The 72,089-nt window shown below is 37.0% G+C and overlaps 1 protein-coding gene and 4 non-coding genes across 5 annotated transcripts; all 5 read left to right on the top strand.

The window, feature by feature from the left end:
• Positions 1-34,971: 34,971 nt before the first annotated feature.
• TRNAQ-UUG (transfer RNA glutamine (anticodon UUG)) lies at positions 34,972-35,043 on the top strand. Its single transcript has one exon. It is a non-coding gene; the product is annotated as a tRNA-Gln (tRNA).
• A 1,227-nt stretch (positions 35,044-36,270) lies between these two features.
• Positions 36,271-36,342, top strand: TRNAC-GCA (transfer RNA cysteine (anticodon GCA)). Its single transcript has one exon. It is a non-coding gene; the product is annotated as a tRNA-Cys (tRNA).
• A 20,566-nt stretch (positions 36,343-56,908) lies between these two features.
• TRNAQ-UUG (transfer RNA glutamine (anticodon UUG)) lies at positions 56,909-56,980 on the top strand. The gene has a single exon. It is a non-coding gene; the product is annotated as a tRNA-Gln (tRNA).
• An 888-nt stretch (positions 56,981-57,868) lies between these two features.
• Positions 57,869-57,940, top strand: TRNAC-GCA (transfer RNA cysteine (anticodon GCA)). Its single transcript has one exon. It is a non-coding gene; the product is annotated as a tRNA-Cys (tRNA).
• Positions 57,941-58,535: 595 nt separating this feature from the next.
• Positions 58,536-60,969, top strand: LOC143567716 (eukaryotic translation initiation factor 3 subunit E-like). Its single transcript, XM_077054065.1, has 7 exons — positions 58,536-58,749; positions 58,814-59,196; positions 59,612-59,733; positions 59,797-60,016; positions 60,106-60,248; positions 60,343-60,480; positions 60,759-60,969. The coding sequence occupies exons 1-7, from the start codon at positions 58,536-58,538 to the stop codon at positions 60,856-60,858; spliced, it is 1,320 nt and encodes a 439-aa protein (XP_076910180.1). The 3' UTR covers positions 60,859-60,969.
• Positions 60,970-72,089: the final 11,120 nt, after the last annotated feature.

The following is a 72,089-nucleotide window of genomic DNA, read 5'->3' as shown; positions in this document are numbered from 1 at the left end:
TAACTATCCTACTCCTACTATCTCGGATATTATTAGTGTCTGGTCCCTTAATCTCAGATATTTTCAAGGGTCTGGTCCCTTCTATCCCAGATATTAATAGGGTCCGGTCCCTCTAATCTCGGATATTATTAGGATCTGGTCTCTACTATCTTAGATATTATTAGGGTCTGGTCCCTTCTATCTCAATCTCAGATATTATTAGGGTTTGGTCCCTTTGTCTCGCTTAACCATACAACCATACATGTCCCATCAGTCGTCCATACGTTTACTTCATACGTTTCCTATCTGTAACATCCGCTTTTTCTAAGAATAATAAATAACAGAAAGTTTATTATTAACCGTGTGTCGTTAGTTTAATTGTGGGCGTGTTTATGTTTAGATAAGGTTTTGGTTGGAAAAGGAAGTGGGTGGTGGGGCCCTTGGACCCCTATATATGTACCCCAACCTCTTCTTCATTCCATTTCTTTCCACCATCACACACACTGAAGAACACACACTTTCTTTCCCACAAACCCGGATCTAAATTCGAGACAAAGAAGGGTGGAATCTCATGTTTAACATCTTCCAGCAACAAGAAACACGTCCATATCTTCGGGTTTGTCTAGATCTGAACCGAACCCGAGAACCGAAGGTGAGTTTTGGTTAAAAAGGTTAAGTTTTATGGTCGGTTTCGACATGCAAACTGATATCTTAGTAGACCGGGTGGTAAGATGTAAGAAAAACATAAAGATGGTGAGTTATAACCTCACGGGTGTGTTGCATGACAAAAAGGTGATGTTCGGACCTCATAAACACGGGTATACAAAGTTGGTACGACCCAAAACCCATAAAAAGAGTAGAATCGGGTCCTAAAGAAGAAACAAGGAGAAAAAATGGCTTTAAAATGGTAAAAACGACGAAAGGCAGGAATTTCGCATCGCACAGCCATGCGAAGCGAAATCAATAATTTCACATCGCACAGCCATGCGAAGCGAAATCGATATTTTCGCATCGCATAGTCATGCGAAGCGAAAAAGTCATGCGAAGCGAAATTCCATGCGAAGTGAAATTCTTCCATGCGAAATTTCATGAAATTCATTTTCTGATGCATTTTTGTTAAAGGACTGTTAGTGAAAATAAAATTTTTCCAGCCAGGGGCTCTGCCCCTTTGACCCTGCTAGGGGCTGCCGCCCCTAGACCCCGCTACCAGGGGCATTGCCCCCAGACCCCCGTTAGTTGAGGGTTTCGTTAATCTAGAAGTACGACTTAGAAGTAGTTGATTAATACTTATAATTGTTACACAGTTAGCCGTGCTCAGCTAAGGAAAGGTATTGCGCTTAATTCAGAGAGAAACAGGACCCGGGTGAGTTTCTAGCCCCATTTCTGTGTTATGTTTTCGGGGCTGTGTGCATACTCAATGTGATTAGTTAATACACTTACCGTAAGTGGTAAGTGTATGCCATATGAATGTTTATAAATATACCTAATTGGTATATTAGTTAATACACTTACCTTAGTTAATACACTTACCTTAAGTGGTAAGTACTCAATGTGATTAGTTAATACACTTACCTTAAGTGGTAAGTGTATGCCATATGAATGTTTATAAATATACCTAATTGGTATAGAAAGAGGTGTATGAGAATAAATATAACTAATGAAGAAATGATATGTATGATGTGTATAATGTATAAATGGTATGTATGATATGTATAGTTTAATGGATAAAAGGGTTGCATACCCTAATAATATATGCGAAGAATGAAAGGTTTGCATACCCTAATAATATATACGAAGAATAAAGGGTTGCATACCCTAATAATATATGCGAAGAATGAAAGGGTTGCAGACCCTAATAATATCTGCGAAGGTTATAGGGCGAAAGGCTCTTTAAAATATAGCATGATATGTACGTATAAAAGAACTGAAGTAAGGAAAAGTATGAATGTATGGAAGTAAGAAAGTAAGAACGAATGTAATTTGTGTCTTCGGATATGTGTATATAAATGAGTAAGAATGAGAATGAAATGTATGTTACCTGCTTAACTAGAACTCACTCAGCGTAGCTGACTTTTAGTATGCACGCAGGTAAATAGATTGAAGGAGCTGGCTTGAGGATAGCACGTGGCAGGGACTAGAAGACTGGCATCTCGAGATGAAAGTATTATGAATTATATGATATGTATTAAGACAAGACTTGATGTTTTGTGATGTGATGCATAAAAATTTGAGTATTCCGCGAAAAGTTTTAGTTAACTCTGATTTTAGAACTATATTTATGAGTAAATCCAATGCTAAAGTAGGGTTACCGGGAACAGGGCCTTACACTATCATACGTGCATACTACACATCTTTCAATTGCATATATAATAATTATATTTATATACGCACATTCATACAACATTCAATAAATAATCATACACACATCATACACTTATCACTTAGGATAAGTGTATTAACTATCACATAGGAGTATGCGCTCAGCCCCGAAAAACGTCACAGAGCAAGGGGCTAGAACTCACATGGATGTTGTTCCTCTCGGAGTTATTTGTAACACTTCTCCTTAGTTGCCCACGTCTATCTGTTTAATAATTTATAGTATTAATTAGAAATTTCTAACCCTGTCATTCTTCTAGGTTAGTGAAGTTCCTAACGAATCGCATCGCATGGGAAAACAAATCGTATGGAAACCATTCTCATGGAAACTATTCTCATGGAAACCATTCTCATAGAAACGATTCTCATAGAAACCATTCTCATGAAAACTATTCTCATGGAAACCATTCTCATGGAAACTATTCTCATGGAAACCATTCTCATGGATACCATTTTAAAGCCATATTCCTCCGAGGTCCTTACTTAAGACCCGATTTTACCCTTTTTATGGGTTTTGGGCCTTACCAACTTTGTATACCCGTCCTTGTAACGAACCGAAAGCTACTCGTTTTACCCAAACCGAATCAACTAACCCACTTACTAACAAGTTCATTACTTTATCACTAATCGTGGCCCGCTCTATCATCCTACCAAGTTTCATGCAAATGCGTACACGAAGAAAAAGCCTTTTTAATAAAAACGTACCTTTGAGGTTTTTGTTCGAAATCACTCGAATAGCCCAAAACCATATCAAACGAACTCGGAATCAAGTGATTCAAGAGGCCACATGACCGGGTCACCGAGCTCTGCTAACGCTGCCTGCTTTTGCCGCCGAAATCCGCCACCACCAACACCGGAAAACCCAAACATTTTCCGGAAAACTTCATTTTACACTATTATGTTTTTTCTGATAAAACTGGATTCCCGACCTCTGATCTAAGATCTGATCGGTGGGAATCTTCATTTATATGTCCTGAACACTCAGTTAAAATTTGAGACCGATCTGACGGTTAGATCTCTGGGAATCGTCGGATCTTTGCGGGTGACTCTCACAAAAATGGGATTTGGTAAAGAATAGGTTGGAGGTCATAAGGATTATAAATGAGATGGTGGCTATATTTATAGGAAAGGGGGTTTCATATTTAACTTTTCATATAATGACACTTAATCCCCTCATACTTTAGATAATTACATTTAACCTCTATAGTTCATTTAAACTCGATTATTTTAAATACCTCATGAGACTTGGGATGTTACAAGTCTACCCGCCTTATAAGAGGTTTCGTCCTCGAAACCTGCTTAGTCCTTATAAAAGGAATACTTCCTGTATTCACATCCTTTCTTGAATCGTCTTAGATTTCTGGCTTACCGATTTATCCTTTGTTTCACAATCATTGAGTTATGCTCATGAGTTTTAGCAGTCTTTGGTAGCTTGTCCATTAAGTCCTTGGTGGTATACTTCCTTAGCCAGACTTAGCAAGTCAGCATAATTTCCTTAAGCATGCTTTTCTTGCTTTCCCCTCGTATAGAAACACTACACCTACTATCACAACACTTAGCACTAAATGACCCTTCTGTCCAATCACATCCTTTAGCAAATATACTGATTTGCAATAGGATCAAAGCATATTAATTCCATAAAAGGAAACCTTTTCAGTTTCTCCTTAAGGATTTCTCCCTAAAATCCATTTGTCTATCCCTTAAGTTAGAATACCTCATACAATCCTTGAGCATAATCGTTACATAATTTGACGGAGAACTTCTTAAATCACCATTTAATTCTCCTTCCACTTGTAGCTCATTAATAACACATAGGGTTCATGAGTAGTAGCTTTCCAAGGTAGCTTGATCATGAAGTCCATGTTGATGTATCTTCCGTTTCTTGATTAATCAAGCCTCATGTTGTCCTATGAACCAATAGTTGTCTGCTGCTGTATATCAGATTTGCCTGATTTATCATAACTATTTTCCTTAACCAACTTCCTTTCTAGGCATGTCTTGACCTTTATATGTGGACATTTATAATACTATTTTATCGTTACTGTTCTAGATGACTTTCCTCTCATGATCACATGATTATCAGTCAAAACACTAATTACTCGTGCTAAGACTCAATTCAAATAAACATAAGTTTAAACCATGTCTACGCCTTCCTTGCATGTTCTTCTATCTTCTGTCCTTGGTTGTTACTGTGGTTCCACCTTTGTAACACTTGCGGTTATTCCTATCCACATAGGCAAAGTATCTTGTACTCCAACAGTTGTCACATCCCATGAACTCATCTTCAGTGAACTCCTACTTATGGGTTTCACTTTCATCAGTATCTGCATTTATTGTAATCAGTCTCTTCCCTTTAGAAACCTCGATGTAAGCCGATTATCTAGACTTATGAGCTTATCTAGGATCTGGCCCTGAAGATCTCCATGACGAGGAATCCTCGGAAACCAAATTTGATTTTTCACATCTTAAGTATTATCTTCCATATCTCGGTATAATCTAAAAATTCAATCCTTTTTCATCTAGCTTTCATCCTTTATAACCTCTAACTGCGCCTCGCGGATCTCACTCATGAAATTCGAAGTGCTAACTAATTTATAAGACTTAAATGTCGCGATAACTTCTTCACCTTTACGGCTTACTGTGCCACTGACAATATTGACCTCACCAGAATAATACTTGATTTTACAATCAAAATCCTGTATCAACCCTAACCATCTTCTCTGCCTCCTATTTTGTTCTTACTGCTTGAAGAAGTACTTCAAACTCTTATAATCTGTATAGATGGTACACTTTGGAAACTTAGCATACAGTTTCTCTTTCTTTAACATCTCCAAAACTTTTCTCAAGTGTTCAGCATGGTCGGACTTATTCCTTGAATAAATCAAAATTATCGTCAATAGGGCAACGACTGATTTGTCTTACATCGGACGAAATACCCTATCCATCATGACCATAAATGCTGCTAGAGCATTCGCCAATCTAAACGACATCATGAAAAACTTGTATGTCCATATTGCGTCCGAAATGCTGTCTTAGGGATGTCTGCCTCTTTCACTTTAAACTAAGGATCACCAGATCTTGAGATCTATTTGGGAGAACCAACTAGCATCTTGCAACAAATCAAACAGATCGTCAATCCGTAGAAACAGATATCTATTCTTCACCGTAAGCTTATCTAACTCGCAGTTTTCTATACACATTCTCATACTTCTGTCTTTCTTCTTCACGAACAACACTGATGCACCCCACGGGGAAACACTCAGTATTATAAAACCCTTGTCAAGAAGTTCTTGAAGTTGGGACATTAACTCTTTCATCTCGGATGGCACCAGACGGTAAGGAGATTTCACGACGGGCTGTGCTCATGGTATTAGCTCAATCTGAAATTCTACGTCTCATTCCGGTGGTACCCCGGAAGGTCCTCAGGGAATACTTCTAGATAGTCACGCACTACAGGACATCTTTCAACCCTTTTGTCTCGGCCCTAGCTTTGACAACATACGCCAGGTAGGCACTACACCCTCTCCTTATCAAAACTTCGGCCTTTATCATCGAAATGATGTTAAGCCCTGAACTTTCTTTATCACCATAAACGTCACCTTTCCACCATCCAAAGATTTTAACCCTATCAACCTACTCGTACGCACTATCGGAGCCTCAAACTCAGAAAGCCAATTCTTTCTCATTACTACATCGAACCCTCCTAAGGTCATCACATACGAGGTTGCAGGAAACTCAAGTCCCTCTAACTCTATGTTACAATTCTTAACCATTCACGAGATTTTAACTAAAGCATCGCTAGTGGTTTCTTCATAACAGTCTCAGGTACACAACTACATTCTTCCTATTGTTCTTCTTTCACACTCGCTACACAACGTAGCCTCATCCTTTCATGCCTTTTCAATTAGGATTCCTTGACCGTCACCCGTAATTCTCGATCATCACTACTTTCTCAACATTCGCTTCATCACTCACGATCCCAACAAGTTCTCTTATAGAGTCAACCATTGCAGGTATACTACATGTTTAGCTCATTTCATTTGACTTATCTCAGTTTCCTTCATGTTGCTTCCACTTGGATTCTCAATCTGGGTAGCCTTTAATGCTTCATCGTGCGTTGTTGGCATTGAAATGCGAAACAATTGAGCCACTCCCTTAATGTATTTGACTACAAGCTCCAAGTGTGATCCTTCTTCATTACTTTCTGCAGTTGTAATCCTACTGCTTTCGGATATCGTTACGTCACACATTCCTTCAAAAGGTTTCTGGTTGGCACATGTCCTACCATAGCATCCAGTACGATGTCATCGTGCTCGTCTCTTTGCAACAGTCGTCCTTTTTTTATCTAAGGAAACATAACCATTATCACTCCAGGAATTATTAAGCACATGATTTGTAAGGAAACACAACCTTAATGTAATTAACTCTTTACATTACTCCCCAGGTCCTACATACTTCCCTTTATGATTTCACTTGTCCGGATATCAAACCCACGAGACTCTTTAAATTACGTTTATTAGCAAATTAGACTCGACTACAAAACACGACTTATTAATTATATTTGTTTGGGGTTTTTTTATTTAAAATACTAATTTAATACTATAATTAAAAACTAATTAAGAAAACAAGTAATTTAAACGAAAGCAAAGTTTGTTATTTAAATAAGATGATGGTGAGAAAACCACCTAGGCTAGAATCCCCTAAATTTCAGTTATGAACTAACCTGGGAAAATATTTAGTTATGGACTGGGATCGTAAAATAGACACTTAAAAGAAAAACTGAACAGGACCCCTGACCCTTCTCAAGAGACACCTATGGGTTTCTAACAAGTTTTAACTCACACCAGTATTAAAAATCAAGTTCCCTTACGATCACCTAACTATTTATAATTTAGTTCCTTCATACGAAATCCTACCTTACAGCGCGGAAATCAAAGGCAATTTAATATATTTAATTGATTTAATAGACAATAATAAATAATCAACCCTAGACGGACTCCTTACGAAGAACTAAATCTAGCAAGATTAAATAATAAAGATCTATCAATAACCTAGTACTTTACAGATTTTAGGTTAGCAGCACACTTAGGTTTATTTGACAATATTATTCCTATGATCTTATCATGACATCAATCATAAAATAATCAAGAACACAAAGTAACTGATCTAATATCAACCTATCATATGACAAACAATAATCAAGGAAACGATGGAATAAAACTCATCAAACAATCCTAAGCATCCATATGCATCAATTTAATATAGATAAATCTTTTACTAAACCATAAAAACCATAACAATAAATAATCCCAAGTCAAATCAAAACATCAAAGTAGGTTCATCATAACCTAGGCGGTCTAAGGGTTTAGCCAACAACCATACTCAAGAATAAAAGAAAGTAAATAGGTTTAAATAAATTCATGACGAAAACAATAATTCAAACCGAATAATAACGATGTTTGGATGAGTAGGTGTTGAACCCGGATGCCATTTGGTTGAACCAAGATGCTTTCTTTCTCTTTCTCTCTTGCGTCTGTCTTCTCAAAAAACTAACAAAAAAAATCGATGTTGGACTATTGACTTCTGCCTCCCGGATCCCAAGCTAGCCGACCAACCCTTTGTCAAAGCCTTCCAATCAATTCTCCTTTTTACGTCCACTCTTTCAATTTATATATTAGATGGGAGTCGATTAAATTCAAACATACGTGGGCCCTGTAGATTCCTTAGATGCCAATATAGTGGGCTGCTTTATAATATTATATTTAGATTATAAGAATTTGACTTACATGAAAGACTTGCATTCAAATCGCATTCCATTTATTATTAGTATATTAGTATATTATAGCTATAATATTTTCCTTTTTTAAAGAATCCACATGACATAGCAAAAATCCTATAAAACTAATTTTCAAACAAAATTGATAACAAATTATATGATCTTTACGTTTCATTTTTCGGTGTAGTAAATATACTATATTTTAACTCATTGTCTCTTTAAACCTTTAATCCTCACATATGAACCAATTAGAATAATATTCACTAAAAACCTGGCTCAAATGACTTTAAAGTATAGGGAATATTTATGTAATAATACGTATATTTTAGACCACATCAAATATCTCCACACTTAAACCTTTTTTCGTCCCTGAAAAAGCTATTTGCTACGGGATCAGAGTCGAGAAATACAGTCTTAAAACCATATAGGTTATCTTAAACTTTAGAACAACGCAAAAACTGCGATCACCGATATTGTTGTCCACTTAATCCCATGCCTTTGTCTTTACCGGGACAAGTAAGATCCAACTATTATTATTATTATTATTATTTTGTATATAATCTAGTGGAACCCACAGTCAAGACCCGCTTTATTTTAGATTTTACCGGATCAAACCACCCTAACTTGACCTAAACCTCATAATAGCAGATTAAAACATTGTTGCACATTTTTCATGAATAGCTAAGACAATCTAGGATATTGTTTATCCACCTAAATTTAAACATCAAAGTATACCAAGCAGCCATTAGATACAATCATGGTTCAATTATTCAACCAAGTAGCTAGTGTTCCCCATTATATGACATACCCCCGTTATTAAGCAACACCCCGAAAGTCCATCTCCATAGGTGAGTATGCACGAATTCATCTGTAGGCTTACATATGACGTGTCTCGTGTGGTTCGTTTCTTAATGGTAATGAGATGCGAGCACGGGGACCCCATATGACTAATAGCGTGTATGATCAAGTCAGTAGTGAATTTGTACGTTTAAAGCACTTTGTGATCATGTTTATTGAATTATAATTTGGCAGATAACTGTGGGTTTGCTCTTTTTTGGCTTTTTGAAATATCCATAAATCCACTTAGGAAATATGAATACCAGATGAATAACTGCATACAGACCCATGGTGTCCGAACCCCGAAGCATCCCGTCAATACAGGATTTAAGGCCATAAAACCATAAGCCTATGAAATGTTAAACACTAAAACTAAAAGTGCAAGATTTTAAGTTTATATCACCGGCTACACGGTATACTTTAACGTTTAAACCTACCCAAGCATCGTATGATAGCGTATTCAGATTTCTTTAAAAATTCATAATTTTATACTATCAAACTAAAAATGAGGCTTGAGTATGGCCCGACCTTTCATCTCGTATTTTATACAGACTCAACATGTTTCCCACTAAAAATCATATTATATCGTTTAAAACCAACTATCAAACTGCCCTTTCATTCTTAAGGCTGAGCCTACCGACATATCCCAAGTTAAGTACGTGTTCTTTAATTATATCATATTATTAGTAGTTTGAAAAACCGATTCCCGATAAGTATCCTCATCTCCCATTTATACGCAAAAAGAAAACAATTTCAAAGGACATCTTTTTTTTTTTAAGAAGACAAAACAAGTTAAAGACATTTGTTCCTATCCCCACACTTAAAATTTGCATTGTCCTTAATGCAGGGACGGAAACACGACTCAAAAATTTAAAAACAAAACAAAACCTAAAAATACAAAAATAAATAAAAACAAAACAAAGCTAAAAATTAAAAACTAAAAACATAAAAACAAAGTAAAAAGGAAAAGACTTAGCTGGTAATATGCACATGAAGTATGACGCTAAAGTCTTCTTCCATAAATGCCCTCCATCTCCGAACGTGCTCAACAACCAGTAGCTCCTTTTTCTCGAACGGAAGCGGCAACGATACAAACAATATCTAAAAATTCATCTTATCGACCTGATAGACATAATCTTTCAAAGTATGGAACCGGACCAGCTAACCAAACAATATATAAATATGAATAACAGCAACACATATATAAATAAAAAGTATACGGCTCCTGCTGCTCCATCCCCACACTTGAATGTTGCATTATTCTTCAAGGGGATCTTCTATCTCACACTCTCTTCCTTCAAAACTTTCAAAACTTAAAAACAAATAAAAACTACGTTAGTAACTCAAGGAAAAATATAAAAATAAAATAGAAATAAAAATAGGAAAGAATGTACAAACTCTACACTTGAGTATTCACTCAAGAATCACTTGTGACAAATCAGTGCGACGGATCGAGAGGAGTTTCCTCCACCTCGATTGATTCCTCCGGTCCTCTAAGATAGTGCTTTAAACGATGACCGTTCACCTTCCAAGATGTTCCATTATCCGGATTCTCCAGCTCCACTACTCCATATGGGAAAACTTCTTTCACCAAGTACGGTCCCGTCCACTTCGATCTCAACTTTCCTGCAAACAACTTCAAACGAGAGTTAAATAATAATACCTTATCGCCCTTCTTGAACTCTTTTCCGCCTTTCAAATGTCGATCGTGTGACGCTTTCTTCTTTTCTTTGATGTTCAACGATCGAGAATATACCGCATCCCGATGCTCCTCCAACTCATGAATCTGAAAGTATCTTTTCCTCGCAGCTTCAGTAAGATCGATATTCACCGTCTTCAACGCCCAATAAGCACGATGCTCCAACTCAACCGGAAGATGACAAGACTTACCGTAAACAAGCATAAACGGTGTAGTACCCAACGGAGTCTTGTACGCAGTTCGGAATGCCCACAATGCATTATCTAACTTCTCCGACCAATATTTTTGACTCGCCCCAACCGTCTTCTCCAATATCCTCTTCACCCCTCGATTAGCATTCTCGACTTGACCATTCGTCTGAGGGTGATAGGCGGTAGAGGTACGATGAGTAACCCCATAACGAGCTAACGCTTTCTCCATGACGGTATTACAAAAATGGGTGCCCCGATCACTAATAATAGCTCTCGGAGTACCAAAACGAGTAAACAACTTCTTGAGGAACCTCACAAAAACTCGTGCATCATTCGTGGCCAACGCTTGGGCTTCCACCCATCTCGACACATAATCAATCGCCACCAAAATATACTTATTACCATTTGACGTGGGAAACAGTCCCATAAAGTCGATGCCCCAAACATCAAAGATTTCAAGAATTTGAATGGGGTTTTGAGGCATCTCATTATTGGAAGAAATATTACCTGTTCTTTGGCACGTATCACAAAGTTTCACAAACTCCTCAGCATCTTTCACAACTGTCGGCCAATAGAACCCACTATCAAACACCTTTTGCGCGGTAGCATGCGCCCCATGATGACCTCCAGTCAACCCTTCATGAACATGCTTGAGAATATCCCAATTTTCTTCTTTCGTCACACATCTCCTCAAAATCCGATCACCGCCAACCTTGAACAAAAATGGATCATCCCACACATACCTATTCACATCCCGGAAGAACTTCCTCATTTGTTGCGTAGTCATACCCTACAAAATAAAACCATTAGCCAAATAATTAGCAAAATCAGTGAACCATGGCACACCTTGCTTCTCAGCCACAACAAAATCAATCGACTCGTGAGGGAATGTATCTTCAATCTCTTCCTCACGCAACTCTTCTCTCCTCGGATCTTCTAGGCGGGATAGATGATTGGCCGCTACATTTTCCGCACCCCTTGTATCTTTAATCTCGATGTCAAACTCGGAAAGTAGAAGAATCCACCGTATGAGACGAGGCTTCGCGTCTTTTTTCTGAAAGAGGAAACGCAAGGCTGCATGATCAGTAAAAACGGTGGTCTTCGAAAGCACGAGGTACGAGCGGAACATGTCAAATGCGAAAACAATGGCTAAAAGCTCCTTGTCGGTGGTGGTGTAGTTTTCTTGTGCATCATTCAACGTCTTGCTAGCATAATAAATGGGGTGAAATTGTTTATCCCGCCTTTGCCCCAAAACCGCTCCAACCGCATAATCACTAGCATCACACATGAGCTCGAACGGCAAACTCCAATCGGGAGAACAAAGAATGGGAGCACTTACGAGCTTTTCTTTCAAAAATGTGAACGCCTTCAAACACACATCATCAAATACAAACGGTACATCTTTCTCAAGGAGTCGGGTCATCGGGCGGGTAATTTTTGAGAAATCTTTGATAAATCGCCGATAAAACCCCGCATGGCCCAAGAAACTCCTAATCGCTTTCACATTCGTTGGTGGAGGAAGTCTACTTATAGCATCAATCTTCGCACGATCCACCTCAATACCATCTCTCGAGATCTTATGACCCAACACGATCCCTTCCGTCACCATAAAATGGCATTTCTCCCAATTTAACATCAACTTTGTTTCAATACACCTCCTCAACATCTTCTCAAGATTAGCCAAAAAATGATCGAAAGAATTACCGTAAACCGAAAAATCATCCAGAAACGCCTCCATGGACGTCTCTATCATATCTTGAAATATGGCCACCATACAACGCTAAAATGTAGCCGGAGCGTTACATAGTTCAAACGGCAGGCGACGGTACGCAAACGTGCCATAGGGACATGTAAAAGTCGTCTTCTCTTGGTCTTCCGGTGTAATGGGAATCTGAAAATATCCCGAAAAACCATCAAGAAAATAATAAAACTGCTGACCTGCTAAACACTCCAACATCTTATCAATAAACGGCAATGGGAAGTGGTCCTTCCGGGTGGCATCATTCAATCGCCGATAATCAATACACACACGCCAACCGGTAACTGTACGCGAAGGGATAAGCTCATTCTTCTCATTCATCACCACGGTCATACCTCCCTTCTTTGAAACAACTTGGGTCGGGCTCACCCATGGAGAATCGGAAATCGGATAAATCATCCCGGCATCCATTAACTTCAATACCTCCTTCTTTACCACCTCTTGCATATTCGGATTGAGACGCCTTTGTTGTTACACCACCGGTTTGTACTCATCCTCCATTAAAATCCGGTGCGTGCAATAAGCGGGGCTAATACCTTGAATATTGGACAATCTCCATGCAATCACCCCCTTGTGTAGCTTCAACACGTCTATCAACTTCGTCTTCTGTTCTTCCGTCAGCTTGGATGACAAAATAACGGGCAAGTTTGAGCCCTCATCAAGATACGCATACTCCAAGTGTGACGGGAGTACCTTTAACTCCAACGTAGCGGGTTTCTCCTCAGAACCCGCTTCATTCTCACAACTAATCTCATTCACCCCTATCATCTCGGGCAAACACGAAATCTCAGCCAACTCATCACAAACCGAGTCGTCCTCACACGACTCATCCTCACCCAAATCATCACAATCGACCAAACCATTACTTCCCAACAGATCCGTACCACAAATGTAGTCAAAGCATTTTGAGAGAGCGTAATCGGATCTAGATCTTATGATTACAACGATGATCTTGTTAATTATGAATACGATTAGGGTAGGATTACTTAGTGTGTGTTGTGTGTGTGTTGAAAGGACAAATGGACAGAATAACGAGAGAGAATCAAGGATAAATCAGAACTGTTACTTTAAAATAGATTACAGGATATATATAGATGATGACTCTATTCGTTAAGATAACGTTAACGAATAGGTCATTCGTTACAATTAATTTAACGAATAAACAAACTTATTTGTTAATACTTTAATGATAACGAAAAGCCCTCATTCGTTATCTCATTCGTTAATCTAGGTTGACGAATGAGCTTACATTTAATACGAATGTGTTACATTCGTTACAGGGTAACGAATATAACTTACATTAGAGAGAATGGCATGTTTTACCATATTTACATTATAACCCCTATACTTTTAACCTGTTACATTAAAGTCCTGATAAAGATCGAGATGTACAAAACATGTATCAATAAACTCCCCCTCGTCTCGAGCTCTGTATCTTTCATCGCTGGAACATCTTGGTCTTCCAGTCAACACAACTGTGAATCTTGTATGCATAACAAACTCGAACGACTTTCTGAAACTGCATAGCAAGCTCGTAGTCATATATAGGGGTGTTCAAAACGGTTTGGGACTAGGAACCGGAACCGGTTCCTAACCGGTTCCTATATTCAAAACCCTCAATTAAACCGGTTCCAGGCTCGAACCGGTTAGGGAACCGAACCGGTTCTCCCACCCTCGGACCCCTAACCTATCTAACCAGTTCTTACCGGTTCCTAACCCGGTTCCTGTACCGTAACCGGTTCCAACCGGTTACAGTGTAAAATTTTTTTTTTTTTCGTTTTTCGTTTGCGATTTGGATTCTAAACTACGATTCGTATTTGTATAACATGAAAAATAAAAAAAACAATTAACATAAAAATAAACAATTAACTGATGAAGAAAAGACAACTACTGAAGATGTTTGCCACTGAAGACAACTACTGAAGGTTGCCACTGATGACAACTACTGAAGGTTGCCACTGATGAGGAATACTCATCAGTGGGAACATTCATCAGTTGCAGAGTTTGTTGTCACTGATGCAAAATATGAATCAGTGACACATCAGTTGCAGAGTTTCATCAGTTGGAACATCATCAGTTAAATATGTAACCATTGTACAATGTAAACTTGTTCATTGGATTTGCAATACAAGTGCATTTAGTTTTTTTTTCGTTTTTCGTTTGCGATTTGGATTCTAAACTACGATTCGTATTTGTATAGCATGAAAAATAAACAAAACAATTAACATAAAATTCATTTTATTTACTTTAAGAAGTTCAAAAAAAAAAAGGTTACATGTTTTAAAATCTTCAAAAACAAACTAACAAAACATTAAACTTATAAATATAAAGTTGTGACATATTATTTCTAGAAAAGCCTTCTTGTTCGTCGTAATTATTGAGCGGCGACTTCTTCCTCGGAATTACTTGTAGAAATGCCTTCTTGTTCGTCGTGCACTCGAACATCAAGTGGTGTTTCATCTTCGAGAGTGGTTACGTGTTGAATACGATCGATTGAGTCCAAGTGATCCTTTAAGCAAATGCACATCTCCACCGACTCCGAATTTAGTCTTGTTCTTCTCACCGATATTACCCTGCCACTAAGAGAAAAGGCGGATTCCGAAGCTACCGTAGAAGCTTGGACGGTTAGTAAATCACTTGCCATGGTGGCAAGAATCGGAAACTCGGTTTCCTTTACCTTCCACCAAGCCAAAACATCAAAAGTGCCATATTCCTCTTCGGATAAACCGGTAGAGTAATCATTTGCACTATACCTTCCTAGTTCGCTTGAAGGGGTGTTACCCCTTTGTTTTTTTAGCCGTTACGTTGCGAACGGTGTTCATAAGGCTAATCATGGGATCTCGTACTCTAGTAGCACTTGAACTTGATGAAGACCCCCCGGCATAGGCATGTATATGTTTGACCCATATTTATTTAAATAAAAGTCATACATAAATTTAAAATTCAAGTTAAAATCATTTTTTGCCTCTGTTGAAAAGTTTGGGTCAACTTCATGCATATCTAAGGCTGAAAAAATTTCGTCTATCACACATTCAACCCCCGTAACATTTAACATTGGGTTTAAAGCGGCGGCGCAAGTAAAAACCGGTGGCAATTCAAGAAAGTATTTTTTTAATTTAAACTTCATTGGTAATATGATGTTTGAAAACATTGGACTTTTATTTTCAAATTCTTTAAGATTGTTAACGATTAAAAATAACTCCGAAAGAACCAAGGGACTTGTCGGATAATACGTTCCCGATAGTTTCGTAGTTGATGTTTTAAAAACTTCAAGAAAAGTCGATAAGTCATTGATAATTTCCCATTTCTCATTTGAAAAGGGGATTGCCAAATCATTCTCGGCAAGACTAGAATGAAACATTTGTAAAGTTTCTCTTTGTTTCAAAGCACTTTGAAACATTATGCAAGTGGAATTCCATCGATGAGGTACATCCCAATTAGCTCTCAAAGCTTTTCTTCCCGTATCTTTACAAAATTTTCTATATTCCATTTGTCTTTTTTTACTTTTCTTAAAAACTTCATGTATCATTAGTCTAAAATCGTTTATAACCGATGTAACCTCATCCGAAGCAAGTCCGTCTTGCACGATTAAATTAATGATATGTGCAACACACCTTGAGTGAAAAAATACACCATTGCAAATCGGCATATATTTTAATTTTAATTTATCAACCGCCGATGTATTATTCGACGCGTTATTAAATGCCATTGAAAATATTTTATTTTCTAGTTTATAAGTTTTTATAACATAATCTAAAATTTCAAACAAATTATCTCCCGTATGTGGATACTCAAAGAGTTCGAAAGCAATGGTGCGTTTCATCATTTCCCACGATGACGGGTCTACCCAATGAGCGGTGACACAAAGATAAGATTCGGGTAGACCATGTGGAGCCGACCAAACATCACTAGTTAAGTTTATTCCCGTATTTATATTTTCAAAATATGCAATTAGTACCTCTTTGGCATTCTTCCACAATTTTAAACAATAACGTTTAAGAGTATGACGACTTACGTGAGTGTATTGTGGTTGAATCATGGCGGTTAAGCGAGGGTTGTCGAAGTGGCTAAACGGCAAAGCTTCTTGAATCACAAACTTCGCCATACGATCTTGAACTCGATCAATTTGGTATGTAAATATTCCGCCTTCACTATCCATTTGCGTTTGTTGCGAATCGACGTTCTTTTTCAACGCCTTGCAATACGGTTTTTCGATATGTTTCTTCAAATTTGAATTCGAAAGTGGGTTTAAATAAATCCCACAAAACTTGCACCGAGCCTTCAATGAATGGTCACTCAATTCAACCAAATCCCAATTGCACCAAATCTCTTGATTACGATTATGAGGTACAATACGAACGAAACTTGGTTCGGCGTTGGAACCTTGACCAACCGATGATTGTGAGGCAGCCATAACAACAAATATGAATATAGAAGAAGAGAAAACAAGAGATTAGAGAACTCAAAACGTTGTAATAGCGTTTTTGTGTATTTTTTTGCGTTCGGGTTTGCGTTTTGAGTGTTGTGATGAACCCATGACACCAAATACAGTGGGGTGCTTGGGGGAGCCAAAAACGGCTATTTTTGACCCCAACGGTCAAAAAAACGGCCAAAAAAACGATTTCCAACGGCTATATTCGATCCAACGGCTAGAACCGGTTAGGAACCGGTTCCGGATGGTTCGGTTCCAGAACCGGTTCCGGTTCGGTTCCGGTTCCTACCCGCCCCCACTCAGAAATGCAAGAACCGGTCACGGATCATCGGGTTGAATCAGATAGGGTCCGGTTCCTACAAAAAACGGGTAGGAACCGGTTCGGGTCCGGTTCGGGTCCACCGGTTCGGTTCCAGGAATCGGTTTCGTTGAACATCTCTACCATCGGCTATTAATCCATTGGGTTATTGACTTTTGTTATGACTTCAATGTGTTGTTATAGCGAGCTTTAATTTGTCTAACCATTTTTGTCATTTCGGATACTTTTGGTGTGTTGTACGATCGCTTGATCCTTCCTTTAAAATAAACAGTTCCTAACATGTGATCAAAACTCTAATGTTCGTTTGTCCACAGGATCCATGCGTCTTTACTAACAACAGTTCTTCATGGCTCTATCTTCGTGGCTCTCTCCTAATTATTGTATATTGTCTTGGGATTTAGTTGCTCCATATAAAAAGTTGGTTTGGAGAGATTGATAAAATGGTTGTAGAATAATGTGTATAAAATTAGTGAAGAGTGTCATTTATAAGTGAAAAAATAAATAACGGTGAAAAAATTAGCTGGTAGGCACACAACCCAACACATTCCTCTCTTCAACGGAGAATTCAACCTGTCAAAACTAAACTCTGACAAACTTGGAGGAGCAAGCGACAATGTTCATCGCAAACCCAGGTTACCCGTGGAGGGCACTTGAGCTCCATCCACACTACTCACAGTACCAAATTCACTAATCCCGTTGCTAGTTGGGTTCTTTTGTCTTATTAAAGGGAACGTGGTTTTATTGTAGCATATCCAGGGGAGGGATGCTAAGTACCGTTTGAAACTAATCCTTTTTATTTTGAACGGTTAACGAATTTTTTAAACGAGCTACTGGTTAGATTCATCACATTGGGATACACTGGTCTTTAGATCCAGGGAAAACCCTCTCCTAAGGCTAATGCCCACGAACACTCCTGAAGGCACTACAGTGAAGTGTGATAAAAACACGTTCAGTTCAAGGATCCAATTTGTTAATGCCACTTACTCACCTAGTCTCCCATCATTACCTTGTGTTGCTGAAACTAAATGATGAGGGTCAGAATCAAACTTGGTCACATAGAACACCAAGTTTCTCCTTTACCACTCTACCACCAGCTCATTGGCTCGTTTGACACCGATCTAAGTCGATTGATTTACTGTTTTGAAAAGGCGGGTGTAACCATTTTTTGTTTACAATTTGAAGTCAACCTGGGTAATTCGAATCAACCGAGATATTAATAAAATTAATATTATTTTTTATGCATATTTAATAATAAAAAAAGAACTTTTTTCATATAAATAAACCTCAAACCAACCGAGATATTAATAAAAATAATATTAATTTTTATACAAATTTAGTTTTTTTTTAACTGCAAGAAATCTCACGTGTAAACCTACCTTTTCAGGGCTATGCCCAAGATTGACTCCTCGACTGTCCCCCCGTTGCGCATAAACAGGATGAAATCCATAAACCCTCTCATGGGATTAAAGCCCTGATTCACATATTCACCCAAATGTCCTTCGAATTGGCTCAAGTAGGAACGGGCATGCGCCTCTACATTGGGAGGGCATACATCATTTAATGAAAAAAAAACAACTTTTTTTATATAAATAAACCCAACAGTTATAATAGATTATACTAATTTAAAAGATTGTATGTTCTTAAGTTTTTTTCTTTATGTTTTGTAAATTTCTTAAATAACTAAAGGTTAAATGTCCGGTTGACCTAACCAATCCAACCTGTTTGTTTATCCAAAACCCATATTTATTCACTCGGACTAGATTTCCCGTCAAAATTGTCGGAACTGTACTAGGAAGCAATGCGAACTCATGAAACGGTATATAAGTGCACAAATAGGAAGTTTCACCTCCAATTATCGACCTGATAAAAATGGTTATAGTCCTAAAGAAACAAATCTTTTAAATCCGGTAATGAGTTTATTACTATATATTAGAAAAAAAAAGTTATCGCTAGTGAGATGATCAAGCCTTTTAAGAATGTTTAGTAGGGTTGGCAAATGCGTTGGGTTGGGTCGAAACGGGTCATGGGTCGGAACGGGCTAGGGTCGAAATGGATTAGGGGCGGAATGGGTCAACTAAAAAAAAGGGTTATTTTGGTTCGGATCGGAACGGGTTAGGGTCAAAAGGTTCGGGTCAGAACGGGTCCGGGTCTGAACAGGTCAAAACGGGTTTCGGATCGGGTTTTTTTTTTAAGAACGAGGGCAAAGGTGGAAACGTTCTGTTTTTTTTTTACATTTTTCGTTTTTGATTTATATTTTGAGTTATATGATTTTTTTATTATTATTTTTTGAATTTTTTGAGGGGTTTTTATTGTAAATAAAAATTCCTCCAAAAAATATTCAAAAAAATTAATAAAAAACCACAACTCAAATAAAAATAAAAAATGAAAAATGTAAAAAAACTAAAACGTTTCCTTCATTGTCCTCGTTCTAACCCCCCCCCCCCCCCCCCCCCGGAGAAATGAACTAAAACCCAAAGTCGACGAAAACGAAATATAAACCAAAACTGAACAGAATTGATCGAAAACAAAAAATCGATCAAAACGCTAAAACCGAACAGAATTGAAATGAAAAAAACAGACCACAGTGAAACAAAAGGTCGAAAACGAATCCGAAACCGATCAAAAACAAACAAAAGAAATCAAAACCCAACCTGTGCTCTGAAACCGACCAAAAAGAAACAAAGGAAACCGAAACCCAACCCGTCTAGTGCGAAAAGTCGTGTCGGCTCGAAACCTAAACCGAACTCGTTCCAATCCAAAACTCGTTTCAACCCGAGCTTGCCACTTTTCCTTAAGACATTAACCTACGTCAACCCATTTCTTTAAATTTGCTGATCCATTTTGACCCGAAAATAAAAAGGTGGAATTTCAATTGACCTATTTTGACCAATCTTATTAAAAAATCTATGACCCAAAACAACCCATATGATTTTTAAAACAACCCAAATTGACCCGTTTAAAATGGTTTGGGTCAAGATTGCCACCCCTAATGTCTAGTACGTTCTCCATAGTCCACATTAGGGGGGGGGGAGACTATATTTTTATATTTGAGCGAGCGTGTGCATTAAGTATTGACACCAATTGTACCTTTTAAATTCCAAGTTGTGTTATTCTACAAAAGCCAACAAAAATAAAAAAGTATGAGAAGTCGTAATTAATTGATATGTGTCAAGTGGGAACCAAATGAAAACTTATATAAAAGTAATAGTACATATTTTTTCTCTCTATATACAAGCCACATGTCAATTTCCCAATCATTTTAAAACGTCTATAACTTTTTCATATGATATTTAAAAAAAAATCACCATAATAACAAGCGTTTTTTATCTTTAACATAAGTACGACTTTGTTATATAAAAATTAAAAAAAAAATTACGTCATTTTGTATTTTTTTCGTCATTGTGTCTTTCTGCTTGTCATTGTGTTTTTTTTCGTCATTGTAAATTAACTTAGGCCGAGAGGATTCAGATTTGTACCTCTTTGAGGACATGGTTGAGATAGGATTTCTTGGAGATGTCGGATTAAGGCTAAGGACTTTTAGGCAGTGTTGTAAAAGTCGGATTCCAAGGCCGACTAGTCGGGCCTCGGACCCCTACCTTGGAGACTTTTTCCAAGTCGGCCTGGATTAGTCGGAGTCGGTCAAAATTCGGGTTAGTCGGGTTAGGCGGTCAACAGTCAGGCTAGTCGGGCTAGGCGGTCAACAGTCAGGCTAGTCGGGCTAGGAATTTCTAAAAGTCGGTAAAAATTCGAAAAAAAGTCGGACAAAAAGTCGGCGTAGGAGGTCAAAAGTCAGGCTAGACGGGCTAGAATTCTCTAAAAGTCAGTTAAAAGTCATTCAAAAGTTGTTGGCTCAATTAGAGTACCCTTTTAACGTGAATTATGCTTATTTTGACAAATATATAATGTCCAAAAAATAATTTTCATTATAATTACCATGTCCGAGTACTCCGACTATTCTCGACTCCTCAGTCGGCCGCCTAGGGTCCGCCTAGCGACTTTTGCAACATTGCTTTTAGGACAAACGTAGAGTTTTGATTATAATTCTATCATAGAGGGCGTTTCTTTATCTTATTTCGAGTGAAAAATGATATATTACTATAATGCCCTATCATCAAATTAGTATTTATAACACATATTTAGTATTCATTACTAATATCACTATTATTACTATTCATTATAATATCACTATTATTGATCTATTCGTTACTAATATCACCAGTATTACTATAACACATATTTAGTATTCATTACTAATATCACTATTATTATTGATCTCATGCATATGGTTTTTGAGCCGGGGGTCTCTTTGGAAGCAACCTCTCTATCCTTTGGGATTAAGGTACGATTTTCCTACATCCCACCCTCCCAAGACTCTGCTAACAGCTTTGCTGTTGGTAGGATTCATACTGGATATGGTTGCTGCTGCTGTTGTTGTCTTTCAAATCATGTGGAGCCGACCAAACATCACTAGTTAAGTTTATTCCCGTATTTATATTTTCAAAATATGCAATTAGTACCTCTTTGGCCTTCTTCCACAATTTTAAACAATAACGTTTAAGAGTATGACGACTTACGTGAGTGTATTGTGGTTGAAGCGTATCTCGAATCATGGCGGTTAAGCGAGGGTTGTCGAAGTGGCTAAACGGCAAAGCTTCTTGAATCACAAACTTCGCCATACGATCTTGAACTCGATCAATTTGGTATGTAAATATTCCGCCTTCACTATCCATTTGCGTTTGTTGCGAATCGACGTTCTTTTTCAACGCCTTGCAATACGGTTTTTCGATATGTTTCTTCAAATTTGAATTCGAAAGTGGGTTTAAATAAATCCTACAAAACTTGCACCGAGCCTTCAATGAATGGTCACTCAATTCCACCAAATCCCAATTGCACCAAATCTCTTGATTACGATTATGAGGTACAATACGAACGAAACTTGGTTCGGCGTTGGAACCTTGACCAACCGATGATTGTGAGGCAGCCATAACAACAAATATGAATATAGAAGAAGAGAAAACAAGAGATTAGAGAACTCAAAACGTTGTAATAGCGTTTTTTTGTATTTTTTTGCGTTCGGGTTTGCGTTTTGAGTGTTGTGATGAACCCATGACACCAAATACCTATTTATACTAGTAGTGGGGTGCTTGGGGGAGCCAAAAACGGCTATTTTTGACCCCAACGGTCAAAAAACGGCCAAAAAAACGATTTCCAACGGCTATATTCGATTCAACGGCTAGAACCGGTTAGGAACCGGTTCCGGATGGTTCGGTTCCAGAACCGGTTCCGGTTCGGTTCCGGTTCGGTTCCGGTTCCTACCCGCCCCCACTCAGAAATGCAAGAACCGGTCATGGATCATCGGGTTGAATCAGATAGGGTCCGGTTCCTACAAAAAACGGGTAGGAACCGGTTCGGGTCCACCGGTTCGGTTCCAGGAACCGGTTTCGTTGAACATCTCTAGTCACATACATTAGCAAACCCGATCTGATTTGTAAATAACGCATCATTGTAAGACTCAGATAAGTTAACCAGCCACATTGGATCAATCACATGTATCGTCTCGTGTTTGAACCATGGCCGAACACAATAACCACTTCACCTGTATGATTGTCGTAGTACCAATAATTAAACGAGGTGAACAGACTCTGAGGAAATGTCTTCATTGGAGCCCTCTTCATTGTCTTTGGCGGCTTTACTTGCAATATCATCTTCCTCCAGTCTGTGCGTGTATCAATCTCATCAATGTACTTATGAGTAGGCACTTGTGGCTTGAAGAAATTGAAACCGAAACGGGTTTCATGCAATAACTGCTTATATAACCATCCAGCCCACTGATCATCGCCTTGATTTATGAACGGTCTGTTGGCTAGTGTTCTCACATCCCATCTAGGCATAGATAAGATATCGTGTGGTCGCTTGAAGTAATAAATACCATGTTCCCATTTCACTATGTATACTTTAAATTCAGAATCAAATTGCCATGACACCAAATTACCTTTTACATTTTTTGCAGGCTTGTACTTCTTCATTTGGTATGCTGATGCTCGAGCCTTCACTAATCTGACTTCCTCCCCGTTCATGATAACGAAAGGTCTCGATCATCTTGTTCATCTTCTTCACATTATGCTCGAACATACCATCCAAAACACGTTTGCGCTTTTTCTCTATCGCTGATAAATGACTAGTCTCTGCAGCTTTATTCCACTTCTCTATCTCTTCCCGTAAACAATGTTCTGCCGCATCAAAATGTTCTGTAGTGAAGAATGGAATACCTGATTCATTGTTGTTGTCGGTGTAGAACTCAGGGTACTCCTCAGCAGTTACGTCTTTAACCTCTACCTCATCAAAATCAGGCACATTCCCGTGTGGGATGCCTGTATTAGTACTTTCTTCGATTACAACATCCACGTCCACACTCTTTCCTAACATATCTACCTCTTCTTCATTTAGATCCAGAAGCAAGGAAATTTGTTCTTTTGTTAATGAATGATCAACAAATTCACCTTTTTCGATCTCATCCGTATTCACCATACTATACACTATTCCATTCACTCCCACAAATAAAATCATATTTGCTGGAATGACATCAATCGGTTATTTCTTGTCTAATCTTTGTATGGTACAATCTGCAACTGATTATCTCCAGATTCACCACCAGCACTCGCATCAGTCTTATTACCAGCCGACGGTGTAGAATTGCCGCCCAGTTGCTAATCTACACCACCACCTACTCCATCTTGATCATCTTCATCGTTTTTTAATTTCTTCAACGCATCGTCTTTACACATCAACTGAAGAATGATCTCATTCTGTTTATCCAATCTCTCCCCCCTGAGCAGCAAAAAGGGCTCTAAGTTCCTTGTTTTCACGTTGAGTGAACTGAATATGTCGCAACAAATTTCTTTGTGCTAGCTCATGGGCCGCTCTATCAGCTTGCATTTGAGTCTGTTGAAGGTGAAACAGATTCATCATATGAAACCATTGAGTCTGAAGATTCAAGCCGAAGAAATTTGGATGAACTAGTTGCAACGGACCCTGAGGACGAGTAAATGTCATAAACGAATGCTCAGGTCTTGGCAACTGTGTAGGAGTAGCAGGAGTAGTAGGCTGCGGTGTAGGCATACGTGCCAAAACGGTCTGAAGAATGTCACCAAATACAGGATCTGGTCTTGCAGTAGTAATCAAGGTCATAGATGGAGGTACCGGAGATACTGGCATATGAACTGGAGTAGGTGACCTTGGAATCTGTTGAGGTATAGGAGATGTGGGAATAGGATCTGAATTAGATACAGGAGGAGTAGAACGACCAAATGGTTGACTAGGAATTTCAATTCCTGAACCTCTTCTAACCCTTTGCTTCGTGGCTTTCTCACTATTCTCCACCAACGGCTCTTTCCCTTTACGTTTCCGCTGCTGCTCATAACTTAAAGCAGCTTGTGGTCCTAGACCACCATCACCACCATCATCATCATTTCCACCATCACTAGGGATGTTCTTCGGGTTTGTTTTTCAGGTTTCGGGTTTTTTGGGTTTCAAAGTTTTAAATCTTGACCCGAAACCCAACCCAAATCTCTTACGGGTTTTTCGGGTTCGGGTAATTCGGGTTCGGGTATTTTCGGGTTGGGTTAATCGGGTTTTGAGTATCCTAGAAAATAAACAAAACAAAAGAAAAAAAAATTAAGAACGACAATGTTAAAATTAAAACAACATATTATTCTTTGCTTATAACAAAATAATTAAATAACAAACCAACATAGCATGATAAAACAATTCAAAGAAGAGTAAAACTAACTCGAACCTTAATCATATTCAATCGGGCGTGATTTGGTTGTTCGATTTCGGTTGCTATTAGTAATAAACGGAAAATATAAATTAATAATAAACAATCGATCCATAATAGTTAGAATGACAACAGTCAATCAGAGCTAGATTATGATAACTTTAGTGGCTAAGACTTAGCTTATTATACATAAAAATATATTTAATTTTAAAACTAGAAGTTTATTCGGGTTTTTCGGGTTGACCCGAAACTTATAAATCAAATTCGAGAACCAACCCAAATTACTTCGGTTCGGGTTCGGGTTAGTCTTTTATCTGGTTCGGGCTCTTCAGGTCGGGTTAGTTCGAGTCCGGGTATGGGTTTTTTCGGGTCGGGTTTCGGGTAAAAGTGACAGTCCTAACCATCACCACCTTCTCGTTCGGAATCGGAGTCGTCATGAGCCCAACGATCATTAGGTGGAGCGACATAATCAATATTTGCTAAATGACCAATCAATCGTTTAAACTTTGGTTAATCTGCCAGACTCTGGCCTCTATAAGATCTCAAACGTCTCATCGTCTCTTCATTCATGTGGTCAAGCTTCATAACGTCATCTTGATCTTTATCCAAATCCGGCACCAGATCATTGATTATCATTTGCAGAAATCGAGGATACATTAAAATCTTATGACGGCTCGAAATGTTCTCTTTCAGATGATAATAAATCAATTCTGAGAAGTTGAATGGTTTATTCAAAACAAAAGCAACTGTAACACCCGTTAATTCCGGTTTCAAGAACTAAAGCTTGTAGAATATGTATAACTCTCGGGACTTAACCGACGTTTCTCGGAAGCCTTTACGTCATCCCGGTACGTTAATGAACCTAAATATTCCTTCCGTTTTGCCTTACACCTCAATCTGGAGGGACTAGAGTGTAATATCTTATGTTATAACATAACAAAACCCTAGCCCCCTTGGCTGTTTGCGATCGGCAGAAACATCAAGGACAAGACCCGCGATTTTTCTTTTTTGCAGCCAATTCTAAACCTTAGAACTTCAATTCAAGGTATGTACTACGATTCCCCAAGTCTTTTTCACGTTAATTGGTCCTCATATTGCGCGTATTGATCGAAAAACGTCTTGTTGTAGGCTAACCGGGTGGCTGCCCAATTGAGCGTTTCCGGGGCTGTTTTGAGTGAGGTTTTCGCATCAAAATCCCACTAGGTATGACATGTACATCATATTATAATTTCATGGCCAATGGAGGTGTTTAGGTCGGTCAATCGATTTTAGTTCGAAAACTAGGGTTTATCGGGTGTAGAATTGCAAATTGTTGAGTTTGATGCGTTAATTGATCAGGTGACCGACCGAATCAGTTTGTACAGCCCTAGGGGGGTTTAAGGGCTGTGGAAAAATTAATTTTTTCGATGCTCGGGGCTGTTTTGGTTAGTGCTTCGTCAATCGAGTCGGCGGTGCGCGAATTTTGTTTAAATGTTAAAGTAAGAGTTGTAAAAAGGAACCGTCAACCCTATCAACTCGGGTGACATAATCATGATGAATGAAAGGTTTAAAATGGGAATTGGGTCCATTCGAGGCTGATTCGTTTAACAAATGGCTTTAAGGTTTATTACGCGCGTATTCGACTCGATTTGACAAGTGTTGGGCCTTGGGCCAAGTGTTGGGCCTTGGTCCAAGTTGTTAGGCCTTGGGCCAAGTTGTTGGGCCTTGGGCCAAAGCGTTGGGCTTGAACAGCCCATTAGGCAAGAGTGTTCTTACAGTCTAGGTTAGTAACGTGTTGTGTATAATTTACAGGCCCTTGCTTGTGATCGTGCACTTAGGAATTTCCTAGCTCGTTGCAGGTGTTCGATTGATTTCAGATGAGTTCATGATGCCCCTTTTTAACTCTTTTAACTTTTGGACTAGCATCCACACCTAAGTGTTTTCCTACGGGATTAAATGTTTTAAACGATTTATATAGGCTTGCTAGCATATGGTAGGCCTTGGGATGTTAAATATATATATATGTATATACGTTATTGCTTGGCCTATATCTGGCGATGTTGTAGTCGTTTCGACTACTGATGTTGTGTATGCCTACTTTGTGTTTGCATGCACTGATGTTACGTGTTTGGGTTATACGTTTGCTCGACCCTGATGTTATACGTGGATGTTATATATATATAATGTGATATATATATATAGAGATGTAATTGAAAGGATGTTTACATATACATTTTGTATATGTATGTATGGATGTTTAGTTCTCGGTAATGAGGATTTTATGGATGTACCCTTTTACTTTTTAAAACTTTTGGTTTGACTATCTTAACTATTACTACTGATGTTATTTACTTAAAACTTGAACTCACTCAGCTCAAGCTGACTTTGTGTGCATGTTAGTGTGAGTTTTAGGTTAGGAAGTGGATGCCTTATCGCTTGGACGTGCACGAAGCTACTTGGACGGTGAAGGGCATACGGGAACTGAAGTTTTACTATTAGACATTTATTATTAAAAGTTTTTATTTAAAGATAACTATGTTGATTTTGGGCAAAATTCCCGGGTTTTGGAAACTTATTTTATTATTTATGTTTTCCGCTGAATTATACTCTGAAATTGTTATTTTAATGAAGTGAATTTCTTTTAAGTTTAATTATTTTTACGAGTGTTTTGAATGAATACCAACTGTGAGGTTCCCGGGGTTCGGGGCCTTACAGCAACAAAAGCGGACTTAAGCATTACTCGGCACTCGTCAAATCCACCCTTGCGTCCACCAAGATAGTGAATCAATACATGAAGCAAATACTTGTATTGTTCACATAAGTTTGATTTATTATACATAGATCTTCCCAAATCCCCATTATACTTTGCACGTCCAAATAATCCATGTATCAACTCCCTATCAAACTCGCACCTGTTATCGATCGTATCACAAAATCCCAACGAATCTCGGATTACCCCAACATCAATCACTACTCGTTTATTCTGAATTACTGCCTCAATTTGATTTTCTGTCTCATTGAATCTAGTAGTATTCCAGAATTCTCTGATTATCGTCTGATAAACCACCGTACGAGTCGAAATAGCCTTGTAAATTCTTGAGCGTGTCAGAAAGCTTATCATATCCCCGAATATCAGAGTCTTCAAAATTCGGCTCAAGATAAGCACAGATGTTGTGACTTTTGTTCCACGACAGCATCACCGGAGCTTGTTCAGGTACTGGATTATCTGCGGGTTGTGGCTCAGGAACAGGATTTTGAACGTTTTCGTCAGCCATTTCTGTTTATTCAAACAAAAATATTAATATAATATTCAAACACATTAACAAATGTCTATTTCATAACGAATGAGACATTATCTTTAATTCGTTACAAATAACGAATCAAGTAGTACATTAAATCATTCGTTAACATAACAAATCAATCATTTTTTATTTTGACTAATCACTTATTCGTTATATGTGAATCTATCTATTCATTATCTTAGAAAATAAGATAAACATTCGTCAACATTCAACGAATCTGAAGAGATCATTCGTTATATGACTAACCAATCTGATAAGTCGTTCGTTATATAACCAACGAATCTGCATTAATTACACCCATTGACTTATCATAGGTCAAAATCAACTTAATTTTGACTAATTAAAGTCAAGAACGATGGTCATCGCTGTAACCTTTGATCTTCTATTACTTTTAACAATTAAACTCAACTACGATGTTCGGAAATCGGTTTAATATGTTAAGCTTTGATCATCGATCCTAAAGTTTTATCAATGAATGAGTTTTAAGTTGTAAAGTGTTTGGTTTATAATAGGTTATTAAACCAGTCAATTAACCCAGTAAAACTCCATGAAATCTCACAAATCTTATATGTCTGATCTCTTCATTACCTGTAGAATAAAATGATATCAATCAATGGATCAAATATGCAGGCTAAATTTTCTGAAAAATTTGCAAAAGGTTTCTTAGAAAAAGAGAGAATAGGAACAGGCGAATAAGATCCCATTCGTCTGACCTTGGGATTATAAACCCTCAGACTTCACGCACACTCCGAGGTCATTCGTTCAAATTTTGAATTAACGAATGGCCTCATTCGTTAACTTATGATCCTTATTCGTCAAGAGTTTAAACAAATAGAATTCACATTCGTTTAAACTTTAACGAATATACGTTATTCGTTAACTTTTCTAATGAATAAAAGTGTCATTCGTTAAACTCTTAACGAATGATACGTTAATTCATTCCATTCGTTAATGGTCACACGAATGTCTTTCATTCGTTATGCACAACGGAAGCGAATGAAGATATAACGAATAAGAAACTTATTTGTTATGTTTAAGTAACGAATGGCTTTACATTCGTTAAACCATTTACCGAATAACCAATTTCCTTAGCGAATGAGAATCAATCTCATTAAGGAATTAAATATTCATTAAAACCAATTAGGGTTTTAACAATGAATTAAATAATCAATTAAATCCATTTTAGGTTTTAATTGCATACATTAAAATACCCGATCAACCTCTGATCGATAAAGTTTAACTTAAACGGATTTTTACATTAAATCACAACTAATACCAGTTGTAAATACATTAAGCACGATTAACTTAAAACTTTTAGGGGATCAAATTCTTCTTTTTCTTTTGATGTATTCGCCAGCTTGGTAAATCAAAACTAAAATAGAATTGAAAAAGAAAGAAAAATCTTTTTGGATTTTTAGAAATTTTCAATTAACAACTAACTAAAAACAGAAAACAGCTATACTATGAAAGCAGTACATATTTTTGTGAGTTGAGCAGGGAATCATATTGACGATAATATCACTAAGTTACACTTCAATTTCGATGATTATTATACACGTAACCCAACGATGATTGCAGATATAATTGTCCTCTTAAACTTTTCACAGACTTGTCGGAAACTTTACGATATGCTTTAATTTGGTGAAATTAGGCACGAAACCATATGTGGACCCCATCAATCAGATATAACATTTCTATCTATTATACAATGAATTTCACATGTACATTTTTCTTTGATTTTCTAAATTTTTATTAACTGTGACTCATGCAAAAATAATAAAAGGAAAATAAAGCAGAACGTCAAAATGTTCCCTTAAGATCGGTATTACTACACCCAGATAAGGTTCCATTTCAACAAAATAAAAAGATAAAAATAAGTTGAAGTTGCACATGCCTTAACCCCTAGTTCGATACATGACTTTCACACATTTGTACTTATAGTATACGCGGAGAAGGTCCAAGGCTTGTACGAAACACCAAGAAAATAAAGCAGAATGCTCAAATATTAACCCTCAAGTCGGATAATCTTATCGCGCAGGAGAGGATCCAATATTTGAATAAAAATAAAGAAAAAATAAAGTTGAATTTCTTCGCAAAATAAAATAAAAACAAAGCAGAATTTGCTTCAAAAATGAAAACATGTACACACAGTAATCATTTAGATTTTTGATTTTTCTTTAAATCAGATATAGTATCAATATTTCAAGATGTAATTCCACTAGGTTCGGCATTCATTATCTTTATATCTTATCAGTTCCTATATAGTATGTCAAGCCTATCTTTGCATATCATATTGATAACCTTACGGTAATTTTTAATCTAGTTTATTCATGTACTAGATCAATCCCGTCAATGTACTATCATTTTCCCTTTTTGCTTCAAAACTCATTTTGAGGAGCATTTTCCAATGTTTTTGGACTTTTTCAATATTTGAATGTTTTTGGAGTTTTTAAATTTCTCAGTACAAACTAAAACCCAATATTTTTGGATTCTATATTTTTTTCCCCCTAAAAACAACAAAAATCAAAATAAAATAAGAAATAAAATGATTTAACCAAGCTTTTGAATATCTTTTAAAGTTTTTAAACCATTTATACCCAGCAGATATTGAAAACGTGTTTTGTCAAACGCTTTGGTATAAAGGTCAGCCTTTTGAAAATCCGTGTGAATTTTATCAATTGATATTAATTTCTTTTCAAAACAGTCATGAATGAAGTGATAACGGATTTCAATATGTTTGGTTTTCGAATGGTGAACCGGATTTTTGGTGATTGAAATTGCAGCTAAATTATCTATATAAATGGGAGTAGTAAGAAACTTCAAACCGTAATCCCGCAAGTGTTGCTGGATCCAGAGAACCTGTGAGCAGCAACTCGAGGCCGCCACATACTCCGCTTCGGCTGTTGAAGTTGAGACCGTTGTCTGCTTCTTACACTGCCAGGAAACAAGCCGGTTTCCTAAGAATTGACATCCCGCTGTAGTAGACTTGAAGTTGATTTTGCATCCTCCGTAGTCCGAATCAGTAAAAGCTGCGAGATCGAACTTATCATCTTTGGGGTACCATAACCCGATGTCAGGATTTCCCCTCAGATAAAGTAAGATACGATTTACTGCCGCCAGGTGAGTCACTCGGGGACTCGATTGGTACCTAGCGCACAAACAAACAGCAAACATAATATCAGGTCGCGATGCAATCAAATACAAGAGAGATCCGATCATAGCATGATATAGGGTTGGATCTACGGTATCCTCTAATTCATCCGGTGATAAATTGTGACCCACGGGAAGAGGTGTCGAAGGAATTTTGCCTTCGGATATCTTGAATCGGCTCAAGACATCGTTCACGTATTTGGTCTGATGGATAAAAATCCCGGAATCAGACTGCTGAACTTGCAATCCTAAGAAAAAGTTCATCTCCCCCATCGAGCTCATCTTGAATTTGGTTTGCATCGTCTTTTCAAAATCTTTACACAAGTTGTCGTTTGTCGAACCAAAAATTATGTCGTCCACATAGATTTGGACGAGGAGCAAATCATCACCCACGTTCTTATAAAATAAAGTACAATCCACAGTCCCTCTCGTGAATCCACTTTCTATCAAATGGTCAGCCAATGTGCTGTACCAGGCTCTCAGGGCCTGGTGTAAACCATAAAGAGCCTTGTTTAATCGGTATACACGCTCTGAAAAGTCTGGATCCTCGAAACCGGGAGGCTGCTTCACATATACTTCCTCATGAATAGCTCCGTTCAAGAACGCCGATTTCACGTCCATTTGATAAACCTTAAAATTTTTATAGGCTGCATAGGCAAGAAAGATATGTATAGCTTCCAGTCGTGCAACCGGAGCATATACTTCGGTGTAATCTATGCCCTCTTGTTGATTGTACCCAAGAGCAACCAATCGTGCCTTATTTCTCACGATTACCCCGCGATCGTCCTTTTTGCACTTAAAAACTCATTTAGTTGGAATCGCCTTTTTCACGTGATCGGGTTTATTAATTAAGTCCCATACACCCAGTCGAACAAACTGTTGCAGCTCCTCCTGCATAGCTTTAACCCAAGGCGGTTCCTTGAGTGCCATTGAGACACTTGTTGGTTCTATCTGTGATAGGAAGCAGGTGTATTGTGCAATACTGAGGATACCCAAAGACTGCAAATCCGCATAAGCACAAACTATCGAATCCTCGGTAGGAGATACGTTACTATCAGTTTGATCATCACATATATTAGCTAATTGGTGTCTTGTACGAACCCCATCGTTTACATCACCAATTATCTGTTCCTGCGGATGATTAGAATGAATCCTTAAGGAAGGATTGACAGGTACAGATACGATATCACCCAGATTTGTGACATTTTCCTCAGCCGTGTCTAAAGAGACAGTTGGAGAATCATCATCAATAAAAATAAAATATTTCATATGTCGAGACCATATTTGATTTTGATTTTCATTCATTCATGCAATTTCAATGCGAGGTCACATTTCCGTCCTTGAACAACGAGAATGGGTTTTGACAAAATATCAAGATCCATAGCTATTTGTCAATGTTTTTTAGGTCAAGACATTCTTTCTTTATTGAAAGTGTACTTTCGTTTCAAATTGTGGCATATACGTAAAAATAAACGTTTCGTCTATCCTCACTAGTTGATGATGTTTAGTAATCTAAATTTTTAATTTTAAGAGAAACTTTTCGAGTGAGCTGTAATTTTGAAAAAAGTAGATTAAGTGTGAGTGTAGTTTATAAGAAATAATAAAACAATAGGTATATACATATATTCAAGATCTTTAACAAAAAATCCTCCATGTACATATTTGATATCTTCTATCTAGAAAATATGGACGTAATTCTCAAACGGTAATATTTGCAATGTTCTAGAATATAAGGGTGTAATTAATGATTGTTCATAGATTTCCAAAAATGAAGGGATCATGGCGTTATTTTAACAACGCCACACAACATTTAACCTTATTTAAAGCATATGTGTAATGGTTGTGTGTTGTTTAGTGTGAAACAAAGGATTTAACACCCCATTACGGGTGGTGTTGGATCGGGTGAAAATTTAATCAAGAACACTGCCTCTTTCCTTGAAATTAAGGGATTGATTGATTATCAAGAACACTGCCTCTTTCCTTGAAATTAAGGGATTGATTGATTATCTAGCTTTAGATCGGGAGAAAATAAAATTTAATCGAGAAAGGGGAATGCAGAGATTAAGGGGGTGTTTGGGACTCCTTATTTTATCTCCTTATAACTTTTTATTAAGTTGATAAGTTACAAAAGTGTAACTTATGGAACTTTTTCTCTTACAATATAAGCAATCCCAAACACCTTATTACTTTTCAAAAAGTTAATAAGTTATAAGTTAGTGAAAATAAGCAATCCCAAACACCCCCTGAATTAGAGAGGCAAATGGACAAGATCGATAAAATGAAGCTCGGTGAAATCGCCTTGAGGTCTTGAGTTGGAGAAAGGGGAATGCAAAGATGAAATTAGAGGAGAAAATGGACAAGACCGACAAATGAGCTTCGGTGAAATCGCGTTGAGGTTTTTTTTACTTTGGACAATGGCGGAGTTAGTATGCTAAGTATTTTATGTTTTCTTTGCCCTTTCGACCATCATTGGCCCATTAGGCACCCTCCCACCGCACTACAACCTCTGCCATCTCCATTACGCCCACAATTATAACCATCACTAAAAAAGTTTAAAAACTAGGATAAGCAGCAGCAGCAGCATAAGAAGCCCATTTAAGTTGACCAAATTGAAACGGGTTGTATGTTGTGGAATGTTATCTAATGGTGAATCTACTACTGCTGTTCCTTTATTGAAGTGTATTTTGTGTCATAATATTCTTTCCAAGTTTTGATATTTATAAGTTACCCTCCATTTTCTAAACAGAAAACACGAAAATGACATGGCAATCATAGGCGAAGCAACCAATGACATGGCAAGCTTCGGTCGTGGTAAACTTTTCTCCTGTTTGGCCGTGGTCCTGTGATGCAACCACACGCCTTTGGGACACACATGTGCAAGTCAAGCAGTAATAACCAGATCTGACACGATTGGGACACATGGTTTGGATCTGATTAACTAATTACTTTGTCCTTTTATTCTTCTATTCAATGCAACCAAATAAATGTTTGTAGGTTCTAGAGTTAGGGTTGTAGTTCAAATAATGATTGGTTTATATGTTGACATTGCTCGCTGTAAAAGCATGTAGTTAGTATTCTTTAATTGAGGGTTGTATAACATGTTTGATATTTCATATGGGAATATATTCATTTTTAAAAAGAGTATAATTCTAAAAAGGATAAGAGAGATCCGTTCTTGATGCAGGCGTAATGTTCCTCAGAAGATTTTGGCTGATTCAGAGGTATGTGTAGGAGAGCTAAACAATTTTCTTATATCATCATTGCATTTATATATTATCATTTCAAACATCATTGCAGCAAAGCATTAAAGTTTTATCATTCCAAAGCAGCAAGTAACATAGTAGGAAACAAGCATCAGTTTAGATATGTATTGTCTACTGCAATTAGGCATGTCTGGTTCTATGGTGTAGTGGTTAGCACTCTGGACTTTGAATCCAGCGACCTGGGTTCGACTCCCGGTAGGACCTATTTTTGGTCCAGTTTTCTTTCCTGTACTTCATTTTGCATGAATGGTTTTGTGAGGTGAGTTAGGCAGCTGTGATGAATTTTAGTCTCTGAAATATGTAAAATGTCTTTCTTGATAACTAGCACACGGTTTTAGGAATGTGTAGATTATGCATTATCTAATAGCTAGATGTAAATTGTACGCACACAAAAAAATAAAGATCTACACTTAATATGATTTTTTGATAAGTGAATTAAGGACCGAGATGGAAATGTGATAAATTATTTTCAAATTAGATATTCTTTTCGGGCAAACTAAAATAGACAAGTGGATATTTTTCTTCGGGAGGAGGGAGTAGTGTATTTTGATAGAAAAAGTGCCAAGTATTCGGAATGTTGGAAGTAGAGGTGTCAATTTCAACCCACTCAACTTTACGATCATCTTATTTGGGTTTTATCTTTTGTTTGCTGTAGCGAGTGAACCGAAAGCGACCAAACATCAGCACCTGGTTTTATATTAAAGTTTAATTTTTTTTCTTATTATATAATTGATTTACAGTAACACATTAAGCAGGTAAGGCTTGGTTTTAGAAAGCGTGCCTCTGCTGTTAGGTGTTCTTCCTAGCGCTTCACATGGTTTGAGCGACACGCTTACAAGAGGTAGTGATTAGGTGCCGCTTTGCAGGAGGTTGATGTCCCACCCACCCACCCGTAGGTAAGGTAACCATAAGATAGAGATGCCGCTCTTAATGAGACCACGAGCATATCTAGTCGGTCTTTATTTAGCATGATATACTCATAAAAGTGTTATTGTATTATGTATGACAATTTGATAGAATATGTTCCCAAAAACTAGAATATGCATCCTTGTGTTATAATTAAAAATCAGGCTGAGGTTAAGAGTTTCATCAAGCAAGTAGTTGGGATTGAATTTGAACTCTTTTTCCTATTAGAAGCATTTGAAGGTATAAACATTTTAAGATTAAGGTAGGTGCATTATTTAATAGTTATTGGCCGAGAACCAAACAGGAGAACTGTTGTCCGAGACAATTGCAAACATTCGAATTGAATTCCATCACTATCCCTTCATTTCCATTTTGTAGATTGATTCCATCCTCATTAGATTAAAGTAGTTTTAAGTAATTGACTTGTGTCGCTTAACAGAATGATTCTAGTGTCAAGTTTCTGTAATATTAACAATAAGAATTGTAATTATGATAGAGAATTATTCAACGTATTGACAAAATAGCGGGTCCATAGCTCAGTGGTAGAGCAATTGACTGCAGATCAATAGGTCATTGGTTCGAACCCGGTTGGGCCCTCAAAGCTTCTTGTTTTTTTCTCTAACAAGGGTATTCTAGACCACTTTGTAAATCCTATTTTGGCCATTCCTAATAGTAACATGATTTAATCAAGTTTTTATTTTATTTTACTTTTTATTCCGTTTGTCTACCTGCTACTACTTAGCATCTTTGAGTGCGGAATAGGAGGACCTGAGTGCATATTATAAAGCATTTTGCATGGTATGGGTATGTTAACAACTTTTTTGTTGAATGACGAAGATTCGGATGCTAGTAGTAAGCTTTCTTCTAGTGTACGTTGGAAATTAAATCAGTTCATAATGCATTATTCCATGTGTTACTAGCAAAAAAACATGCATGTCTTTTATTCTTTTTTGAATAATATTCCATGTCTTTTATTTAACTCATAATTGCATACATACATGCATTTATTTTTACATCTAGCATAATTGACGGACAAGCTTCCTTGCTTGGTTTCGTGAAGAAGCTAACCGAGAAGACAAAAGCCATTATGCCCAGTGGCGGAGCCATCTTAGTGGACACCAGGTTCGGCCGAACCCGGTTTTTTTCGGCCTTATATATAACTTATAGTATCGAACCATGAGCGAACCCGGTGTCATTTAAAAAAAAATATTCAAACCCATTAATTATAAAAAATTTATTTACTTTTTTAGTAATAAATGTTTTATTATAAAATACAAAACGCTTTAAAAATTCTTAACAAACATTATAAATGGACTAATAATAACCCATTATATATATATATATACATATATTTATAGGGTTAGGTTAAAATAAAAACCCACTTAAGTTGTGAAAACTCTAGAAACTCATTCTCAACCACATGTTTTTAATTAAAAATTAAATCATGTGGTCCACAATTAAAGTTAATAAAAAATGTAAAAGTTTATTTACGTTTTCTCTCTCCTGAAAACTTATATAAAAATTACATTTTTTTATGTTTTCGATATTTTGTATTAAATGTAACAACATATATTACATGTAACAAAAAAAAAAGATGTTACATAGGGTTTTCTCAACTCAAGAGGGTTTTCAAACTATACTTCTTCTATATATATATATATATCTGAAAACATATATAAAAATTACTAAAAAAATAGCAAAACATTTTTTTTATTTTTTCGATGTTTTGTATTATATGTAACAACATATATTACATGTAACAAAAAAAACGATGTTACATAGGGTTTTCACGGGTTTTCTCAACTCAAGAGGGTTTTCAAACTATACTTTTCCTATATATATATATATATATGTGTGTGTGTGTGTGTGTGTAGATTATGAAAAAAAAAGTTAAATTATTCATAGAATTGCCCAGTAAACCAATCAAATTAACATTCTTGAATGTAATTTTTTTTAATTGGTTACTATCTAAATTCATCACATCGGATAAATTCGCCTTCCTGTTCGTGAAAAACTCTCACCTAAGGCCAACGCCTATGAACACTAGCCCCAAGGCACGACAATGCGGTGAGATAAAATCTATTCAGTTCAATAATTCAACTAGTGAACGCCATCTACTCGCCTAGTGTCCTATCATCACCTGGTGCCTGTTGAAACTAAATGATGGGGGTATGAATCGAACCTGGGTCACATGAAGCACCAATTCTCTTCCTTACCACTCCACCACAAGCTCATTGGCATTCTTAAATATAATACCCAGGTGAAAATTAAATAAAAGAAAAAAAAACAACATTCATCGACTCAACGACCAATAAATTATGTTTCTATTGACCAAACGGCCTTCGCCAGTTCACCTCAAGGCTTCAACTATCAGCTTACCTGCCGAATTTCAACCAGACGACAACGATCAACCGACCGACTCTTTCTTTGATTGCTTCAAGCCTTCAATCGACCTAGATCTCATGACGAATCTTTTTTTGATTTTGTGTAATTAGATGGATGGCTATAAATGATGGTTGCATATTTATATTGCAAATGAGTTATTTTTTAAAGTCGCAATCGAAAATGTTCTGAATCGTTTTCAAAACATGAAAATGCGTGGGAACAAATATAATATGTAATATATTTTTTTTATAAATATGACTACGGAATTTAATGAATGTTGACGATGTGCATTTATTATTATAGTGATATTGTAATTTATTTATCTCACCGAATGACGAACACGACCCGACTCATTTGGGTCCGAAAACTTTGATGCCGGAAAAAAACAAGCATTAAAAAAATCCCGAACCCATAGAAAAAATTTCCTGTCTTCGCCACTGATTATGCCCATGGCCGGCTCTAGGGTGGTGCAAGCTGGACACCCGACCGGGGCACGGCTTTTTTTGGGCACGTTGGAACCACCGGAGGGTTGACATCGTTATGGTAGTTTGACCTTTCAATCTATCGTTGACAAAGAAGTAGAACTAAGAGAAAAAAAAATGAAAAAGACAAGTCGGAAAATTTGCTAGTGACCGAAGAGTAATGCTTTAAAAACCGGTATGTACCCACCGGTTGAACCGGTTATACCTTGAAAAGGATAAGGTATATTATGAAAAGGATAAGGTATATTGTAACAACTCGGGTTTTTCCAACAAACGAATTTATATCTTTTACCCGATCCATTTATATTCGGGAAATTTTAACAATGAAAAATAGTCACGTTTATCGAGGAATTTCTATACAATTTATCTTTAATTATTATATTGATTTAATATATAATTAAACTTTGGAAGATGTTCATTTCTAACCCAAAAGAATACTTTGATCCTTACATGCTTCCACCTCAACTCTTCAGGGATCAAATTGCAATTTCTGAATATTACTTTTTATAATCCAGTGGATCCTGAACTCGTTAACCCGAACCTATAACCCGTTTATTCATAACCGCGACCCGTTTATGTTACTTGATGCATAATTATCGTTCTAAACTTGGAATTGAATCAAGTTTATGATCTTTCTGACCATCCTCGGCCTAACAGACTCATTTAATTAGGAAACACGATTAGGTATAATGTGTATTGAATCTTTTGTTGAACTGACTTGACTTAAGGTCAATTTCATATCTTAAGCTTGATTATAATTCAATTAAGCACATCTGTACCATCTAATAATCATACGATTCAAACCTCTAACCCTAATTGTATTAACTCTGTCCGATAGCCTCTGTTATTTGTCCTTGACCGCCGGCGTTGCTGGGTCCAATTAGTCCGGGTTCAAACATCTAATTAGGTAACAAATAATATGGTTGAGTTTGTATTGATGCGTATAACATTAACCCTAACAATAATTTGTCAAATATATAACGGATTGGTTGATTGTTGATCTAGGGTTCTTATATCAAAATTGGGTTTATTAAATTCTGTATATATGAAACCGTTTTCATTCAATAAACAACTGACACACCAGCATGCATGGCTGGTGTGTGTGTGTTCAAAACCTTCTGGCCGGCTCCCATGCAAGTTTGAATCCCAGCAGATTCGATTTTTTTGGTTATTAACTATTTAACTTGTTTTAATTATATATCATATATAATTAATATTAAATATTAAACAAATAGTATTTTATTTAAACCGACCTCACAAAAGTTAAACATTTCGTGTCGACTAGTTTCATTACAAGATTTCATGTGTGTGTGTATGTATGTATATCTTATTAATAACAATAAATCATTATTTTTCTATTAAAAACTGACACTAAAATTGATGATCTCGTTTTAAAAACGTCTTTATAAATTCCCTTATAATAATTAGATGTATATTTTGTATATATATGTATGCATTATTCACTTTAACCAAAATCCTAATAAACGTATTTAACATGTTAAAAGGTATTAATTATATTTTTACCATCGATTTTCGTTAAGGATTCTAACATATAAATTTTATGATAATATTATATTTAAACTTTTATAGTAGATCTCATATCCTACTTATTTAAACTACTTGTACGTAAATTCGATTTTATAACGAACAATGATTTTTATAATTAAATAATAATAACAATAATTAGTAGAGATCAACCGTTTAATCCATAAAGTACCCGACCATAAATATAATCCCAATCATATCACAATCCTAAATTCATCATACGTATTACATCCTTTATAATTCATTCATAATATTATTTAATTTGGATACTTGTCGGTAATTCTCGAAGGGCGTGACTTCCGCTTTCTTGTCGTATACATTTCCTGTTTGGCTTACTCGATCAGGTGAGTTTATCATTCCCCTATTTTGTTCGATTTTCATAAACGTTTTGGGGACATATGTGTACGTATTCATATTTTCATACTACATATATATTCAAACATGCATACGTGTTAGTTTGAAGTGATTTAATCAAACTTATGTGCTATTTGCTTACTTGTGTTACCATTCAATCAATCGTATGTTGGAATTACTATTTAATCAATCATATAGCGGGTGTTACTGCTAGTGACCAATGCCTGATTCGCTTGGCAACGGTCAACATACTTGTTTTCGGTTTGATTTCATTATTCACGCTTATCATGTTATGCTTATTTTATTGTTGTGTCAAACTGGTGATATTTGACGAGTGACTCGTAGAGAAGCCGTTATGCGAGTTAAAAGATATAAATGCATTGGCTTAACCAACTTAATTTCATGGAATTAGTTGACTATGGTTACTCATATGTTTGCAGGTAGAAGGAGGTAGAGGATGAAATTACGAGAACGTGGGCGAAAACGGCGAAAAAAACAGAGTTGAAACGAGAAAGATATGAAGAAAACAAGAAAATGAACAAAAGCTCCACCGTGGCCCACGGTCAAAACCGTGGACCACGGTCAACCCAGCTCCAATCAGACAGTTTTCACCGTACCGTGGCCATTCTATGCACCGTGGTGGACCGTGGACCACGGTCCGGGGCGTAAGGTCACGTGACTTCCTTGTTATTAGGCCGTTTTGGGGTGCCTTTTAACCTACTTTTTCACCTTGGCCGGCCTAGAGGCGATTTTGGAGAACAAAAACATCATTTGGGGTCTTGTATTGTTTTGTTTTATGTCTTGGATGGTGGTAAACAAATTACTTGATGCAAGGATGACCTCCAGAGCCATGAGTGGCTAGTTACTTCGGTATTCCTCTCGGGATGTAAGGTTATTTGTTAAACACTTTTGTTTCTTGTTCTTGAACTTGGATTGATTATCTAAATGCTATGTTAGTATGATCTTGTGTTTGTGTGATGGTTGTAGCTTGTCCATATTGTTTCTATCTAGTTTTTAGCCATATGTTCTTGGTGTCGTTGGCAATCGAGATTTAGTGGAAAGAACTAGGGAGAATAGTATTGATTGATTGATTAAGTGGCAACCTCGCTTTCTAGGAATCTGAGTACTTAGTTCTTGATTAATCACAACGATTGCATATGCACAAAACCGAGATATTACGGTTTATCCATTGAACGTTAACAAAAGTGTTGAGTAATAACCCGAACCCCGAGAGGAATGCTTGGTTAATTTATCGTTTACAACTTTCGTGTTAGTTTATTTTAGTTATAAAATCAAATCAAAACCAACTTGGAAATTACTTTTTTGTCATTTACATTTATATTAGTTTAATCGTTAAGTTACTTGTTAACACATTTTTCACAAACTCCTCGTGTTCGATACCCACTTACCACTATCTATTTAGTAGTATTTGGTTTAAGTTTGAGTGAGCCTTCGACATCACGTCAATATTCTCACTCAACTTTATGTTGACAAAAACTCCATTTTATACGCATATGCAGGTCTCTTGTATGGGATTGAAGCTTGGACACGTAGACAAGACTTTAGGATGAAAACAAGTTAAACTTCATTTGAATTCATATTTGTTATTTAAATTGGTTACTGTATTTGTAAACGTGTGTGTATGTTGATATTAAAATAATTAATTAGATATTATCACTTTTATATATGATAGTATCTTCGAGCTGTGAGCAATCAGATCACGCCCGGCATTTCCGCCTTAGGTTGGGGTGTGACAGATTGGTATAAGAGCCGAAGGTTATAAGATAGGTCGTTAGAAATGCTCCTAGACATATGTTAGGAACCCTATACGTGTTTATCTAAAATGCCTTATGTGCTATTTAAATTGTTTGCAGCTTGCTTAGATTAATTATTTAATCGTGTTTATCTTATTTGTTTAATTCACACACACACAAATTCCGAGGCTATGCCTCACATTCAAAATATTTTTCTACACCCTTTTCTTTTAGTAGATTGTCTTTTATTGTGGGAAATTTCTTAAGAATTCCCGTGTTTTGTTTTATTCCTTCACCTTGAAGCGTGGGGACATGACAAATGTCGTGCAACCATAACTTCAAATGGTACCCCGTAATCGGCTGAACGGTTGCGTGGTAAGCATAACTGGCTAAATGGTTATAATTCCAATTGTGTTTTTAAGTTATTTTAAATTTATTTGATTCTTTGATTCGATATTTAGTTGAGTCGGTTAAATGCCATGTAATGCTCATGGTCCGAACAATTCCATTGATTCGATAATTCGTTAATTAGTTGGGTCAGTTAAATGCCATGTACACGCTCATGGGCTGGACAACTCAACTGTTTATTACACGTTATTTGAATTGGGCCTTCAAATTGCCATGGAACGCTCATGGGAGGCCAATTCACAAACTTTATGTTGTTTATTTAGTTGGGCCATTCAAATTGCCATGGAAAGCTCATGGGAGGTCAACTAGTTTGATATGCTTGGTTATTTCATTCTTGGAAAACTTTATAAACATTAATCATTCACTTAAATGCTTCAAACACATACATATTATTTTCAATCCCGACTCATCCTCGAGTCTTCACTAGCACTAATTCATATACATACATACACATATACCCACGCATCCCCATTATTTCAAATTAACTCATTCCTACAACTCACCTGTCATCTTATACAATTGTTCATTGTTGATCCTCGTAGAATGTCTTCTCGCGCTCATCGTCGTAACCATCGTCGTTCGTCGACCCCTCATGATCGCCGTCTGGCTGCTAGAATCACTAAGGAGTTCACTACTGCCCTACCCGAGATCATGGCTCAACTGCAAAATATCAACTCTAGTGGATCCGCTACTTCGGCTACACCAAACAATTTCCACTACAAGAACTTTACAAGTGCAAAACCCCCTTCTTATGTTGGTGAGGAGAATGCTACTAAGCTCCCACGCTGGTTTGAACAAATGGAGAACAAATTTATCCATTGTGAATGTCTGGAAGATAAGCGTACTAGGTTCACAACGAGCGTCTTTGAAAAACGAGCTCTCACGTGGTGGAACTCTTATAAAGCTTTACATGGTGTCGATGAAGTTTTGGCCATGTCTTGGGAGGAACTCAAGAATGCGATGAAGAGAGAGTTTTGTCCCGAGCATGAACTGCAAAGGCTTGAGACGGAGTTTTGGGAGCTTAAAAAAATTGGTGGTGACAACTCAACCTACTCGAATCGTTTTAAGGAACTTAGTCTGATAGTGCCTCACCTTGTGACTCCCTTGTCTCATGGGATTCGCAAATACATTCGTGGATTGCCGACTATCTTCCGTGATGCTGTGGTTAGTTGAGACCCTCTTTCGATCGAGGAAGCTATTGCTCTTGCTGCTGCACTGTCTGCTGACCATGTTAGAGATGGAACCTTACCTAGTAAAGATGCTAAACCTACCCTTGACAATTCTAAAACTGATTCCTCTACCGATGCTAAAGCCGAACCCAAATCCACTGGTAATTCTTCTCACCACAAACGTAAGGCCAACCACCGCAACTATGTTGTTAACAAAACCAACTCGCCACCCTCCAACCAAGATGCTCCTAACAAGAAGAACTATATTGGCCCTTTTCCGTTATGCTCCGTTTGCAACTACCATCACCCACCTCAATCCCCATGTCGCTTGTGCACTACTTGCAACCGTTATGGTCACCTTACTAACACTTGTCGTGCATCGTCCGATACTCAAACTACCCCACCTGCTCAACCCGGTGTTCCTAAACCCGCACTTGCTATAATTGTGGAGATCCTAATCACCTTCGCAATGCGTTCCCTCGGCTTATCCATGCCCATCAAGCTCAAACTATGCCTGCCCCCTACTACATTCCTACTGCTTCCCAAGTTCCGACCCATCCACCATATCCACTGCAAGCTCCTATCACCAACATGACTCACCCTTGTCCAACTCCATACGCGCAAGCTCAAGTTTACCCAACTCATTTCAACCCAACCCCACTTATGCAAGCTGTTCAAGTCCAACCTATCCAAGCCATCCCAAATTCATCTACTGCTGCTGCTCAAGTCATCATGGATCCAAGTACCTCAAGTGCTCCAAGTCAATGAAATCAAGCCAACAGTAATTGAAGATCTTTGAAGATTTTGAAGTTTTTATTTCCTTATTTATTTCCATTTTAAGACTATCCCATCTTTTCTGTTTTGGTATCGTTTTGACTCTTTGGTTATTTGTGACGTTTGGTGATTTTTGTTGAACTATGTTGCACGTTTCATCTTATGTATGATGTTTCCTTTTATACTTTGTTGGGTTTTTGTTCTCTTAATTTGTTATATTATTTCTATCCATCTAAATTCATCATAGTGTCTGTCTTAAGAAATCCATTCTCTTTTGATCTTCTAAATTTTACTCTTAATAATCGAAAGATATAATAAGAATTACGTGGTTTTAATTAATTCAAACTCAAACCTTATCACCTTTTGAATTTTAAATTTATCAAAATGTTTGTTTCTTTCAAAATGAGGATTTTAAATGTTTATAACCCACATGATGAAACGAGTTATGCGGACCATCCGACGATAAAAGTAATTATGGTCCGGAACATAATTATTCAAGTCCTCGCATGGAAATCATAATACGTAAAATTGTGTGTCATGATTTAGAACCTAAGGTGGCTAGGGTAACGGTACGAATGATGAAATGATAAGGACATGGTGGATACGCCACTGGTACATCCTATATATAAGTGCCCTTATCGGATTGTCATTTGAAGCGTTGTTTTGGTTATTGGAAGTTCTGTGTTATGATATTTTCATTAAAAAGCTTAATTGTTTGTAAAACGATGATGTTGTGATTTCCTTAATTTCGTGACGAAATTACCTAAAGTAGGGGAGACTGTAACAACTCGGGTTTTTCCAACAAACGAATTTATATCTTTTACCCGACCCATTTATATTCGGAAAATTTTAACAATGAAAAATAATCACGTTTATCGAGGAATTTCTATACAATTTATATTTAATTATTATATTGATTTAATATATAATTAAACTTTGGAAGATGTTCATTTCTAACCCAAAAGAATACTTTGATCCTTACATGTTTCCACCTCAACTCTTCAGGGACCAAATTGCAATTTCTGAATATTACTTTTTATAATCCAGTGGATCCTGAACCCGTTAACCCGTACCTATAACCCGTTTATTCATAACCGCGACCTGTTTAGGTTACTTGATGCATAATTATCGTTCTAAACTTGGAATTGAATCAAGTTTATGTTCTTTCTCTCCATCCTCGGCCTAACAGACTCATTTAATTAGGAAACATGATAAGGTATAACGCGTATTGAATCTTTAGTTGAACCGACTTGACTTAAGGTCAATTTCATATCTTAAGCTTGATTATAATTCAATCAAGCACATCTGTACCATTTGATAATCATACGATTCAAACCCCTAACCCTAATTGTATTAACTCTGTCCGCTATCCTCTGTTATTTGTCCTTGACCGCCGGCGTTGTTGGGTCCAATTAGTCCGGGTTCAAACATCTAATTAGGTAACAAATAATATGGTTGAGTTCGTATTGATGCGTATAACATTAACCCTAACAATAATTTGTCAAATATATAACGGATTGGTTGATTGTTGATCTAGGGTTCTTATATCAAACTTTGGTTTATTAAATTCTGTATATATGAAACCGTTTTCATTCAATAAACAACTGACACACCAGCATGCATGGCTGGTGTGTGTGTGTTCAAAACCTTCTGGCCGGCTCGCACGCAAGTTCGAATCCCAGCAGATCCGATTTTTTGGTTATTAACTATTTAACTTGTTTTAATTATACATCATATATAATTAATATTAAATATTAAACAAATAATATTTTATTTAAACCGACCTCACAAAAGTTAAACGTTTCGTGTCGACTAGTTTCGTTACAAGATTTCATGTGTGTGTGTGTATGTATGTATATCTTATTAACAACAATAAATCATTATTTTTCTATTAAAAACCGACACTAAAATTGATGATCTTGTTGTAAAAACGTCTTTATAAATTCGCTTATAATAATTAGATGTATATTTTGTATATATATATATTCATACATATGTATATATATGTATGCGTTTTTTACTTTAAACAAAATCCAAATAAACGTATTTAACATGTTAAAAGGTATTAATTATATTTTTACCATCGATTTTCGTTAAGGATTCTAACATATAAATTTTATGATAATATTATATTTAAACTTTTATAGTAGATCTCATATCCTACTTAGTTAAACTACTTGTACGTAAATTCGATTTTATAACGAACAATGATTTTTATAATTAAATAATAATAACAATAATTAGTAGAGATCAACCGTTTAATCCATGAAGTACACGACCATAAATATAATCCCAATCATATCACAATCCTAAATTCATCATACGTATTACATCCTTTATAATTCATTCATAATATTATTTAATTTGGATTCTTGTTGGTAATTCTCGAAGGGCATGACTTCCGCTTTCTTGTCGTATACATTTCCTGTTTGGCTTACTCGATCAGGTGAATTTATCATTCCCCTATTTTTCTCGATTTTCATAAACGTTTTGGGGACATATGTGTACGTATTCATATTTTCATACTACATATATATTAAAACATGCATACGTGTTATTGTGAAGTGATTTAATCAAACTTATGTGCTATTTGCTTACTTGTGTTACCATTCAATCAATCGTATGTTGGAATTACTATTCAATCAATCATATAGCGGGTGTTATTGCTGGTGACCAACGCCTGATTCGCTTGGCAACGGTCCACATACTTGTTTACGGTTTGATTTCATTATTCACACTTATCACGTTATGCTTATTTTATTGTTGTGTCAAACTGGTGATATTCTCACTCAACTTTATGTTGACAAAAACTCCATTTTATACGCATATGCAGGTCTCTTGTATGGGATTGAAGCTTGGACACGTAGACAAGACTTTAGGATGAAAACAAGTTAAACTTCATTTGAATTCATATTTGTTATTTAAATTGGTTACTGTATTTGTAAACATGTGTGTATGTTGATATTAAAATAATTAATTAGATATTATCACTTTTATAATATGATAGTATCTTCGAGCTGTGAGCAATCGGATCACGCCCGGCATTTCCGCCTTAGGTTGGGGTGTGACATATATTGTGAAGATGAAGTAATAATGGAAATGATTCTCTCACCAATGAGGTTATAAGCTATAAGCTATTATTCTTTATGTATTAACATAATATTTTAATGAAAAAAGGAAATGAGTAGGATTGTAATAAATTTTAAAATAAAAATTCTATTTGATTTTTATAAAGTATTTTTATCATTTTAACACAATAGAAAATTAAGAAATTTTTTATACTATTCATATTCGATTTTAATTTAACCATTATCTATACTTTTAACAAAATGTATAATTGAATTATTAGTTAACAATATTTTTCTCATCAAAAGATTTCTCAGTTTTATTAACATGCATACATATTGTTATCATTTCTTAATAGATTTGGAGTTCTAGTAACATGGTAAACAACTTGGCCGATCCTAGGGTAATGCGAGCCAGACGTTTAGTAGAGGCCCATAATATTCAGTGGCAAAATTTATTATATATATTTAAAAACAAAATTAAAAATTATGTATAAATCTTAATCATCTTAAATATATTGGGTCCAGACTTTTTTTTCTTCATAACATTAAACGTCATTAAAAAAATTAGCTTATATATTTCGTTATTTCTTATAGGGCATATGAGCCTTTTTATTCCGGCTCGGGCGAGGCATTTAAATTCTTGAAGCCGGCTGCCGAATGTGTTAATCACTACTACTATATAATACATATAAGTGAGAGAAGTTGAATTTTAAGAACTATACATATATGTTTGCGTAGATTACAACCCATTGATGCATAGAAAGCCTTTTAATGTTTAACTGGCCTCTGGATACGTGTGAAAGTTGTATGTGGTTTGCCCTAAATGGTTCACCATTTCAAAATTCAAATATGAATTATGCACCTTTTCATCTGCACACTACATCTAAGAAATTAACCCAAATGTTTAACTGTATACATCGTTTGAAAGAAGCAACCGAAGCATTGCTCTTCTAATCAGTTCATCGGTGAACAAGCATTGGCATGTGGCAATTGTTATAATCACATCATCATCCCCGTAACACGTACTATGATTCTGTTGGACTCGATATGCCCAAGACACATATTATTATTGATGTGGCTAGTACGTCATGATCCAAGTCGGGTCATACCCAATAACAAGTTAGACAAACACCAATAATATTTGTTTATATATGATATGATTTTGACAAATAAATATTAACACTTGAGTTATTTATAAAGGGGTTTCTAAATACAATTTACTTGTGAAATAAATAAATCATATGGATGATTTATATTTTGAGAGATAGAATTCCATAATGTTAATTAAGATGGTTAAGTAACAATATGTGAATAATGGTTACCAAACATGTCACCTATAATGTTTTATAACATAATAGGAAAGTTATAAAAAAAAAGTTTGATAATAATAATAAGAAAGGAAGGAGCCCCCCCCCCCCCCCCTCTTCTTGGTTTTATTTTATTTATGTTAGTGGAGGCATGCATTAAGTTCTATTGGAGGACTTGGGTGGTGGTGACCTTGAAAGACTTCACATTCCTTTCTCTTTCATTCACTCAATTCATACAACACAAGAACAATAGAGGAAATATCCTCTGCACTCTCTCCCTCTCTTCTTTCTCTTTTGGACGGCCAAGAACAAGAAACAAGGAGGAGTTGTCAAGTGTTACTAAATCCTAGCTACAAGTGGTGTTTGTTGGAAAGCTTGGGGTATGCTAGCTTGAGGAGCTTCATATTCAAGTTCTTGCCTTCCTTATCATCATCTCCTTCTTCTTCCTTGGATTTGAAAGGTAGCTTTAACATGCATGGACTTATAGTGACATGCACGCGTTTGATAGTATGTATTTCGTATTTGGATCCGGGTTTGGGTTTTGCATGTGTAAAATCGGTTTTATACATGTCAAATTAACAAGATTTAAAACTAATTTTCGCTGCATTTTTCATAAAATTGGCTTTGATAATCTTGTTAAAACCCGACAGATTCGATTCCAAATCTTCAAAAAGAAGTAAGTGATTCTTCTATTAAATGTTCAAATTGCTTTTGTTTTTAGTTATTGAGTAATTTTTCTGTAATGGTACGTTAATTTCATGAAAAAATCAACAGAAACCAGTGGATTTGTGGGAGGTCATGTTTTCAGTTGTTCAAAAGAGAGTTTTAACCAATATAGCTCTTAACATACCTTAGATGATGGAGAGTAGATAGACGATCGATGAGAGGATGAATAGAAAGCTTCATGATATATTAATTTTTTCCCTATTTTGGGTTTTAAGTGAGCTATCTCCCTATATATGCTATTGGTATGTTGTTCTTTTTCCGGTACTAACAAATATCACATACGCGGGTCAATTGCAAGTTACCACAATCTTACACCATTCAGTCATGAGAACTTGATGGTTTAGATATTTGGACAGCTGGGTAAGCTTCTTTTTATAGATTTTTTGTATTTTTTGAATTTATAAACATCAACTGAAATCGTATGATAAAAGGTTTTAAATTGTAGGTTTGGGTAAGGTGTGTGGAACTCCATACTTAGGAGGGGATTTTATAATCTGAATGATGCTACAGAAAAGCACACTGTGCAGGTAATATTGCTCTTATGGGTCATGGAATTTGCGGTCTGCAATCTTGTCGAAGCTATACTTGGGACATGAATTTTATACTTGTTTTTGGTTTAGCTATTTTATAATTTATTTCATAATTCATACATTTAAGATAAAACACAACCAAAATAAATTGGTTGGAATTATCACCTCAATCCAGTGAGTTTAAAATTAAACGTATTTGATAAATTCAGAATCTACATGTCATAACAAATCAGGGGCATATTTGGTATTTTGGAAATATCTGATTACAATTCAAATTTGTGTTAACAATTAATTCGAGTCAAATGCCAATGTTTTTGTGAAGTTTAACATTGGGCTTTGTCATAAGTTTGTAAAGCACAGAAATGGAAACAATATTTCCGCGTTGAATTTTGCAAAAAAGGGTTGTTTTGGATTATTTCGGGTTGTTAGAAAAGAAACAATAACCTTAGTTAAACTCAGATTTGGTTAACGGGTCATATAGGGAATTCGGGTTAAAATCGCTTGTGATTGGGTCAGATCTAATACAAGGGCAGTTTAGGTACTGCAACTTATCTCAATGCGTTATTTTGTTACTACTAAATGTGTAAATATACTTTTTTTGTATTTTATTATTATTATTATAAAATGTGTAATCAGATTTTGCTGAATTGGCAAAATGGTTTCTGAAAGGTGGTAAAGAAGCCATAAGGAAGGTAAAGGCATGCCTTCGAAGGTATATTTACAGAAAGTTGTGAAAGACCTACAAAAGGGGGAAGAGGAAGAATGCCCTATTTGTCTTGAATCTTTTGAAGACGCGGTTTTGACACGTGTGCTCATCGGTCTTGACACTGTGTATAGGTATCTTTTTAACATAAAGCTTATTTTATCTCTTGTTATCTATGGTTGCTATATCCTTATTATCTCTTTTGAGTATTTATGTTCACTGCAATTTTTGACTAATCCGTGTCCTTGTGGTCATAGCATCAACCCATGTAGATGTGTATGGCTTTGTAGGCAATTTTCTGTGTTTGGTCCATTTAATACCAGCCACTGCGGATACAATTGTTTTGGTTATATGTAAAGCTTTTACTTAACAAAATTAATTGCTTTAAACTTTTACTATTCATTGCTTTGTGCATGGAAAGTCAACAATATAACTGTTTTGAGTGTTGATAACTGCACTAAAATGTGTGTTGGGTTCACAGTAAGCTACCGATTTAAAAATAACATATGTTTAGTCAAAATATGATTACAACGATTTATAGTGCTACAATATTACTCATTTAGCAAACAACAAATTTCTACCCATTTTCCGTATTTGAAGTTAACTGTTTCTTTTTTAACTAACCCTTGGTCCCAAATTTGTATTTTTCATCACTATCTTAGTTTCTTCCAAAATACTAGTTTATCTGAACATTCAAGTTTGATTATGCTGATTGGTTTTTCTTTAATGTCAATTAGTGCTACTCTATTTGAAAATTCAAGTTTGATTAACTGCTCAAATAGTCAAAATTGCACTCTACATCTGTTTAGTTTCCTTTCCTGGGTGGTTATGGAAATATCAAACTAAGTTTGGATTACACATCAGAATTAACAAAATTGTTCAAGTACATGGGTTAAAGCAAAAGATAAGGATTGCATGAGTTTCAGATTGCTATCATTCTAGGGCTATTTCTAGATATCATGACAAAGTGATTTTGGTTAAGCCTTGAGACAAGTTAAGATTATATTGGTTATTATGTTTCAAGGGACCATTACTTTATGTTTTGTTTGAATGTAATGTAGGCCCAGTGGCACAAAACATTCTTATGTGCGGCTTACTCCGGATTATGATGCATTGGATGTTGCTAACAAGATTGGAATCATCTAAGCTAAAGTTGTATTGCTTCAGTCAAAAGATGTATTTTAATTTTTGACATTATTGTTAGCTTTATTGTCTCAAAGATGTATTTTGAGTTTCGACGTTATTGTTAGCTTTATTGTCTCAAGTAGATTTCAAAATTTCCTCTGTTCGATCAAAAGTTATTAAGAGATCATACTTTTAACAGTTGAGAGTTACTATCTTAGTTTTTGAGACTTTTAAAACCTCCAATGTATATGTATTCGATATTTTTTAATGCATTTCGTCTTGTAACATGATGAGGGGTACATGTCTATCATCTGTTCAAATATTGTTTATGTTTTTGGTAGTTCTCTTTAATATTGTTTTCAAAAGTCACTTATTTAAATGGATTTTGAATTTAGTGCTATGAATAAGAAAACTATATGCGTACTATACTATACTATAGAATGGGCGTACTATACCGTATCACGAGAGGTTTGATAAACGTCACTTTTATTCAAATGGATTTTGAAGTGAGTGCTATGAATAAGAAAACTACAGGACGTATGTACTATAGTATATCACGAGAGGTTTGATAAACGAACTCAAAAGGAGTATCTCGTTGCAAACTGTCGTCGCCGCTGCAACGCGCGGGTTTCCCACTAGTGTGTGTGTGTATATATATATATACTATTGTTTTTTAGTATCTTCTTGGGTTCTTCTTGCTTTTTGTCTATTAACGGCTTCAAATTTTTCCAAGTCTTTTTCTTAACTCCTTCAAATTCCTCTAAGTGTTTTCCATATGATCTTAACATAATTGTTCCGTTTGTTATCATTACCGTGATTAGCATGAGCTAATGACATTTAGAGAGCGGATTAACGGAGTATTGATCCCTTTAATTCCGTAATTAGGGAGTGATTAACGTTCTAATTACCTAGTAAATCTGTTATGGGTTGTATGTAGTCATTTGCAGTTAGCCGTATGTTGATTTTTGTTTTAATTAATTAATTTATTACTTAATTAAATCCAGAAAAGAAAAGAAAAATAGTTATCCTTATTATTGTAACTAGGTTAGTTACCCGTATGATGCATGGGTTGTATAAATGACACAATGATATATAAATAAATAAAGATAAAGATGTTTAATAAATGACACAATATGAAATATAAAAAATATGTATAGATTTGATATGCATGGTTTGTATAATGAACCATGGCATTTGATGGGCCATATGTACAAGATAAATGAAATCTACAAGTCACAATTTTTGAAGGAAAATCTGTAACTAAAATCTGCACAAACAAAATATAAATATAATCTAAAGTAAAAAAAATCTGCAGTAACAATCTGCTAAAAAACAAAATCTGCAAATACGTATTTTCTACAGAAACATAACCTGCTAGATAATAGGAGAAACTGTGCATTATCTACAACCTGAATATACATTTGCTAAATCACTTGCTGTATAAACACATGCTGCGCCACAACACTCAAGTATAAAAACTCGTTAAATTAATGATAAATTATAACACATCTATTAAAAAAATCATAATATTTTCATATGGAAATATTATATTTTGAAATCATACTTAATACAAACTTGCATATTTTAAAGCGAAATGTGTTTGAGATGATACTGGCCTGTTTATGATTCTTTTGTTTCTTTGGGCCACTGGCCATCTGCCGGGAGTTTACCCATTCTAATAGTCAATCCATTCCAACATTACTGAATTTTAATACTAATAGTGAAATAGATGACCAAGCATAACCTGATCATATGAAAAGATATGTTAATATTATTTAAAATTCGGCATAATCATATAACTAAGAAATATAGTGTTAGAATAAAATAAAAACTTACGAAAATCTAAAAACTCGTTCTCAACCATATGTTTTTAATTTATATGCGATCTAATTTTCAAAAATTAATTCAATATTCATCGATTTAGATTGAAATGAAATAATAAAGAAATCATAATGAAAAATAAATAATGGGTTAGGCAAATAATAATATTTTTGTGAAGATGGATTGCCTGCCGTGATCGGACGATTGTGCTCTCGATCCCTGACGATGACATATTGAGCCAGTGATTATAAGTAAGTCATTTCTTACTTCAGTTTTAGGGTTTATTAGCAGGAAGGAGCTGTTGATTTGATACTTTTATATTAATTCAACTATTCAATCATCATTTATATATACAGGTGGTGGCGGTGGGTGACGGTTGTGGTGGCGATGGGCGGTGGAGTGGTGGTGGTTGTAAGAGATAAGGGAAGATGTAAGTGGGTTTTTGAAATTAATTTAAGTGGGTTTTGAGATTAAAGTAAGTGGGTTTTGATATTAAAGTATTAGACTAAAATACCCTCCTTTCTGGCTTTCTTAGAAAAATCAAACTTCTTATTTGAACCTAACCCTAAATATATTCATCATATGTTTTAGGTTTACTTGTTTAATCTATCTGTGGTTCTGCACGTGTTCCTATATCACTTACATTCATCCAGTTTAGATTGCCAGTTCCAATTGCTACTGCATATGATGCAGTGGCTAACACTAATAACAACATTATGCTGATTCTGTTTAACTCACATAGTAATTAGTTATCCTCTTTCTTAACAAGCAAACAAACACTTGACTTATCATCCATATATCTTCTTTAACTAAAACAAGATCTTTGCAAGCCAAAGCAATTAATCAGTTATCATCTAAATACTTCGGTTTTGACTCTTCTTTGTTTGTAGTATGTAGGGCCCGGATGACTGAATTTGCTGGCACTCGAGGGCCTCTATCTCAAAGCTAAAATCCCCGATCTCTGATTCTGAGGCTGATGCTAATATCTCCCGCATCCGATTCTGATCCCACAACCAAGTGTTTATAATACAACTTGTTAACTTTACTCTTTAATAAAACAATTCAAAGGGGGTCTAAACTATACCTACGCCGATCGACCCAGCCTTTTCAGATGCCCACTCATCCCAAAACTCTACAGGCTCACAACCTACTTCTCTTCCAGATCCTAAAAGATAAAGTAACATAGAAACAATGTTAAGTTGTTAAACACACTTATATCAACTGTCCGTATATAAAACTTACTTGTTTAAACTTATTGAATGGCTTTGCTCCGGTTGTATGAACCACTTGAACTTTTCTTCTGTTCTTTGCATTATACCAGACTTCTCCTTAAAGGATAGGATGCCGTTCACCAATGAGAACAGAAACACCTCCACACGTCTTTATTAAAGTATGCCGGGCACTCTTCCTCAAGTCATGTGCTGTTTTCTTCAGCTTGTATTGTTGCGCGATTCCTGTCGTCGTATAGTGTCTGGGTCATTGTAAGGGCCACGTGCTCTTTCACAGCCGTGCCACCATCAGCATCTGATTCACTAGGATGTTAGCTATAGTATCTCTTTCAAAAACCAACAAGTATAATATTAGGTTAGGTATTTGTTAGTTAATGATAAATGGAAATTTTTTTATGGACAATGTTTTTACTCGGAACTCCGCGATGACACAGGGCCAAAAGGTTTCAGGTGCGCTTTTTAACGTAAAAGTTCCCATAGGCCACTTAGCGCGCATTATAGCTAGTAGCGTCTTGGTGGCAGTGTTATCTAGAATACTGCATTCACAGGATAATAGAGTTTATATCATATCATGGAGCAATTAGTGGTGCCTAAGTAAGTCAAAAACAGTTCAAAGCCAACCTGACCATCTGGTTACCTCTAGTTGTGTTTTGCTAACTTATATAGGTCGAGGGACCATAGGAGGATTCCGGTACACTCCTTCACAATGGCCCTTCCCCGAGTAGCTACATGAGAAGTGTATGAACTTATTATATAAGCGTAATATATTGATAAAGGATATAAGTAGTTGCAAGTAAGTTGCATAAATAAACCTGGTGGGCCCTGAGCACCGTCACGCTTGGCATGCGCTTGTTGGTTTCGTTGTCGTGCCATCACTACTTCGTAATGTAGTTAGGTGCAAATGTACCCCAAAAGATGGTTTCTCTTGGTATGGCTATGCTTAAGCGTATAAAATACAAGTTAGTAAAGGTGTTGATTTTCCCCAACAAGATATAATAAATAAAGCTTGATCATTTACAAATCCTAATTTAACTTTGACATAATTAGTCGTAACACTGTTCCTAACTATTTCAGTTCAAAGTAGATCTTAATGTTACATCACTAAAAAAGGTTTAAAACGAGGATAATCATCGTAAGGATTTGTCGTATTGGTGGGAAGGTGAGGGTAAGCATTTGATAAAGACTCTTTAAAGAATATCAGCAACAGCAGCATAAGAAGCCCATTTGAGTTGACCAAATTGAAATGGGTATTTTGTGGAATGCTATTTAATGGTGAATCTCAATTTGAGAGAAGGCTGACCTGCAACCTAATTTTCATCATTGAGATTACAATTCTTACGTTGCATCAGGTATGCATATCTTGGTGCTATTTGACACTGCAGTAGATAGAAGTGTGCAAATTCCGGTTCCAACCCGTGAGAACCGACCCTGCAGTATTTGGGTACGATTATCTGTTCCTGTGATTTGTTATACTCGATAACACGTCGGTCTGGTTCCGACCTACATAATTAGTTAAAATCTCTATTTTTAGGAGGTGTTATCAAATCCAATATCCGTTACATGCGTATCTGCGTAGCAACGAATCATTGCAGTTATATATTATCGTTGCAGCAAAGCATTAAAGCTTGATTATTAAACAGGAATCGTTGATTCATCATAGGAAACAAGCATCAGTTTTCCAAAGCAGCAAGGAATCATCGTAGGAAAGAAGCATCAGTTTAGGTATGTATCGTGTATTATAATCGATTTACATATTTAAGTACAGTGCAGAGCTGTTATGTCTGGTTCTATGGTGTAGTGGTTAGCACTCTGGACTTTGAATCCAGCGACCTGGGTTTGACTCCTGGTAGGACCTTTTTTCTACTTATTTTGCACGGATGGGTTTGTGAGGCGATTTAGGTAGTTGTCACTGAATTTTGAGTCTCTAGAAACTCAAATATGTTAAATGTCTGTCTTTCTTGATAACTAACACACGGTTTTAGGATTCTATAGATTATGCATTATCTAATAGCTAGATGTAAATTTTAAGATGTACACTTGATATGATTTTGTGATAAGTGTAATTAAGCACAGAAATGGAAATTTGACAAACTAAGATAGACAAGTGGATAGTTTTATGGGGGAGGGAGTAGTATAAATGTGTAGAGGTGCCAATATCGACTCACTCAGCTATGATTATATCTAGTCTTTATTTGGCATGATAGATACATAGTGTTACTGTATTAGGTATTTTCTTTTTGCTCTTATGACAATTTGATAGAATATGCTTCCAAATTTAGAATTAAAAGTCGGTTGAGTTTAAGAGTTTCGTCAAGCAAGTACTTGAGATTGAATTTGAACTTTTTTCCTATTAGACACATTTGAAGGTTACGTGTTGAAAGCGTGTATAAACACTTAAAGAATAGGAGTTAGTGGCCGAGAAATATGAATTAGGTAATTCACATCAATTTCTATATTCCATTGTATACCAGAACCAAACAGGAGAACTGTTTCCGGGGACAGCTGCTGAGGCTTATTTTGCCTTCATAATCAAATTGAATTTACCGAGGTCCATCCCTTTTTCTTCATTTCCATTTTTGTAGATTGATTCCGTCCTCAATGATATCACCGTTTCAATTCAAGTGGTTTAAGTAGTTGACCTGAGTCCGTTAGCACGATGGTCCTGGTGCCGAGTTTCTGTAATATCAATAATAATAAGAGTCATTAGTATAAAATAAAATCATTCAGATTAAAGACAATTAACGGGTCCATAGCTCAGTGGTATAGCAATTGACTGCAGATCAATAGGTCACCGGTTCGAACCCGGTTGGGCCCTCAAAGCCTTTTTGTTTTTTCTACAGTATTCTGTTTTAGCTCAGGTCAACAAAATATGATCAGTAGCCATTTGCAGCTCCTCTTTTGAGTGTCAAAGGCAAAGGCCTTCATTCTCCATTTTAACGGCACAGATATTGAACTTGAACCTGCATTGCATTATTAAATCAAAATGGGTGAGGTCCAAAAGCGTTAAATCAAAAGGTACAAACATAACTTAATTCAAATCATAAAATGGTAAACGTTTGTTTGTAGATATTTTACAAGGATGGCATACGTATTTGAAAATATAAAACTTATAAAATATGATTGGATCTTGATCATCTGGACCCAAAACATTTTTTTTCTATAATCAAGTTTAAGCTGTTAGGCCCAACCAGAAATCAAATAAAAAAATTTCGAGTACTTATTGTGCCTCCGGCAGGGACGCAAACAGTAATTTTCTCTATTTTTAATTTTAATAATAATAATAAAGTGCTAAGTGTAGTTATAGTGAAAAAGATGGAGGACTGAAAGTGGAAAGAATAAGCGCATAATAAAACCCTAGCAGCACCCCACATCTATCTTCTTCTTCTTCTTGGTCTTCTTGATTGATCGGTATGGCGATGGCTAAATACGACCTGACACCCCGCATAGCCCCGAATCTGGACAGGCATCTGGTGTTTCCGCTGCTGGAATTCACCCAGGAACGCGAGCTTTACCCCAACGACCAGATCCTCAAGGCCAAGATTGAGCTCCTGAACAACACCAATATGGTTGACTACGCCATGGATATTCACAAGTCTCTCTACCACACCGAAGACGTTCCTCAAGGTACCTTTTTTATTAGACATATGTATGTATGTATGTACCTACAGTTGAAGTTTCTGTCTTTTAGATATGGTTGACAGGAGAGTAGAGGTGGTTGCAAGACTCAAGTCTTTGGAAGAAGCAGCTGCTCCACTGGTCACTTTTTTGCAAAATCCAAATGCTGTTCAGGAGTTGAGGGCTGACAAGCAGTATAACCTCCAGATGCTAACCGAACGCTATCAGATTGGTCCAGAGCAGATAGAAGCATTGTATCAGTATGCAAAGTTTCAGTTCGAGTGCGGTAACTACTCCGGAGCGGCTGATTACCTGTATCAGTACCGAGCATTGTGCACCAATGCTGAAAGGAGTCTGAGTGCCTTGTGGGGAAAGCTAGCAGCTGAAATACTCATGCAAAACTGGGACATTGCTCTTGAAGAACTCAATCGTTTGAAGGAGATAATAGACTCCAAGGTCTCTTTTTATTCATACTTTTTTACTAATTTTATGTATGGCTGCAAACAAGCTGACCCTCCGCTAGCTTTAATATATAACACAATATATATATATATATTATTTAGTTACTTTTATCATAACTTTTTACATAATAATCATGGTTATGAAGTAAATATCTACTAAATTTAAAGATCAAAATCATTTCAATCATGGTACTAGCCAGCTTGAAATTGATAAGTGAAGCTCGGGCTTGTTTATTAAAGCGAGCTTATTTTCAGGCTCGACCTTGGGCTCGAGGTCGCAAATGCTTGGCTTGATTTGTGCTTTTTGTGAGCCAATTTTGAGTAGCCCGTGGTTTGGCTTGTTTACACTTCTAATTTTATGATTAGTTTATTTTCTTGTAAGTAATTTAATGACAAGTATTTTCTTTCAGAACTTCGCATCTTCATTGAATCAAGTTCAAAGTAGGATTTGGTTGATGCATTGGAGTTTATTCATCTTCTTCAACCATGACAATGGCAGAACACATGTCATTGACTTATTTAATCAGGACAAGTACGACCCTCCTATTAGTTTGACACTATTTTTTATTTGATTACTTATAAATTCTTTTTCTAGGTATTTAAATGCCATTCAAACAAACGCTCCACATCTGTTGCGTTACCTTGCAACTGCATTCATTGTCAACAAGAAAAGAAGACCTCAGTTTAAAGAATTCATTAAAGTTATTCAGCAAGAACAGCACTCGTTTTCGGATCCAATTACCGAGTTTTTGGCATGCGTTTATGTCAATTTTGACTTTGATGGAGCTCAAAAGAAGATGAAGGAGTGTGAGGATGTAAGTACTTTTGTTTGTTCTTTTTTAATTCTTTATTATATTATATATACATGAAACATTTTATTTATTGAATAAAAATGTACAAACAGGTGATACTGAATGACCCATTTTTGGGCAAGCGGGTCGAAGAAAGCAACTATACAGTTGTGCCTTTGAAGGATGAGTTTCTTGAGAATGCTCGTCTTTTTATCTTTGAGACTTACTGCAGAATACATGAGCGCATTGACATGGGGTACATACTTTTTTTGCTATATTTATTCATTGTAGTTTTAGGGGTTTAAAAACTTTTGAATCATGTTTTTAGGTTTCGTTTGATTAATTTGCAGGGTGCTTGCCGAGAAACTAAACTTAAACTATGAAGATGCTGAAAGGTGGATTTTGAATCTCATTCGAACTTCAAAGCTAGGTGCTAAAATCAACACCCAAACTGGAACTGTTGTTATGGAGCCCAATCACCCTAATGTGTAAGTACAAGGATTCTATTTTAAAATATGATGCTGTTAATCTGTAGACTTATCTTGAGTTGGAGGTGGCATTTAAAACTGTTTGATGTGAGTTGGATTTTTTTTTCCTAAACATACTGTGTGGATGAAGTTTAAACAACTGAAACGGGTCAAAATTGTCGAAGGTCAACCCAAGTGTTACTTTAATAATTTTCGCCATCTATATCGATTTTTTTAATCAAACAAGGTGAATATTATAGCGTTCAAAATGTGTGTTTGACCTTTATCTTTCTTCACAGGTACGAGCAGCTTATTGACCACACAAAGGGACTGTCGGGCCGCACGTACAAGTTGGTTAGTCAGCTCTTGGAACATGCTCAGGCACAAGCTGCCCGATGATTTGGGTTGTTGCAGATTTTGAAACTATTTACTTGTTTGGAGTGTTGATGGAATTTTGAGACTCGCGGTATGTTAGTAAATTGGGATTTTAATCGACAATTGTGGTAAAGATGCTGAGCTTTGAGCATTGCTATTTTTATGTAGCATCATATCATAGTACTTATGTTTTTTACAAAATTTTGTTTGTGAGTTGGTCATCAATGGTATCTTTGGAAAAAAAAAAGGTTCGGAATTTTAGTATTAGTATATGTATTAAGACAAATACATATTTACTTTGTTAAAATCAGATAATTAAAAGTCTAATTTGTAATAACTTGCCATAGTTATGCCAGCCAGACCCGAAAATAAAGGCTCAGGGATTGATTAACCGTTAAACGAAACCATTGAATAAGCCAAATCAATCAGCTCTATTTTTTCATAACCGAAACTAGGGATGTTCAAAACGGTTTGGGACTAGGAACCGGAACCGGTTCTTAACCGGTTCCTATATTCAAAACCCCCTTTTAAACCGGTTCCAGGCTCGAATCGGTTAGGGAACCGAACCGGTTCTCCCACCCTCGGACCCCTAACCTATCTAACCGGTTCTTACCGGTTCCTAAACCGGTTCCTACACTGTAACCGGTTCCAACCGGTTACAGTGTAAATTTTTTTTTTTTTTTCGTTTTTCGTTTGCGATTTGGATTCTAAACTACGATTCGTATTTGTATAGCATGAAAAATAAACAAAACAATTAATATAAAATTCATTTTATTTACTTTAAGAAGTTCAAAAAAAAAGGTTACATGTTTTAAAATCTTCAAAAACAAACTAACAAAACATTAAACTTATAAATATAAAGTTGTGACATATTATTTCTAGAAAAGCCTTCTTGTTCGTCGTAATTATTGAGCGGCGACTTCTTCCTCGGAATTACTTGTAGAAATGCCTTCTTGTTCGTCGTGCACTCGAACATCAAGTGGTGTTTCATCTTCGAGAGTGGTTACGTGTTGAATACGATCGATTGAGTCCAAGTGATCCTTTAAGCAAATGCACATCTCCACCGACTCCGAATTTAGTCTTGTTCTTCTCACCGATATTACCCTGCCACTAAGAGAAAAAGCGGATTCCGAAGCTACCGTAGAAGCTTGGACGGTTAGTAAATCACGGGCCATGGTGGCAAGAATCGGAAACTCGGTTTCCTTTACCTTCCACCAAGCCAAAACATCAAAAGTGCCATATTCCTCTTCGGATAAACCGGTAGAGTAATCATTTGCACTATACCTTCCTAGTTCGCTTGAAGGGGTGTTACCCCTTTGTTTTTTAGCCGTTACGTTGCGAACGGTGTTCATAAGGCTAATCATGGGATCTCGTACTCTAGTAGCACTTGAACTTGATGAAGACCCCCCCGGCATAGGCATGTGTATGTTTGACCCATATTTATTTAAATAAAAGTCATACATAAATTTAAAATTCAAGTTAAAATAATTTTTTGCCTCTGTTGAAAAGTTTGGGTCAATTTCATGTATATCTAAGGCTGAAAAATTTCTGTCTATCACACATTCAACCCCCGTAACATTTAACATTGGGTTTAAAGCGGCGGCGCAAGTAAAAACCGGTGGCAATTCAAGAAAGTATTTTGTTAATTTAAACTTCATTGGTAATATGATGTTTGAAAACATTGGACTTTTATTTTCAAATTCTTTAAGATTGTTAACCATTAAAAATAACTCCGAAAGAACCAAGGGACTTGTCGGATAATACGTTCCCGATAGTTTCGTAGTTGATGTTTTAAAAACTTCAAGAAAAGTCGATAAGTCATTGATAATTTCCCATTTCTCATTTGAAAAGGGGATTGCCAAATCATTCTCGGCAAGACTAGAATGAAACATTTGTAAAGTTTCTCTTTGTTTCAAAGCACTTTGAAACATTATGCAAGTGGAATTCCATCGATGAGGTACATCCCAATTAGCTCCCAAAGCTTTTCTTCCCATATTTTTACAAAATTTTCTATAATCCATTTGTCTTTTTTTTACTTTTCTTAAAAACTTCATGTATCATTAGTCTAAAATCGTTTATAACCGATGTAACCTCATCCGAAGCAAGTCCGTCTTGCACGATTAAATTAATGATATGTGCAACACACCTTGAGTGAAAAAATACACCATTGCAAATCGGCGTATATTTTAATTTTAATTTATCAACCGCCGATGTATTATTCGACGCGTTATCAAATGCCATTGAAAATATTTTATTTTCTAGTTTATAAGTTTTTATAACATAATCTAAAATTTCAAACAAATTATCTCCCGTATGTGGATACTCAAAGAGTTCGAAAGCAATGGTGCGTTTCATCATTTCCCACGATGACGGGTCTACCCAATGAGCGGTGACACAAAGATAAGATTCGGGTAGACCATGTGGAGCCGACCAAACATCACTAATTAAGTTTATTCCCGTATTTATATTTTCAAAATATGCAATTAGTACCTCTTTGGCCTTCTTCCACAATTTTAAACAATAACGTTTAAGAGTAGACGACTTACGTGAGTGTATTGTGGTTGAAGCGTATCTCGAATCATGGCGGTTAAGCGAGGGTTGTCGAAGTGGCTAAACGGCAAAGCTTCTTGAATCACAAACTTCGCCATACGATCTTGAACTCGATCAATTTGGTATGTAAATATTCCGCCTTCATTATCCATTTGCGTTTGTTGCGAATCGACGTTCTTTTTCAACGCCTTGCAATACGGTTTTTCGATGTGTTTCTTCAAATTTGAATTCGAAAGTGGGTTTAAATAAACCCCACAAAACTTGCACCGAGCCTTCAATGAATGGTCACTCAATTCAACCAAATCCCAATTGCACCAAATCTCTTGATTACGATTATGAGGTACAATACGAACGAAACTTGGTTCGGCGTTGGAACCTTGACCAACCGATGATTGTGAGGCAGCCATAACAACAAATATGAATATAGAAGAAGAGAAAACAAGAGATTAGAGAACTCAAAACGTTGTAATAGCGTTTTTTTTGTATTTTTTTGCGTTCGGGTTTGCGTTTTGAGTGTTGTGATGAACCCATGACACCAAATACCTATTTATACTAGTAGTGGGGTGCTTGGGGGAGCCAAAAAAACGGCTATTTTTGACCCCAACGGTCAAAAAACGGCCAAAAAAAACGATTTCCAACGGCTTAATCGATCCAACGGCTAGAACCGGTTCCTAACCGGTTCCGGATAGAACCGGTTCCGGTTCGGTTTCGGTTCCTACCCGCCCCCACTCAGAATTGCAAGAACCGGTCACGGATCATCGGGTTGAATCAGATAGGGTCTGGTTCCTACCAAAAACGGGTAGGAACCGGTTCGGTTCCGGTTCGGGTCCACCGGTTCGGTTCCAGGAACCGGTTTTTTTGATCAACTCTAACCGAAACATCTAGTTATAGATTAAACAAACCAAACAGTGGAAATTGCATTTTACCTTCTCAAATTCGTTAAGACAGGGTGGGGTATTAAGTATTAACAGAATCCTGTGAATTTACCTGTAACAAACTCTCACTATCGAAAAACAAAGGTTTAACAACAAAATATGTTTAATAAAAGAATTTGTCTTCATATTCTCATGCGTGTATGTGTCCATTCGTTAAGTAAACACGTTCGTACTCGTTTATGCTCGTTCATTAGCAAGTATAAACAAATGGTTCACGAACGAACGTAATCGAACAAGCATAGCTGAGCTAAAACCAACTAAAAGTAAGTGTGAGCAATAATGTGTGGGGTCTACAAAGTTACTAAAACTAGATTAATTGTAATGAGCCTAAAAAATTTAAATGAATATATTAAAAGACATAAACGCACAAACTTGAACAACCGTAAACTAACGTACATAAATAAGCTAACATGTATGTTTGGTTATTTAACTAAATGAACAAAGTGTTGCGGATATAACCAGCTTTCCGCCAATAGATTCATTGAACGCTTGGTTTGTTTATAAGCCTATTTGGCAGGCCAAATGAGATATGTACTGGTGCTGTTATTATTATTTATTTTTTAATGGAAAGACTATACATGTAGATTTATGTGGTCAGTTTAAATGCAACAAGAAACTGTTACGTGAGCATATATGGAACATATCAAGAAGCAAGTCTTCCTTCTGAAGAAACGTGGATCTACTCACTGGTAGCAGATCTACTTTCCTCGGGTTTTGATTGTACTATTTCACCGATGGTTCTTCTGGATCTGTGTTCTTCCACCTACAAAATGAACAACGCCGTTAACTTACCCCTCAGAAAGGGACAGAGGGGTCCTCTTTGGGGTAACCCTCCGGCGTGAGAATAAGTATGTGTAGGAGAAGATAATAATGTGTGAGTAAGGGAATCTGGAGAGTATTGCTTAATAGCTGAATACTGTATGATTGTGTGACTGTGTGTTTTCTGTAACTGACTGTGAGTGAATGTAATTCAATATGATTGAATGTGATATCACTGCCTGTAACTGTCAATGATTGAGTATGAATGTGTCCATCAAAGTGGAGTTGATGCTGTATTTATAGTGCTAGGGTTTCCACTGATTGGGCTCAACCTCGTTGGCCTCCTCCAATCGCATTGCGCCACGTGTCCTCTGGGACACCTGGCGCTTTCTCATTGGTTGTAATCGCGTGGTAGCACCCATGTCATGCTGAGTTGTCGACCTTTCATTCGGCAGCTGTCAACATCAGCATATTCTTACTCCTTAAAAAGATGCCTTCTGGAAGGTTGTCTGACATGCAAAATCTAGGTTGCCCTAATCCTGATTTGGATAAGGACGAGGTCGATTATGTGCATGTGTGATATGCGCCAATCCTGAGGATGCGCGAGGTCTTCTCTTTATTCTCACGCGCAGATATTTCATGCGCAGATGTGATATGCACGAGCATGTGATATGCGCCGCGCGCATATGTGATGCGCGAGCATATGTGTGCCTGGGCATATGATGCCTGAGCATGTTTTGTATGCGCCATGCGCATAGGTTTTGGCTTTGTGTCTTCATAATGTCTTTATCTTGTGGGTTGACCCGCCTCGCTCGGTGCTGAGGCGGGTACATACCTCTTCACCTTCTATTAACCCACTCGGGATTATTCCTCTTGGCTCAACCATTGACTATCTTTCATCTCACGATAGAGATCGGTTTTCTTGTTAAATGTAGTATGTCATGAGTTCTCTTTGTTACCGTAATTGTTGCGAGTTGTTTATCTTTTGTGTGACATTTGTGTATGCATTTAAAAATGGACTAGTGAGTAATTGGTTAACATGTGTCAGATGTTTTTGGTTGAATTTCTTTATTATTTAGAAGAATTGTTGATATTCTTTATTTGAAGAACTCAAGGAAATTCATTGCATTTCCGGTTCTCTTCATTCTTCAAGTAAACCTAATATCCATTTTGAATTTAGATTCTAATTTCAAAATTTTGAATACTAAGTGTGATTTAATTACACATTAGATAAAAGAGGACCCTACACTTTAGGATAATTAATGATATAAAATTTGTTTTGAACATCAAATTTCATTAAAAGCGACTAGCAAGATGCTATGAGCCAAAATAAACAACAAAACTTACAACGAAAAGTTACACAAATCGTTCCAAAACGACCTTTTACTTGGGGATCGATATATTATCCCGTACACAACCTTGTCATTCCGCTATTTACTTGCAGTACGATCTCAGTCTTTTTTTTAGCAGCAAACTAATGTGTCCACACCAAGACTTGAACCACTAAAATTTTTGAGAAGGGGTATCATCGTATCCCTTCACACAACTTTTGAATACCACTAGGCCAAAGGTTCTTTAGTAAATATGTTTAAATAAATATTAACTAAAGTAAAAATATTGAGCACCTTATATGGGTAGTGTGACTTGTTTTGATGATTTAATCTAAAATTATTTGGACCCGTTATATAAACCCCTAATTTGTTATTTTGCTCCCACCGAACCTCTTATCTTAAATACCAACCTCGGCGAAAAATAGATAAACAAGACGACAGAGACGGATGAATCATAACAAATTATTTTTCAAAGTGGACATAACATAACACATGTTATGAGATTAAGGGCACCACGATAGAACCATTAGACATATCACAATTGTAGAAACATGAAATGAATCTGACCTGATCCATGACGATGTTCCCCGGTCTTCGAGATGAACGAACCACGGCTCGATCTTCTTCTCCGGTAGCTTAAGATCTGCAATGGTTTTGGGGGTGTGGAGGTGACTGCTAAGAAATCTCAAGGATCTCTTGTTTACAGACACAAAAATGGTTATGGTGGTGGCTCTTATTGAGAACAACCCACTTTTAATAAGGAGGTGGAGACCTCCTTATATAGGAAGCCTCATGGCCACCATCATGGTACCCTAATGGGCCTAGCCCAGTTAGGGTTACCTCCACAAAACCCCCTCAGCCCAATAATATTGTATTAGCCCATATAATAAAACAAGCCAAACATAATAAATTAAGGTCGTAAGTCGGGTTTAGTACCATACCCCTACAAGCCCCCCAAATCCTGTGTTGCTCCTAGGCGTGCAAGCGTTTAGGTGGAGCTCTGGACTTCATAAGGCGTGTTAGGATATGAGGCGGTTTTTTCCCCTTTCTTCGACCTTGTCTTTATTGTCTTTGAGTTTTGAGAGGTTTTCTCCATGATGGTGACATGTTGTGATCCTTATGATAATAATGGTGCACTGGCATGAATAAGATATAGCACGCATCATAACAATAGTGGCGCGGGGCCTGATAAAAGATAGAGTGCGCATCTCGATAATAATGTAACGCAACTTGCACGCGAGGCAGCTTACGAGCTATAAAAATAATGAAGCTTGCGCGCGAGGCGACTTACGAGCTATAAAATAATGAAGCATGCGCGAGTTGCGGCTTATAAGCTATAATATGATGATAATGACTGGCCCACAAGGGCCTCTTCTACGCAGGATGACTATCCCGGCTTGTCTTCAAAATAATAATGGAGGCACAAACGGCCAGATAATAATAATAATGTAATAGGTGCTTGTGCGACTCGTAGCCGAACCTGCAAAAACATATAAACTAAAAGTGGATGTATTACAAGGTTCCCATCCTCGGGCAAATTATGAGGTGTGCCCAACCTACGCTGGCGCGTGGCCTTTTGGGATATTATTAGGCTCCCGACCTTTATGTTTGGCGCGTGGCCATGTGGGATATTATTAGGCTCCCGACCTTTATGTTTGGCGCGTGGCCATGTGGGATATTATTAGGCTCCCGACCTTTAAGTTTGGCGCGTAGCCGTATGGGTTTATGAGGATTCCCAACCTTTAAGTTTGGCGCGTAGCCGTATGGGTTTATGAGGATTCCCAACCTTTAAGTTTGGCGCGTAGCCGTATGGGTTTATGAGGATTCCCAACCTTTAAGTTTGGCGCGTAGCCGTATGGGTTTATGAGGATTCCCAACCTTTAAGTTTGGCGCGTAGCCGTATGGGTTTATGAGGATTCCCAACCTTTAAGTATGGCGTGTAGCCGTATGGGTTTATGAGGATTCCCAACCTTTAATTAGGACGTCTTCCATCCTTAGGCGAATTATGAGGTGAGCCCAACCTAGTATTTGGATGTCTTCCACCGCGCTAATGTAGTGGTGATACACCATGGTAGTCCCCCAGTTCATTGCTGCTAAATAATGTTAGTAGCATTGAACTTGTAATAATAAACTTGTTAGTAATGTTTTAATCACATGCGCGGATGAGTATAAACAACTTTTTATATCATGTATAAAAATGATATTTGTTGTTTTAAGATGTCATATGAGATTAAGTAATCATTCATAGTCATATTTACTAATAATCGTTCCAAAGACTTGGTAATACGAACGTTTATTAGTAAAGTCTTTGACATCGTCCATTTCATTTCATAAACAAGTATGTAAGATTAGTTTATTAATAAAAATGGAGATCGTGTCAAGACATGACTTGAGCACCGCGCTTTATAACGGTATGTTTGTATATCTGCATATACGCAAATATATATACTTACGTATAATAAAAAGTCAAGAATAAAGCGTTAAGATACTTACTTTTTTTTTTGAACCAACACAATTAAAAAGAGAGGACCTTTTGTAGTAGAATTCAACCCCTGTCATATCTTGATGCACGGTAAGAGAGGCGGAGTGTAAATACTCAACTCTATACTTTTGTTCCATGATAAATATGACATAATAGTTTAGGGGACTCTTGTGAAAATTGAAAATTAATTCTATTTAAAGAATTTATGGCCATGTGCTGCTACTGACAATGTTTACGTCAAAGGTGTTTGAATGGAGTACCCGTTCACCACCATAATAATATATCCACCATCTCTCTTTTTGTTCGCTTGAAACAGAGTATTAAAATTTCATCGGAGCTCGGAGCACAGTAAAGACACGTGGTGACTGACGTTTAGTCCACCGTCGTACATACGTGACCTGCATGATTCATATATGGCCCGCATGGAGTTTCCCGGAAGCCGCTGCTGACTATCCGAAGCTTTCCTCGCTGTCTGAGGAAGCTCGAATTGACCCGCCATTAATTTTGTGTGATCTGCGGGAACCAAAATTGACCCGTAATTGTTCCGCTATAGGTCACTTGCCCTGCAAAAGCTTTGCTTGTGGCCCGTGGCCTTAGTTATTGGTTGGTTTGAGGAAAAGTTTGGTCCACGGGAGTCAGAGTTGACCCGCCGTAACTTTTCCCGGGGCTTTTTAGGTGATCCGTATAAGCTAGAAACTATGACCGCGGAAGCCGGAAATTACCCGTCATTGTTTTTTCAGGCCCGTGGAAGCCGTGTTTAATCCACCATTGCTTTGCTTGAAGCCTGTTAGGTGATCCGCGGAAGCTAGAATTGAGTTGTAAGTCACTGGAGCTTTCGTAATCAACCCGCGGAAGCTTTTTCGCGGCTCGCGGAAGACAGAAATTGATCCGCAGAAGCTATACGTGCAGCATGCGGAAGCTGAAATTTGCCCTCAAGAAAGTTTGCGGAAGGCGGAAATGACCCACCTTAGCTTTGCCTGGGCTTTTTACATGATCCGCGGAAGCTGAAATGATACGCCGGACCCTTCGCCATGCATGCGCGCATGCATGGCGGGAGTTGAGCGCGCATGCATGGCGGAGTTGAGCGCGCATGCATGGCGAAGGGTTGAGCGCGCATGCATGGCGAAGGGTTGAGCGCGCATTCATGGCGGGAGTTGAGCGCGCATGCATGGCGGAGTTGAGCGCGCATGCATGGCGAAGGGTTGAGCGCGCGGGGTTGAGCGCGCATGCATGGCGAAGGGTTGAGCGCGCATGCATGGCGGGGTTGAGAGCGCATGCATGGCGGGGAGTTGAGCGCGCATGCATGGCGGGAGTTGAGCGCGCATGCATGGCGGAGTTGAGCGCGCATACATGGCGGGAGTTGAGCGCGCATGCATGGCGGGGAGTTGAGCGCGCATGCGTGGCGGGAGTTGAGCGCGCATGCATGGCGGGGTTGAGCGCGCATGGAACAGATCTGAATATCCACATCAGGTAGGTTTTATGTAAAAACCAACAGATCTGAAAGGATTTATAGATCTATGAATATGAAATGTGACTATTGCTCAAACGAACCCAGATCTGAAAAAATCATAACTAGATCTGGTATATTTCACTTATAAAAACACAGATCTAAGGGTTTTCCCCAAAGTTTGGTGGTATTTCTTCTTGTATATTTCCGGATCTAGAAGTATTTTCAGATCTACAGATTTTTGGACTTCCATAGGACAGATCTGAAAGAATAAATCATAGAACCTAGAGTATTTGATGAACAGATCGGAGGACCGAGACAAAAAACAAGACGTGGTTCGTTGCCTGTCCCACGGATGGCGCCAATGAAGAAGCGTGAATCGACTTACTTGTATACGATCAACGTTCCTCGGGTATGAGTGTGGGCGCAGAAGTGATCGCGCGCATAGTCATGCGAATTGGGATAACACCAGCCTTGATGAAAAAGAATTTTTCAGCCCAGTCATGAAGGCTTTTGAAAGAAACAGTGCAGCACTTAACCTTCTGACTGCGCGGTGTGAATGAGAACCAAGAATCTTGTATCTTTGGCTTATAAAAATATTGAAAGCGCCGAGGGGTGGGCTCCTCGCGCTGAGCTTTGCACATGAACTCAAAATTAGTCATGCGCACTAATCCACAGGGATGGACTTGGGATATGTGAATCCCATAAAACTGAAGGAGCGCACCTATAAACCTTGTCATCGGAAGACGAAGGTTACAGTGAGTAAAAAAATGAGAATATAGAGAGATGTAGCCGGCAGGAGGATCTGCCGCCGTCTGCCCGGCTGCCGGAAGCAGACAACCATACTCAGGGAGAAAACCCTGAGAAGCAAGGAGACTATCAAAGTCAGCTTGTTTCAACTTGCAGGGAATCTCGTTCCATTTCTTCACTGCCTTATTCTTCCCTCCCTCCTCCGACGAGGCCTCGGCAACCCGTTTACCCTTGCCGGTCTTCTTCAAAGTACACATAACAACTGATTTGACACGGTGTTTACTAGGGGAAATTGTGGTGTCTGGGTTATCAGACATACAATTGTGAACCAAACAATATGCTTACTTTAAGCACGGAGTTCAGGGACAAAGACGAAAGCTTTTAATCGGAATGTAAATTGAAGAAGCAAAAGCTTTGAAAATGACAATGGAGATGAAGAAAAAACCGTTCAAAAGGTTTGGTTTTATAGGCCCAGGAGGGAGAGAGAAAAAAAAAGTAATAATCAGATCTACGCTCACGCGCCCCCACTCGCAAGCGTAGGCCAACATAAGCGTGACACGTGTTCCTGACACTGTATGAGGAGACGTGAAAGGCAACTGTAGCACCTCGAGCACACGAAAGGTCTGACACACAACGCCTCCACCTCTGATGCATGTCAGCACCAACCAACCACGTGTATTGACGATTCGTTTTAACCAAAGGGATAGAATTTCACGCAACGCACATATGAGAAATGAAAAAGAAAAGACAAACCCTATTAAAAGAGCAAACTATTAAGTCTAATATCTATCTTACCTCGCTCGCGCGAGACAAGACACACATTAGACTGGGGGGCTTGAAGAGGTATGCACCCGCCTTAACATCGAACAGGGCGGGTCAACCCACAAGATATAGACAAGAGGCTTGAAATCAGGATGTCATGAAGACACAAAGCCAAAACCTATGCGCGTGGCGCATATCACATATGCTCACGCATCACATATGCTCACGCATCGCATATG

This window comes from Bidens hawaiensis, unplaced genomic scaffold, assembly GCF_021521415.1.
Source record: "Bidens hawaiensis isolate Kalapana, Puna unplaced genomic scaffold, B.hawaiensis_p1.1 tig00023611_1, whole genome shotgun sequence".
Lineage (NCBI taxonomy): Eukaryota > Viridiplantae > Streptophyta > Magnoliopsida > Asterales > Asteraceae > Bidens > Bidens hawaiensis.
The sequence above is the reverse complement of the archived record's forward strand: the minus strand, read 5'-3'. Positions and strand labels throughout refer to the sequence as shown.

What these genes read in the sequence shown, in the direction of transcription:
- LOC143567716 (XM_077054065.1), top strand. Translation starts at nt 58,536, where the DNA reads ATGGCGATGGCTAAATACGACCTGACACCCCGCATAGCCCCGAATCTG. An exon ending in AGGAGATAATAGACTCCAAG is followed by an intron (nt 59,197 to 59,611) that starts GTCTCTTTTTAT and finishes ATTTTCTTTCAG; the next exon opens with AACTTCGCATCTTCATTGAA. An exon ending in AGATGAAGGAGTGTGAGGAT is followed by an intron (nt 60,017 to 60,105) that starts GTAAGTACTTTT and finishes ATGTACAAACAG; the next exon opens with GTGATACTGAATGACCCATT.